Here is a 72,089-nt window from a genome sequence, read left to right as displayed (position 1 = left end):
ACAAACAGACCATGCACAAAGTGCTCTGAGAACACATAGTGGGGAATGACTGGTTCTGTTTAGAGCAATGGAGTGATTGAAGAAGGCTTTGCAAAAGATGAAAAAAAAGTCATGGAGGATATTTCAAGGAAGAAGTGAGAGGACATTCCAGGTAAACAGGATAGCAAGTGCAAAACCAGACACGCGTGAGGGGCCGCGTCACTTGTGAGAGAGGTGAAAGTATCCCAATAATAATAAAGCCCAGTGCTGAGTGCTACCAATGGCCTAGGCAATGGGTTAAGTATTTTGCACACAGGATTTTATTGAATCCTCCCTTCATTTCTGAGATTTACCTATTTTCATAGATGTCATATTTCACCTTCAAAGAAATGCTTGCCATCATGAGGAAGTGGGTGAACCTAAGGAGTGCATAGCTGGCGAGATGGACCAGTAATTGGGCAATGATCTGTCAATCTACAAAACCTTATTCTTAAACCCTATACTGTGCTGCTTCCCTATCTTACTGATGTGGAGAGACGGGACTAGGGAGATGAATTCTTGTTCAGGATTACACAGTTGTGACAAGTTGAATCTGAAAGGAGGCCTGGGTCCGTCCGTGTTCTTTCCGCTACCTAAACTGTCATTCTGTGCAGGGATTTATTAAAGAGATTTCAGTGTAGAGACAGGAACAATACCCACCCCCCCACCTCAAGTTAGTGACAAGAATCCAGCTACTCAAACCCACAAAAGGAGTGTTACCTTTATGATGCAAAACAGATACATCAATGCAAATTGGCCCTGTGTCCTTTGCATCATGAAAGGGAAAACTACCCAGCCAGAGGAGTTTCAGGGAAAAATGAAAAGGAAAGACAAACAATGGGCTGATGGAAGAGGGATTTGGAGTCCTTTGGGAACGAAAAAAGAAAAAGACAGTGGATTTCAGGTTGAGGCAGAGGAAGCACTTGGGAGTCCAGCAGGGGAGGGGGAAGTAGGAGCAAAGGATGTACAAGATGCAAGAAATAAAGAGGACAGTGAAGGCTGCTCTTGTCTAGAGAAGCCGACAGAACACACATCAGTAAAGACGGCTTTGTCTGAAATCCACAGAGGAGAAGTGGGGAGGGGTATGGTGAGAAATTAATGGAGGAAGAAGCAGAGTGTTGAGACTAAGGGTCCCACCGGTGACGAAGCGCACAGTCCCAGTAGGAGGAGAAAGGCATGGCTGAGGAAGTTACAGTCTGAGAAAAAAAAAAGAGTAACACAAAAAAGAAAAGCTAAGAGGCTTAGAAAGGAAGTCTTGGAGGATGAAAACAAAATCACACAAATACAGAGGAAGCACAACTCAGAGTAGGAGACGCGTACTACAAACAGAAAACAGAGCGTGCGGGCTCTGAGTGAACAACAAGCAGAGATCATTTTTGCCAGAAGACAATGAGAAAGAAGGCGATGCAGATGCAGAAAATATAAATGATTCATGAAAGGAACGAGGGTCGGTAGCTAACATTTACTGATCCTCTGTAACGTACCCAGTGTTTTACATATGGTCTATCATTTAGTTCTCCTACGTTGTCAGCACATTTAGCCATGTATTCCAGATCCCGTAGAGATCACGTGTCTTGACTAAGGTCATACCTTCAGTCATGCTAGAGCCAGGACAGAATCGAGAGTGTGCCTACGTCCAGACATGCTGCTTTACCCATAACCTGTGTCCATGAGGACTGGTTGGTTATACACTGGTCACTAGAGAAGGGCAACATAAGTCTAGAAATTCTATTTAACATACTCTTTGATGTCAAAATTCAACCAATGGTAATCATCTCAAGCGATATGCATAGTTCTTGGAACACAGAGAACACTCTGGAAATGTCCCTTTCCATGATTTTAGTTACCCAGAAATCATACCTGAAAATTGATATGATTTGTGCGTGAGCAAGAACAGATACTTTAAAGGCCGGAGGTGGAAAATGCTACCATTTGTGATAATTTGGTTACTGAGAACTAGTCATAAACATCTCTTCCTAATTGTGTGTTTAGTGACATCATGTTGGTATCTTGAAATTAGACACAATGGAAATATTTACACCACAGAAATCAGCCAACACTATCAAGGTTTTCTACTCCCCCTCTCCTGTCCCTGGAGAACTGGTTGTTAAACTTTCGCTAGCACACCAATAAATATTCACTATGTGGGTAGGAAGATGCATGATCTCAGTTATATAATAGGAAAGGACAAACATAATGTTTTTTTAATGAGTTTGCCTTTCCCTAAAACACACACACACACAAATACATTTGGAGAAGCAAAATGATTTTTTTTTTTTGAAACAGTAAAGCAGATTTATTTGGAAGAAGATTTTAACTATCTTAGGGAAGAACAAGGCTTTGGGAAGTGGCTAAGTATGACCTACGAAGCTTCATGTTTAAAATTGGAATCAAATTACAGATATTCAGACACATATGTTAAACTACTGAAGTGTAGTAGTGATATTTATGAGGGTAGCTTCTGGAATAAATGCCTCCAGGATTTAAAGTCTGGCTTTGCCACTTACTAGCCATGGGAACTTATAAACCAGTTAATTAACTTCTCTGTTGAAGGTTCATTTGTAAAGTGAGGGTAATAACAATGCACCTCAGAGGTCATCAATAGAACTCCACAAAGCAGTGCAGGTCAAGCTATCACACAGTGCCTGGGACACAGCGATCACTCACCAAACGCTGGCTCTAGGACTATACTGAACCACAAATTGAGCCTGGAAAGTGGGTAGAATGTATGTGTAAGCAAGAATAGACATGATAAAAGGGGTGCCTGGGTGGCTTAGCAAGTTAAGGGTCCAACTCCTAATTTCAGCTCAAGTCATAATTTGGGGTCATGAGATCAAGCTCCACATCCAGGTTCACGCTGAGTGCAGGACCTGGTTAAGATTCTCTCTCTCTCTGCCAGCATTACCTTGATCCTAAACCAGAGGAAAAAACCCACCATAAAGGAGAATTACAGACCAATATCCTTGATGAACACGAATGCAAAAGTTCTCACCAAGATACTAGTTAATAGGATCCAACAGTGGTACATTAAAAGGATTATTCACTGTGACCAAGTGGGATTTATTCTTAGGCTGCAAGGATAGCTCAATACCTGCAGATCAATTAATGTGATACCATATTAATAAAAAAAAGGGGCAAGAACCATATGATCCTCTCAATGGATGCAGAAAAACCACTTTACAAAATACAGCATCCTTTCTTGATAAAAACTCTGTAGTGTAAGGATAGAAGGAACCCACCTCAATATCATAAGAGCAATATATATATATATATATATATAGTATATATGTATATGTATATATATACATCATAAAAGCAATTTATATGCTTTTATATACATATACATATATGTATATGTGTGTGTGTGTATATATATATATATATATATATATATATATCGTAAAAGCAATTTATGAAAAACCCACAGTGAATATCATCCTTCTCGATGGGGAAAAACTGAGAGCTTTTCCCCTAAGGTCAGGAACACAACAGGGATGTCCACTCTCATCACTGTTATTCAATATCTTACTGGTAGTTCTAGCCTCAGCAATCAGACAATGAAAATAAATAAAAGGCATCCAAATTGGCAGAGAAGAAGTCAAACCTACTCTTTGCAGATGACATGATAAATGTAGAAAACCCAAAAGGCACTACAAAAAAATTACTAGAACTGATACAAGAATTCAGCGAAGTGCAGGATATCAAATCAATGCGCAGAAGTCAGTCACATTTCTGTACACTAACAATGAGGCAGAAGAAAGAGAAATCAAAGAACGGATCCCATTTATAATTGCACCAAAAACCATAAGATACCTAGGAATAAATCTAACCAAAGAGGTAAAGGATCTGAACTCTGAAAACTATAGAACACTTAGGAAAGACCTTGAAGAAGATACAAAGAAATGGAAAATCATTTCATGCTCATGGATTGGAAGAACAAATATTGTTAAAATGTCTATGGTTCCAAGAGCAATCCTGGTAGGGATTTCAATAAATTCCCTATCAAAATACCATGAACACTTTTCACGGAGCTGGAAAAAACAATCCTAAAATTTGTATGGAACCAGAAAAGACCCCAAATAGCCAGAAGAATGTTGAAAAAGAAAACCAGAGCTGGTGGCATCACAACTCTGGACTTCAAGCTATATTACAAAGCTGTGGTCATCAAGACAGTGTGGTACTGGCACAAAAACAGATACACAGATCAATGGGACAGAATAAAGAACCCAGGAATGGACCTTCAACTCCATGGTCAACTCATCTTCAACAAAGCAGGAAAGAATATCTAATGGAAAAAAGACAGTCTCTTCAAGAAATGGCACTGGGAAAATTGGACAGCCACATGCAGAAGAATAAAACTGGACCACTTTCTTATACAATGCATAAAAATAGATTGAAAATGGATGAAAGACCTAAATGGGAGATAGGAATTCTCAAAATTCTAGAGGACAACCCAGGCAGCAACCTCTTTAACCTCAGCTGCAGCAACTTCTTGCTAGACACATCTTCAAAGACCAGGAAAACAAAGCTATTGAACTATTAGAAGTTCCTCAAGATAAAAAGCTTTTGCACAGCAAACAGTCAATAAAACTGAAAGGCAGCCTACAGAATGGGAGAAGATATTTGCAAATGTCTTATCAGATAAAGGGCTAGTATCCAAAATCTGTAAAGAACTAATCAAACTCAACACCCCAAAACCAAAAATCCAGTCAAGAAATGGGAAGAAGACCAGAACAGACATTTCTCCAAAGAAGACATACAAATGGCCAACAGACATGAAAAAATGCTCAACATCACTCAGCATTAGGGAAATAGAAATCAAAACCGCAATGACAATCATTATATGGTGTCACTCATACGGGGAATATAAAAAATAGTTAAAGGGATTATAGGGGAAAGGAGAGAAAATGAGTGGGAAAAATCAGAAAGGATGACAAAACATGACAGACTCCTAACTCTGGGAAATGAACAAGGGGTAGTGGAAGAGGAGGTGGGTGGGGAACAGGGTGACTGGGTGACGGGCACTGAGGAGGGCACTTGATGGGATGAGCACTGGGTGTTAGACTATATGTTGGCAAACCGAACTCCAATAAAAGGCTATATATGTATATATTTTTAAAGATCTTTAAAAAACAAACAAACAAAAAAACGTAGCAAGATATCACCTCACACTGGTCAGAATGGCTGAAATGAACAACTCAGGAAACAACAGACATTGAGGAGGATGTGAGAAAAGGGACTCCTCTGACACTATTGGTGGGAATGCAAACAGGTGCAGCCACTGTGGAAAACAGTATGGAGGTTCATCAAAGGGTCAAAAATAGTGCTACCCTCCCCCCCCCAGCAATCTTAGGTATTTATACAAAAGATACAAACATAGTGATTTTAAGGGGAATCTGCACCCCAATGTCTATAGCAGCAATGTCCACAATAGCCAAACTATAGAAAGAGCCCAGATGCCCATCAACAGATAAATGGATAAAGAGGTGGGTTGTGTGTGTGTGTGTGTGTGTGTGTGTGTGTGTACATACATACACATCTCCTATATATATATCCAAAGATGTATATAATGGATTGCTACCCAGACATCAAAAAGAATGAGATCTTGCCATTTACAATGACGTGGATGGAAACAAAGGGTCTTATGCTAAGCAAAATAAATCAGAGAAAGACAAATATCTTATGATTTCACTCTAATGTGAAGTTTAGGAAACAAAATAGATGAACATAGGGGAAATGAAGGAAAAATAAGACAAAAACAGAGAGGAAGACAAACTATAAGAGACTCAACTATAGGAAACAGACTGAGGGGTACTGGAGGGGAGGGGAGTAGGGGGATGGAGTAACTGGATGATGGGCATTAAGGAGGGTGTTAAATGCACCTAATGAATCACTAAATTGTATCTCTGAAACTAATGATATACTATATGTTAATTAGATTGAATTTAAAATAAATAAATAAGATTCTCTTTCTCTCTCCCTCTCCTTCTGTTCCTCCCTCCTGCTCATGCATGCTCTCTCTCTCTTTCTCTCTCTCAAAAAAAAAAAAAAAAAAAAAAAAAGAATCGACATGGTAAGAGTTAGAGGAAACAGTGTTCCTTCTTCTTCTGATCATTCTAGGGCAGTAGTTGAAATTAATCTTTCAAGTGCTGAAATATTGGACCCCAACATATAGTTGATGCTTAAACTCCTCTTAGAGCTAGAAGGGAATACGACACATTGGGGAGTTCTTAGCTTCTTTCCTATGGGCTCAACTGGTTGGGTTCTATCAGTGTTTCTCAAGTCTGCTTATTATCAGAGTTGCCTAGGTAGCTTTTAAAAAATGTACTTCCTATTCTTAGAAAAGTCTTGTTAAGTCCTTAGGAGTTGGGGCCCATGAGTCCCTCACTTTTCCAAAGCAGCCTCTCCCCAGGAGACTTTAGTGAACAGCTGGGGTTGGTGACCACTGGGTACATGCCAGCTCTGTATCTATAAACCGAAGCTAGAGCTTCATATCCAGCTGCCAGCGCAGCTCCACCCTGGACGCTTCTCTTGCACCAGCCGCTGCACCAGCATTTGGGGCCACTGACAATCACAGTAGAGCACCATTGGGGAAGCCACTGCTTGCAGGGAAGCTCAATCCAACTCTGGTTAGGTCTGGTTCCTGAGACAGCTCTGGCTTGTGCTGAATCCACATCTGTCTGCCCCCCCATTCTCTCCCCACCCCGCTTCGATGTCCACTTGTCACCTTAAATTTCTTTCTCAGGGTGAGGTGGAGTCCGTGTAGAGTAGAAGTCAGCACACAGCCTGGCATCTTGGGAGAGCCCGGGAAATACCCATGGGAGCCTGTAGGCCAGAAATCCTACTGGAGTCCAGTGTAGCGACAAACAATGGGAGCTATTCAGCTCAGAGAAGGCTTGCCAAGAAAAAGGGAGTTTTATCTGGACCATGAAGGATAGAAAGGTTTTGAGGAGGTGGAAATTGGTTTTGGGAAATGGTGAGGCTCCATATTGTAGGAAGGGGCATGAAAAGAGATAAGCCTTAGACCTGTCACGCATGGAGTGGTGGGGTGGGTGGGTGAAAGGGGAGCATACTGGAGGCAAGTAGCCTCCCATGCATGGGCTCTGTATACACAGGGGAATCCATGGCCCAGTGGGGTGGGAGGATTTTAAGACCAGAAGAGCAAGGGGTCCGTGCAGTCATTGAGAGGGGCTCTAGTGCTCATATAGCCCTTATGACGTGCCCCCATTCCACCTCTACCGTCTAACTCCATTCCCACCCTAACCTGAGAATGTAATCATCCTTATTCCCACTTCATGTGGGACAAACTGAGGTTAAGGGAGGCTGTGTGGCTGTCTCAAGGCCCCCCAAGCAGAAAGTGCTAAAAGTCGGAACTCAGACCCAGGTTGGCCCGTTTCCAAATCTCAGGCACCTCAAGGCATGGGATTAAATCCCAGACAAATAAAAGAACAGGTGACAGCAGTCATAGGCAGGGGATGTAAAGAGAATATTTAGGAAGAAAAAAAAGGGGAGTTGGGGAAGCAGGCACACATAACACACCCATGCGTACACGTACACGCACACAATATGCACCAGCACTTACTCTAGTCTGAGCAGGCCTCCCCACTGTCCTCTGGCTAATATATTCTGGGCCAGGTCTAGAGGATCTGGGAGAGAATGACTTGTCGGCTCATAGGAAGTGAATGATAGGACGGGAATTACCAATAATCCTACTCTCCTCTTTCCAACCCTCCAAGGGACTAAGAGGCCTGTTTTGTTTTGTTTTCTCTCTTCAGAAAGGTTTCTTTCTTTGCAAAACCACTGGCCTAGATTGTGTCTCTCTTCCCCGCGGTGTTTAGCCAAATGCAACTGGAGACATAACAAGATTGAGCCTTTGCCACGGGATACAAAAATAATAAAAACAAAGCCATGCGCGTTCGGCATTCCCATTCAGAAGGGCCTCCTGTCTCTTCCACTTGGGGCTTTTGTTTAAATTAAATTACCTTCCGCCTGTTGTCACCCAGGTTCTCTATGTATCTAGTGCTTGAGCCATTGAGACGAATGAGCAGAGCCCACATTGTTGGGTCAGACCGCAGGAGACACGGCTGCCACTTTCTCCCAAAAAGAGCAGATTATTTTGCGGCCCTGAAGGTCTCACTCCATGCTTTACACGATGGAGATAAAAGGAGCCAAGGTGTCCAGGTCTCGTGATCTTTCAGTTCCTTCTGTCACAAGACCAGGTGTCCCGGACGCTCGGTGGAGCAGTGAAGGCAAGGCCTCAGCACGCCCTGCTCGCTGGCCTCTGGCTCGGGCCTCCCTCCCTCCGATCCATCCAGCACTTCATCCCCTAAGTGACAGAGAGAGAGCTCTGACCTCGTCTCTCCCTGGAGCAAAGGGCTTCGCCGTTTCCTAAAAAAGGTCCTTCTCAATCTGCTCCCCTTTCCAGCCCTTTCTCTTCTTTATGTCGCCCATCCTTTTATTATGGAAAATAAACACAGTAATAGGTATGGCTTATTGCGGGCTTGTTATGCGCCAATCACTCGCTACTCGTTGCATCTCTTTTCTGTATCCCATTGTGATGTCCTGAGGCAAGAATCTGCATTGCCCTCCTTTCACCAGGCCGGATGACCAAGCCCAGGAACAAAGCCATGGCAGACGTTTCAGAAAATCTTTTCCAAATCGTAATCTGTTCTATCTCCTAGCTGTAGGTGGGGGCACGGCAAGGGGTAGAGGCTAGCTGCAGCCTCGCTCCGCTCTCGCGCCCGAGACCCCTGGGTTTGCATGAGCCTGGACTCGCTTGCTTGCTGCTCTGCGCCTTCGGTGCTATCTGATAATCCGAGTCAGTGAGGTCATCGCTTCCAGCACCTTGAGGAATGCTGGGTGGAGGAGGTCCTCCACCCAGGTGGCCCTGCTTGCCGGTAGCTCTCTGGCCGCCCACGGCCCCTTGCGGTCAGGACCGTGCCCACCCCACCGCTCTTCCCTGTTGGGCCCCATACACGCTGCTTAGTTTGGGCTCTCCTGAGCCTGGATTGCTCCTGAGCCTGGATCGCTCCTGAGCCTGGATCGCTCCTGAGCCTGGATCACATGTTCTGTTTGGGTTGGGTTTTCATGCCGCTGCCCTTCGGGGCCTGGCAGGTAGCAGGGGCTCAGGGACCGGCCCCCAGGCCCCACTGCTAAGGAGTGGCCTGGGCACAGGTTTCTGGACTTCTTCCCACTTTGTCTTACCGGCTGGGGGGACGGGAAGCCTACCAGACGGGGACTGCCCGCTGCCACCTGCAGCATCCCTGCCTCCACCGCCCCCAACGGCCGCTCCGCATCTGCTCAGCAGCTGGTCACCGAGGGGACCAGGCGCCAGCTGCACCTCTCACCTCGTCGTCCCGGCTCAAGGCTCGTGTGGTGTTAAGCGCCCCAGGCCCCCGGACAGACAGGCGGCTGTCGGCAGTGGACAGACAGTGGAGCGGCGTAGACAAACCGTATTCCCCAAGGGGCCCCGGAGAAGGGAAGCCCTGGGTGCGTTCGTTGAGCATTCCCTGCATCCCAGGCCGCGCAGCTGGTGCCTCGGGGATGCTCCAACCACCCGACAGAGGCAGTGTCTGCAGGAGGCTCTCAGAGAAGGGTGTCCCCCCAACCCAGGACAAAGGCTTTCCCACGGGCCGGAGCGACTGAGGCCCCGAGGGCCGCGTCTGACTCTACCTCCCCCTGGACAGGCCTCATCTCCCCTCCTGGTGCCCGCAAAGCGACAAGTGTCAGCGCCGGTGGTGCCTGGCGGGTCAATCTCTGGTCCTCCACTGACGGGAGGAGGCTGGTTGGGATGGAGGGACGCACTAAGACACACGGGCTGCCGGCTGGTGGATGGCACGGGCCCAAACACTGCCTAGGTGGCATCGCTGCCATTCATAGGTATGTATACTCTTCATGGGTATGATTTTAGCTCTTACTATTTTGCGGTGGCAGAAGGACTTCCTGCCCCGGATACATGGCTGAACTAAAGCTTCCACAATGACACACACTCGCACACGAAGGCCTCGACAGCAGGTGGAGCCACGCAGGTAATCCATCCGTGGCCCCCGCCGCTTCCCTCCACCTCTGCCCGCGTCTCGGATTATCAGCAGTGGGACCGTTGCTCCTACCCCCCACACACACTCTAGGGGTGGCCACTTCATGCCCAGCCAGCATCCTCCAGGGCAACAGGCAGATCCGGTCCGGGTCGAGGCCATGCCTCTCGGTGTCCCTGTCACATTAGACAGAACAGGAGACGAGCAGAGAGAGACGGAGGAGCCCGGGCCCAAGTGCGTCGTACCCGCGGCCTATCGTACAGAGTTCTTGGGAAGCTTCCCTTCCCTGCTGTCCCCCATTCTCTCTCTGTTGCTCAGCTGGCATGTCCTCGAGGTCGGGAGGTTGTCGTCTCTTCTCTCTGTACCTTTTCACCATCTGGTAAGAAAACTGCACACTCGATGAACGCTCTCTGGTTGCTGGCTCTATAGCTAATATCTAAGTGATTGATTTTATTCAACTGGAGCGTCTCCTTCAGGGAAGTAAAACTGCCATGTCATGAATCTTTGACTCTCTGGCATAAAAATACGGGAAGAAGAAATTCTATAACCCTGTTATGCAACTGACAACAATTACGGCCAGTGACACATTCCCCTAACGACAGTGTTTCTCCTCATGTTGTAACATTCCAGAATGTCTTTTTGTTTCTTGACACAGAGGGTGGGGTCACCCTCAAGTTTCAGCTTTTTAAGTAAAACAAATCCCAAGTCACGTTACTGTCAAGCTGAGTCTTAACTTCCCCATCGTCCTACAGCACAGTCACAGCAACACCAGGATGGGAGCATGAGTCCTTTAAGGGACTGTCGTCCAGAGGACCAGATGCTAGGGAATTCTCTGGGCTTTCGTTCTGATGGGACCTTCTCCATCTCTTAACAAAAGCACACAAAAATAATTAGTATTTTTGAGTGATCGCTACATGGCCTGCCCTTTGGTTGTATTAACTTGTTTAATACGTTATCTTTCATTGAAAGATGAACAAACTGAGAAATAGTCCTGACCGATGACTTTGCCAAGGTCAACTGATGTCAGCTATTGACATTACACAATGAACTATTTCTACTGTATCCCCCCCCCCCGGGCTACAGCCATGCTCTTCTACTAATATTTCACAGATTCAATCCCTTGTGCGCTATTCCTTTTAAGAATTCCCTTTCCTTGGCCTCTACTATGGTCCACCCACAGCACTGATTTTTAAAAATTTCTAGATCAAATGGAACCTCCTTGATAAAGCCTTCCATGATTGCTTCTAAGAAGACCAACCCCCCACCCCATCCCAGTTGGCTTAGCAGTTTGTGCATGTACATACGTGTGTGTGTGTGTGTGTGTGTTAATTATTTGTTGACTCCTCTCCCTTACCAACCTGAATCTGAACCAACAACTTTGGAACATGTCTTTGTTGTTCGTCTCTGCCACCTCATGCACCTTGCAGTGTGCCAACAACAGAGTAGCTTGTCCATAAATGTGAGACGGAAAGATGAGTAAAATGAAGAAAACTTTGAGGGAGATAAAGGAAAGTGAGAGCCTTACTCTTGCTAACTCAACTGCCAATGAATCTGAGAGGGAGGGAGTAGCGTCCTCCTTTTACAGCTGAGGCAGATAAGACAGATAGGTAAGACAAGGCATCAGGATACAGATCTGTCTGACTCCTGAGTTTGTGTTCTTCTCAATACATTAGAAGAAGAAAAGGCACATTCTTTGGGGGGAATGCAGTGGACATTGTCAAATGCAGAAGCAGGTAATGGAGTTCACAGATAAGAAGGGAAGGAAAAGAGGGAAGGAAGAAAGAAATTCAGAAAAGGAGGAATGCGGGATGCTGACTGTTCAAGGTGGAATGGGAGACAGGCCTTCCTGGGTAAGAACCGACTTTGTGCCCAGTAAGAAGGTGCAAAGGAGGGAAGATGGAAGTGACATTTAGACAGATGAGAATGGCACTGGAATTGAACCCCGGATAATTGGACGAGTTTCTTTGAAAACCGTTTTGGGAACCAGAAAAGGGCAAAGACAAGGGCCCATGGCAGGCAAAGGACGAAGAATGATTTAGAGGAAGATGCCATAGCTCAGGAAGGGAGCGGCTTGACCTCGCGGCTTGAGGAGAGAAGTGCCTGGGAGGTCTAGCAGCACGACCACTGAGTACATCTTTGGTGGCTGTTTGCAGTGGCATATGGCTGAGGGATGAAACAGCCCCACGGTGAGAGAAGGGATAATCGTGGATGGCATTTTAAGAACGAGAACAGGAAGGAATGAGTAACCAGAGGTCTCTGCTGTGACCAATGGCCAATTGTGAAATTTACGCAGAGTGTTTACTCTTAACTGGCAAGAATTCACAGATGGTGGAAGACACCCGGGGTCACACTGCGCCTTCATCGCTCACTGTTTGGGAGCCTGTGAGATATCACTTTAAATGTCAAGTGTGGGAAAAGGGAAGGATAATTGCAAGCATTATAGTGTAAGAAAGTGCTTGGATTTAGACAAACTGTAGTTTTCTCCTTAAGATAATTCAAAGTAGCCAAGTAACACGTTGCTAAAATATAGAAGAATAGCATAAAAGTGATATATGGGTTAATTTTACCGCTTTTTAAAATGAATGGGCAAGACGGGAGGTATTCTTGGGATTATACAATTGGATCATACAGTTCAGAAGAGGAAACCCTTCCTTCAAGGGGTTTTCAAGCCCATGTGACACTGGCTTTTCCGATCTATGTAGTACTTCCCTGAATTTTCTTGAATCCTCTCTTCCATTTCATTCTTGTAGCTGTCATAGAAGTGACTCCATAAACCATTCACCCCATGGACAAAGAGACAGACACCAAGGGACAAAGAGATCAAGGGTCTATTTGTTAAACAGACGGTGATAGGGTCAATGCCCCATCCAATTGTCCTAATTCTCTCTGCCATAATCTTTCACCTGCCACTGAACTCAGTGGATGATAGCTAAGCCTTTTCCAGAAATGAGGGAGAATGGGGAAAAATTATAAACGTGTGAATAAACTACTACTTTATTATTGAGTCTCCCATTTCTATACCGTATGGTAAGTTTTAAAATGCTGGAACCACATGTTAAGGATGCTCGAACATCTGCATATTGGAGTTAAGCCTCTGCTCATAGAATAGAATTGCAGGAAAGGACATTTAACTCCAGCCCCTGCATTTTATAAGATAAGCAAATAGTCCTGGAGAGGTGAACATACTAGAATGTCAGAGACCCGGCCTGACCCTCAAGGGCCATTTGGTCCATTGCTTTCCAACAGGCAAACTTCCTTATGGCAATATCAATTTTTTCCCCATATCTCTTGTATTATTAATTTTGTTCTCTGCTTTTGTTTTTGTCTAAAAAGGTCCACATTGTAATCTTCTATAGAGATTTTTAAGGGGTCATATTCCTTACTCTTCACAAAACCTATCATAAATAGAAAATCACCGTGAAAATATATACATAATCATTAAAGATAATAGATTCTTCTGTTAACCACATAAGATCATCAACCACTTTGGAAAATGCTGATCCAGCCCCAGTGTCCCATTTTGTAGACAAGAGATTTGGGTCCAGGGCTAGGCTCTGAACCACACTACTACTTCCTCTACTCACTTACCTGATCTCAGCAGCCAATGTTCTAGTACCTGACAAAGGTGTTCCTTCCTCTTTGTGGTTCTCAGTTCTCAGACCTGGATAGGACATGGAGACTATGACAGTCCAACCAAAGATGATGTGTGGAGGGGATTCACATCTCTAGCCAGAGATTCATGCTCTGCCATAAATTTCAAAAGTGCTCTTTGCTGTAGAAAGTTTCTACAGCAGCTATCTCCCCACTGGGGAGCAGGACGTTCCTCCAGAGGATTCAGGATCTCAAACTTAAGATCAAAGCTACTGAATATCAACCTTCACCTGCCCCCCCCCACCCAACAATATTGGAAAAGAGGTTCCTAGGAAGACTGATAATGGCTCTGCAAGTCTTTGCACAGGAGATCCTGGTGTTTCCCAGAGAAAACCATTTTTGCAATCTTGATAGTCAATGGCAAGCCGAGTAGTCAGTTTGCAAAAGTAGAGCCGAAAGTTTTATTTTTATTTATTTTGGAATGAAAAATCAGAAAACTAAAATTGGCAGCAGATGCCTCAGACAGTTCAGAGCAGACCATGACATTTTTCTGGTATAAGTGTATGCGAGATGAAGAAAAGAAAATTAGCAACACACTAGGAGAAGCAAATAAGAGCCTAGGTCATAGTGTCTAAATGGATACCATAAGCTCAGAATCAAATTGGCCAGCACTTGCTTCACACTGGGTCTGACCTGGGAGGGTAAAGTGGGAATAACCCTACAGTGTGAAAGAGAGAAAGGACCTGACCAATAGGGGGTGTCTTATTTCCCTTTGCAAGAAGGATCACGTAATCCGTCCTGTTGACCTTGCTTTGGCTGTTAAGAATCGTAGCAATAACTCTCAAGGTCAAAACCAGTGACCGTATCGCATGTGGGCTGTTATCCTCCATTTTCTGTGGTAACTGTCATTCTCAGATTTGTGCGTTACAATCACTTGGGCAACATTTCAACATACAGACTGAATCAGAATTTCTAGCAATAAGGATCATAAAGGTATCTAGAAAAGTGGATAGAAATAGATAATTAAAGTCCTCAAGTGATTCTTAAGCCAAGCACTCTTTAAAAAGCCGGAGGTAGTAAATTTTACCATCTTGATACACCGTTTCCATTTTTAATAGTTCTATTAAAACTATCTCCATTTGTAAGCTGCCCAAAGTCCTTAGTACAAATAAAGGGTGAGAGAAGATGCTAGAAGAACACAGAACAAATGAGAGAGAGACAGTGACTTAGAGACGCAAGGAAACATAGTAGATTTACCAGCTTAATCTAACTGCAGCATCCTGGAACAGAGAAGACTTTCTAACCTTCAGAGAGAGACTTCTGTTACCTTTCTAAGAAATGAAGTCAGAGGCAGCTTCTTTGGGGATTTTGTGAGAAGTTCAGAGCCTCTAAAACCTTTTTTCACATCCTTTTTTAAAAACTCCTTATTTCCATATAGGGCCTCCCAAAAAAAATCCCTCCAGTAGTAAGTGTTCATTCTTCATTGTGGAGGTGAGACTATCTCCAAGAATCTTAAGGGAAAGGTAGGCCAGAGTCCCCAAGATGGACCTTGCAGCCACACCTCAGAGTGGGGCCGTGGAAAGATGGTGGGACAAGACTCTGGGGTGGGGTGCAGGGGATAAGAACCCGGCTGGGTCATTTTAGGTCAGTCCTGTCGCTTGGCTCATGGGAAACAGGGCGTCGTTAGTGTGAGACAAGAGCTCAAATTGGCAACTGACTGGTTTTGATTTAATTACATAGTGAGATGGTTTCTTAAGAGCATACAACACAATCCTTTCTCCTAAACGTGGGTTTAATTTTCAACAGAACACTTCTCGCATAAACAACATGTCGTTTCTAAACCCTTATTGCCATTCCCAGAACTGCTTGCAGCCTTTCACAAACCCATTATTTTATAATTATAATCAAGACTATTAGGACAGGACAATTTGTGCCAAAAAGCACATTTACACTCAGAATTGTCACTTAGCACTGTCACAGAGAGGTACCAACTCTATTTCTGCAGAGATCAAGTCAAATAGCAGATACTGCCTTTTAAACTTTCAATTTCTAGATGACATGGGAGTTACTGACCTTGTCGACTTTATTCTCCGGTCACTCCTCTGACCAGCCCTGGTAAAGTAGCCAGGACGCCATGGCAGTTGTTACATGCGGGAGGAACGTAGTCCCGGGAATCAGGCCAACTTGGGTTCACTCCCTATTCCTCCCTCTTCCAACTGAACAATTCACATCTGCCCCTCAGTTCCTTTATCTGAGAAATGGCAAAGCTTGGTAGCTTCAGTACCAAGTACTTGCCCAAAGGATCATTTTAACAATGAAACGAATTGATATACATATTAGAATAGTCCTCAGCATGTACCGAAAAGAAAACCAAAAAAAAGCAAATGATAGTTATTATTAATACATATAAAAAGTGTGACTCATCCTCTCTGGGCATCCATTTCCTCATTGCTAAACTGAGGAAAGTAGTACCTAAGTCACAGGGGAACAGCAGCAATCGGATGAGCACACATGGTGCTCAGTGTATTTAGTTCCCTTTGATCAACTCTTTATTCCACCGGTTTCACTTTGAATTGAAAAGCTTGGTGCTCTCAGTAACAGAACCCAGAGTGTGTGATTTTATTCCAACCATCTGGAAAGTCCTTAGATTTTGGAACTTCCCCCATAACCTCTGTAAAGTCACCAGTCAGTGATTCTTATCAGGAAGTCTGACTAAAAAATGATACAGCTACTTAAGCATGTTGTTTACGGGAAGACCATCATCTAGTGGTCCTCATTGGTGCATCGTTAAACATCTTTAATCATGTGTATCCCTGATGAACTTTTTCCCAGGCTCATATGGTTGTGACACTAATATCAATAAGTGACAACAACAGTAATCCTTCCCTTTGGTTAATATCAATCAAAAGTACAATGGTGAGATGGGAGGTTTCATGCATTTTTTTGAGAGGATAGTTTTCTGGGTAAAGAACAGTGCTATATAGTCCTGCTGTGAAGTGGAAGTGAGCTTACATCCTAAACTCAAAGGTCGCATTTATTAGCAGGTGGCCCTGGACACATTATGGAATGTCTCCAAGTGTTAGTCTCCTCATCTGTAAATTGGAAATAATTAGTATCTTCCTAATTCATTGATGTGACACAGCAAATGAATTAGTACATACAAAAAAAAAAAAAAGAAGAAGAAAGTGTTTACACAAACGATTGGTCAATTAAAGGCAGTCGTTGTTAGTATTGTCAGTATTATCATTATAGCTAAATGAGGTCTGCCAAGAAAGTACAATTCACCCCTATTTTATGTATTGAAGTCTGAGCCTCAAGGCACTTGAGTGACTTTCCCACAATTATACAAGTACGTGGAGAGCCTAGACCAGATCTCACTTTGCACCCTCCCAGGTGGTTCACTGTCCGCCGCACTAGGATTCTGCTCCATTAAAAGAGTATGGGGGCACCTGAGTGGCTCAGTCGGTTAAGCTTCTGACTCTTGATTTCAACTCAGGTCATGATCTCAGGGTTATGAGATTGAGCCCCACATGGGGCGACACAGTGAGTGTGGAGCCGGCTTGAGAGTTCAGACTCCGTCTCTCTCTGTGGCACCCCCACTCCCTATCTCTCTAAAAAGAAAGGAGGAAGGAAGGAAAACAAAAACACAAACAATGACTTTTGTGCCTTCAATTCTAGCAGCAGTGTCTGGTAATGTGGTGTGTTTCAGAGCTGGGGTCCAGCCTGAAACACACCATTCTCCCACCCCAAGAGTCACAGGCTTGAGTTTTACTATGCGTATAAGGCCTCCTGCCTTAGAGACCTCAGGATTCCAGGCTTCTATGTCAACTTCGTATCAAGCTTGGGATTTTTCCTGTTCTTAAGGTAGGTCCTACAAGACCTAAATTTAGAGTTGTGCTGTGTCTCCCTTTCACTCTCTATTGTACCTTCTTGGTAGCCCTGTAGAGTAGGAGAGACGTACACTCACTACTCAAGAAAACAAACTAGAGCTAGCCTAAGAAACTTGTTCAAAATTATATTGTGAAGGTGTGGCAACCAGGATCCAAACCCAAGTCCATTGTACACATCTGCTAGACTAGCACCCCTATAATAAATAAGACCACATAGGATTTTCTTAATCCGCACTTTATTTATTTATTTGTTCGTTTGTTCGTTTATAGAGAGCTGAGGGGAGAGGCAAAAGGAGAAGGGGAGAGAGAGAATCTCAAGCAGGCTCCATGCCCAGCCTAATGCAGAGCAAGAGCTCATAGCCTTGAGATCATTACCTGAGCCAAAATCAAGAGTCAGATGCTTAACCAACTGAGCCACCCAGGTGCCCTTTATACCCCCTATATTTAATAACAATGGCTAGACTATTATATGGGAAGAAAATAAAAGTCAGGTTTTACAGCCATTTCTAATTTCAGCGCATCAGGATGCTTCTTCCATTAGCTAAACAGATTATTACCGTTCCAGATGGTAGGTTGAAATTCACACTCTTCGACTCTGAGCTATTGGGGTCCTCTCATTTATCCAAGCTAAAAGAAGAGAGAGTAATGGTACCAGCACAAAACCCAGTGCAAGATTCGTGCTGTATAGCTCCTCCCCCAGATCATCCATTTTAAATGCTGTGTTAAGTTACATTGCTAAGGTTGATGAACTCAGACTCTATCAGCTCCATATCAAGTTGCCTTCCAATGCCATTTAATGAAGAGATGGAAAGGAATAACGTATTTAAAGCCATGTGACAGAAAGGATCCACTGAGTGCAGGGTGGTAGGTAATTACCATGAACACAGAATCAACTGGGCCCAACTGGAAGGCCATTTGGATGGGCCTAACTGCATTAAAGTCCTGGGAACATCATGGGAAAGAATGTACTCTGTTGGAAAAGAAAGTTGAAGAGGGAAGGGCTTAGTCCTTCATCCTCAGAGGGAATAGTTGATTTCATGGGGTGCTTGATGTCTCTTATACAGCTCAGCCTTCAGCCCAACACCCCTCCTTTGGTTTCACCTTCGTATTTGGGTTCTGGTGCTGAGCTCTAGCCATAGCAAGGAGGAAATAAAAATAAAGAACAGTGGTAGTAAAATCTCTATAGGATATAAAAGGAAGGCATTAGAGAAACCATCTAGCCTAGTTGACTTGAGATATAAGAAAGACTGGGTTTAAATCATAGCTGAGCATTTACTAGCTGTGTGGCTTTGGATATGTTACTTAGAGTCTCAGAGTCTTTGTTTCCCAATGAGTAATAATGATGATATTACCAGTATCCAACTCAGGGTCATGGTATGGGAATTTAAACTTGATATCAGACATAAAGCCGTAGAGTAGGACCTAAATATAGTGACTGAGGATAACTGTTATAAGTCCTCTTCCCTTCCTCTGCAAAGTAACTTTTGAAATACTTGGAGTGAAGGAACCAAGTGGTGGAAGTAGTTGAGAACATCCATGCAGACAACAACAGAGACAAGAAACAGCTGTGGAAAGCTAGAGCCCCAGACATGCAAGGGCAGCAAAGAGCTGTGCTCTGGAACCGGCGTCCTTGAGGCACAGAGGACAACATCCCTGTAGAGATGGTTCTTCGTTCACTCACTAATTCTTTAAATAGGTGTTGTTTGATCTGCTATGTGCAGGCCATCGAGCTCAGGGCTAGGACAGCAAAGGATAAGTGAACATGCTCCCTGCCCTCACAGAGCTTAGTTATTCTTGTGGAAGACTGTGTTCATAAAAGACCCTCCAGGAACCTGCTGGTGATTTCTACCAAGGAAACAAAGTCCAGAAAGAGGCTAGGGTTCTGACAATCCCATGGGTGGGAGCCGAGTCAGAAAGAAACTGCATAATTACAATTACAGTCCTCCTGTGGTCCACGGGTTGGAAAATAGCAATTGCTATAATGCTGTTTTTGAGAAGACCACTCAATATTTCTTTCTGTTCACCCTTTATAAAGTCCCAGAGGAAAAAAAAAAAGTCCCAGAGGATTACTCCTCCATAAAAATAGTGTTGCATATACGTGCAGTCATGCTTACTCCTGACAGCAGTTCACAGAGTAATGTGCTACCCTCATTTTATATTTGAGTTAGGGAGGCTCACATAAAAATGAAGCCCAAAGCAGGCATGGCCAACGGTAAGCCTGGGCTGTGGCTTTCTCCAGAAGCCACAACATCCAAAACACTGGGGCAGGGGGGCCAAGGGGCTGGAGATGCTCTCTGGAGTCTGAATGGGGAAGCACTATGCCAAAGCTTACTTGTAGTGTCTTCTTTTCCTCTTTTCCAATTTTTATCCAGCTTTTCTGGTTCTTATGGATGACCCTTATTATCCATGCATACTTTGTTTGCCTCCCTCACACCCTTTATGGAAAGAAAAGTGGTATAATTAATTATATATATATACATATACACACATATATAATTCAGTATATTATATACAATATATAATATATATAGTTCAGTATATTTTCTCTCTCTCTCTCTCTCTCTCTATATATATATATATATATATATGCATATGTATTTGCCTAACAATTCACGGTTTCAGTGAAAAACCCTTGACCATTGTCAAGTACAAAGAGAACTACAGTGGTTTCACTTCTTGTTTTAGTAACTTGAAGCGTGAAGCAGTGGGGTGCCGTGGAAAGTGGGCTGCCCCGAGGAGGCAGGGGACCCACGTCCTGGCCCTGCTGCTCATTTACACTCTGTTTTATTGACAATAAACTCATTTCCTTGAACTTCAGTTGTGTCAGGAAAATGGGGAAACTAATTCTTAACCTGCTACCTCGCTCAGATAATAAGAAATTCAGATGTGGTCATAATTGTGTGACTATGTTCCAAGTTGTAGGATAGTACACAAATTTAAAGCGTTCTCTCATTAATATTAATTCCTCTCTGTTCCACTCCTCATCTCTCTTTAATCTGGAGAACTAAAATGGCTTCAAAGAACTGCGCTTGGGGATCCCTGGGTGGGATCATGATCCCAGAGCGTGATCCTGGAGACCCGGGATCGAGTCCCACATCGAGCTCCCTGCATGGAGCCTGCTTCTCCCTTTGTCTGTGTCTCTGTGTGTGTATGTGTGTCTCTCATAAAATAAATAAATAAATAAATAAATAAATAAATAAATAAATAAATAAATAAATAAATAAAATTAAAAAAAAAAAAAAAAAAGAACTGCCCTTGGTCTGATTTTCCTCTTTCCTTCCCTTCCTTATGTTGCCATCATATCATTTCTTTCCCTCCTCGTCTGCCTAACCTGCAATTTTCAGAATCCCGTCTAGGAGAAGGAGGCCAGCATCAGCCTGGTATACAAGAAACATTCCAGCTGCACTTTGGTTTTCCTCCTTGGAGTCTTGAACATTTGCTTGAACTAACACACAGATGCAGAACACACACTCCAGTATGAACACAGACACATTCACCATAGCCTGGACACACACACAAACACACACCTTCAGGAAGACTCGGAGTCTAACACCACAGATGTTCGTATATAAGCAATCACATACAAACTTGAGAGTAGAAAACCTATCTCAAACAGCTGCAGGCACCACATCAAAGGCACGATCAGTAGAATCCCAGTGTTCCATGAGGACACGATCACACAGACACACGCACTTTGGCATTCACATACAGACAGCAACACTTAGAGGCATCTGCACAAATACACAGATTCACATTCATGACCGTGTAAGACTTATAAGCACACCCAGGCATGTTCAGAAACTCCTGTTATGCTCTGACCAAAATATGCTCTGGGGGCAGCCCCAGTGGCGCAGCGGTTTAGCGCCGCCTGCAGCCTGGGGTGTGATCCTGGAGACCCGGGATCGAGTCCCACGTCGGGCTCCCTGCATGGAGCCTGTTTCTCCCTCTGCCTGTGTCTCTGCCTCTCTCTCTCTCTTTCTCTGAATAAATAAATAAATCTTAAAAAAAATTATGCTCTGAAACACTCAGTCACAAACACGCTCTAGGGTGTGGCCACATTTTAAGTTTCGACAACCATGTTTTCCAAAAGTCCTTGCTGTTCTTCCTGGGGAAAAAAATTATGTGCTCTTCTAAGAATTCCCCTTAACATGACCCACATTAACCTCAGTGACATTATTTTCTCAGTAATAATGTCTGCTCTTTCCTAAATGTGGTCACAGGGAGTGGTACTCAACAGGAAGCAGCAACGTGCACTCCCCACCTAGAACCATTTCATATCCCCCTGAAAAAGTCAATGTTCCATGAGAAAATACTCATTTCCTGCAGAAGAAACTGCTGTAGCTCTTGTCATGTGGTCACCTCAGCCATATCAGCCCTATGTTTCTGGGACCATCAAGAACTGACCTCCAGGTCATCCTATTTCTTGGCCTGCCCTTAGCCCTGAATTGCACATTATTAGACCAGAAATTTGGACTTGTCTCTCTCTATTACAATGAGTGCCACTTTCAACCAAATTATTTTAATGTTTCCTTCATGACAGTCATAACTTAGTAGGTAATAACTTTAGAGTGACATCAAGTGACAAAATGATGGAGTGTATTTTACATATTCGCTTGAATGATAGTGCTTAAATATGGAAATTTCCAGCATGTCTCTAACAGCCTTATTTACGGTAAGAGTTTATAGAGGAGACATGAAAAATGAGAACTGGATTTTATAAAAACAAAAATGTATCAGGCAAAATTAGTTAATAAATAGAACATCCTAAAGAATGGCCAGGATATTTGTGGATATGCGTTAATCAGAATTCCTTTGGAACTAGTTGCTAGACTTTATTTAGCCTTTGTAAGGAAACTGGCTTAGAGTAGTGGGGAAGGGATCTGAATCAGGATCCTTTTGAGTCATCAAGCGGAATTTCAATTGCATTCAATAGAAAAGGGAAAAGTGGGCAAAGACCTGGTTCAGTTAAAACTGCCCAAACAGCTTTCAGAGAGCTAGCATGTCATGAGGTAGTTTCCACTCCAGAGACTCAGTTGAAGAACTATATCTCTTCCCTGATCTCTCTGGGACCCAGTCTCTTAGTTCCAACTCAGTTTGATGGGGTAAGAATTGAGTTGACTTTCCATGGACTCAGCCATGGACTCCTCAGCTGATTTGGTGGAAGCATCCACCTGGAGGTTCTGTGGTTTAGCACAGCTTTATTCCCTCTGCACTGTAAACTCCATGAGGTTGGCATCCTGCAGCCCTCGTGCACCACTGAATCATCCGCCCTTAGCACAGTGGCAGGTACATCGCTAACTGAACAAGTACTGGGTCCAGCTGGGCAAGAAGCACCACAGGAGCTTTTCATCCTCAAGCAGAGTTTCCTGCTTCATGCTAGCTTTTTTCTGCATCCTCTGTTCCTTCTGGACTCCACGGTTTACCATCCAGCAAGGCTTTTCGGAGCCGTCTCCAGAAGATGTGCCGCCCCAGGACACTGTCTTCCCATTCCAGGTAAGTGTTCCTGCTGAGGAGGCGATACAGTTCCACCTGCTGCCGCAGCAGGGACTTCTCCACCTTCTGCAGGACAATGAAGATGATGCCAGCACGACTGCTAAGAAACTGCCAAGTCTGGGCAATCTCATACTCAAAGATGCACCATCGACTCTGGATGAAGTGTTGGGACACCACAACAATAACCTTCCGGCTTTTGTAGAAGCCTTCCTGGATGATGTTGGCGGCGATGGCCACACCAGGAATGAAGTCTCTGTAGTGAAGGCAGAGCTGAAAGGGGGGCACTCCCTCCTCCAAGTTCTTTACCAATTCATTCCTCACCCAGTCTTCATCCTGGCTTGAGTAGATAACAAATGCATCATAGGTACTTTCACCTCTGTTATACCTTTTGCAGCCAGCGAGAAGCATCAGGTGAAAATAGAACTTATACGCTAAAACTGCTACCAGAGAAACCATGAGCACAGTGAAAACTGACACACTAATGATAGTCTTGCTCCTCTGACAGGTGGCATTCCTAAAACTTAGCAAGGGCATGTCCTTCATGTCTAAAGGTTTTGCACACACCATTTGTTCAACTTCCACCAAGAGCTGCCTGTGGTCTTTGACCCACTGCAGGAAACTCTGATGTTCACAGTCACAAGCAAAGTTATTCCGAGTAAGATTTAAGGAAACTAGATTACTTGGAAAATGCTGTTGTCCTTGTTCCTTGAAGGCTACTATTCGATTGAAACTGCAATCTAGGATCTGGAGGGAGAGGAGAGGTTCATAAGCTAGTGTATCCAATGACAAGAGGCTATTGTGACTCATATTTATCTCCTGAAGTTTAGGAAGTGAGACAAATGATTCCTGGGACACCCGTTCCAGATGACACCTAGAAAGGTCCAGAATGGTTAAGTTAGTCAACCCTTTGAAAATATTTGGAAGGGAGTTGTCCGGAAAGGAATTATCAGCCATTTTCAAGACTTCGAGGCTGACCAAGCCATCAAAAATGCCCTGGAAAGCAACTTCAGTGCGAGTATAAGAAATATCAAGGTAACGGAGGTTTCTGAGGGACAAGAATACTGAAAAATCACTGGCCTGCTTCAAACTGGAATGCTGTAAATCTAGATATTCCAGTTGTTCTAAGCCCAAGAAGTTTGAACTCATGGTAATGATTTCATTGAAGCTCAGATCTAAATGCTTCAGTCTGGTTGTCCCAAAATCAGAGTGAGAGCAGCAAGTCTTGAAACTCAGGCGATTTCTACTGAGATCTAGAAACTCAAGGCTTTCCATCTTCATATCAGCAAAAGTGTTCATACCTTTGTTGGAAGTGAGAACAAACTCCTTGAGAGAGTCCAGCTCCCATGCGGGAAATTGTTCTAAGTTACAATTAACTATTTCCAACCGTTGCCATCTGAGATTTTTAGGAAGGTATTTTGGTGTGTCTAAATACAGATGCGCCAAAGAAATTGCAGAAATGTTTACCAACTGGTTAAATAAGTTAGTAGTATCCTTTGAGAAGCTATCAAAGTATGCTATCCGGAATTTTTCAATGGTCAAATTGCACAGTCCTTCCAGGAGAGAATTGTCAAAGCTTTCCAACTTCCTTTCATTTTTAAATTCTCCCAGAACCAACTGATTGATCTTTAAGCCAGCCAGACCTTGAATAAAAGTTTTCATTACATCTGTACTATTAAAATTACTTCTCAAAGTCAGTTTATGGAGTTTAATTTCTTTAAAGGAACCTGGTTGGATAAAGTATAAAGGGTTCAGGGACAAGTCTAAAGAAAGGTTGAGTAGTGGCATGTGATGTAGAACCTGCAAGTCTTCACGATAAATATTTTGGATCTTGTTATTGGAAAGATCCACGTTCTCCAGGTTGGGCATGTTAGAGAAATACGCAGGTAGCTTGAAGGAATGGATAAGATTGTGAGCCACATTAAGCTCCTTCAAGGTTTTGAGATGTCCAATGGGGAAATCCTCTAGAGATGTTAGTTTTGTCTCCTTGGCCACCAGCGTCTTTAAACTTGATAGTCCAGAAAAGGCTCTTGGAAATAATCTCTGGATAGGGTTTCCTGTCAATATCAAGATGGAGAGGTGGTTTAGGCCCTGATATGCATCATCTTCAATTACCTGAATTTCACACCTACAGGGAAAAGAGATACAGATTATATAATATTTCTGGGGAATTAAAACTCAAAAAAGAATAGCCATCCTAGTCATCTAGCTCTTTGTGCAGATGTGACATGATATGTGATTGTGTCTTGACAAAGACATGAAGCAGGATAGATGATGGCATGATCAAATAAGAAGCCCCACAGATTCAGTATTATCCTACTGGACACAATGACAAACTATTTTTGTCACACTAGGCACATGTGCTAAGCAGAGGCAGCACATCCCTCAGAAGGAAATCAGCTAAAGATCAATAATTGGGACACATGAAGACTGTACAGCTGATAGAGTATGTAACTACCTTGGATTAACTTTAGCCACTTCCTGTCACATATAATTGTGATTATCCGTCAGATTGGTACAGATGATACAGATAGCCGTTAGCTATAAGGCATGATAAATGACTGGTAAAGTGTCCAGTTCAAAGATATAAAAAAAATTACACAAGAGTCACAGTTACCTCAAGATTTATGCAGAGCTTTCTATATATGATAGCTAGATATTTGAAAGTTGGAGTTATCACAGGTGAATGTTAGTAACAGGTGATAGGAGTGAGTCCTATGAAAGAAAAGGAAAGTGTACAATGAAACCTTACATCAAAGGAATGGACCTACATCAGGGGGATAAAAGCAGGCTTTTCTGAGAGCATGTGAGTTGAAATCTGAAGGATGGCTAGGAATTACCAAGAAAAAAGAAGAGCAGATACGAAAGCCCTGAAGTAGGCCATGATACATAGAGGAACCCTGAGAAACCGTGAGAAACTTCTGTGTCTGTGGAGTACAGAGAGGGAAGTGGAGGGACGTGAGATGAGGTTGCGGAGAAAGGAGGTTACAAAGTAGAGGCTTACAGACTGGATAAAGCATTTTGAATTTTTCCCCCAGAGAAATGGCAGCTATACTATATACAATATTCATGGAAGTGTCCTAGAGACAAGGTGCTTATCCAGATGAGAAATGGCAAGCTAATGATAAACACTTGCTAGCACTGCAGGTGCAAGCCAGTTAGCATTTGCAAATGAGTTATTTCCTGGTCCAACCTGAATGACATTTACAATTTCTCCACTTGTCCCATCCCCTCCATGAGGGTCATGGGTAATAAAAGTATTTTAGCCCAAGCTTTTGTTGATTAGTAACTCATAGAGGGTGGTGGGTGCCACAAAAAGAATAATTGAAAAGGAGGCAAGACATCTTGATTCTGCTATCTCCCTGGTCCTCTTATACCTCTGTGGATCTCAGTTATCACTTTTCTCAATGAGGCAACTAAACTTACTTATTTCTTACATTGCTGAGTTCTAGGATTTTATAACCTGTAACCTTATGTATTAGACTGGAGAGGTCTTGCTGTGTCTCTCTCTCATCAGAGGGAGCTCATCACTTTTGAGGAGCAGAGCATTAAGATGAGGAGAACATTTAACCTGGAAGCAGGAGATACAAATATGAATCTCTGCTGCCAACAAGCTCCACAAAATGTAGGGTGTGAACGTAGATCAATTACAAAAACTCTCTGAGCCTCAGTTTCTTCATCTAAAAAAGAGAAGACAAGTATATCAATAGGTTTCCATAGGAATAAAAGGCTGGCTGGAGGACTAGCTGAGTTACTATATGTGAACCCTGTAAAAGAGTATGAAAGGGCAAGGGACATCTATGGTACTATGTTTGTCCCTGTTGTAAGCCAAGATCTCCTTTGGTTAACCAAAGGGAGAGCTGTCCTGTCTCGAAGAATTTCTCTGAGAGAAATTCCTTGTGTATGTGGTGGTTTGAAGATGAATTATAAGAGACACTGTTTGATAAGAAACTACTTCTTGTTTTAAAAAGGGGGAGGGGTGAGATGCCTGGATGACTCAACGGTTGAGCTTCTGCCTTCGGCTCAGGGTACAATCCCAGGTCAGGGGCTCGAGCCCCACATCGGGCTCCCTGCACGGAGCCTGCTTCTCCCTCTGCCTGTATCTCTGCCTCTCTCTCTCTCTCTGTGTCTCTTATGAATAAATAAATAATTAAAAAATTAAAATAAAAAGGAAGAGGGATAATCTATCTTAATTAGAGTTCTTAACAAAATCCTTATTCAGAAAACTGAAATTTTGAAACTAATGAAGTGCTATAATAATATTTTTATCCTTATAAAGTCTACTTGTAAGGTTTTTAATATATACATGCTAACATTCATGATCACATTTATCCCTGTGGAGTAAGTCTCACCATTTCCATTACACAAACATGAAAACTGACAGTCAAAGAGGTGAAGTGACATGCCGCAGTCCACATGGCTATCAATGTTACAGGAGGACTTGGCTCGGCCTTCTGACCCCCACAGAGCTCTGTGCTCTACCCCACTAGCTTTAAAATGCTCCATTCCGCCTCTGTTATATACTCTGTCAATTTCTAAGTTAGAGTATAAAACATCAGATGCCCACTCTTCTTTCTACAGAAATATCTGCTATAAAGAGGGTTTTTGTGCTATGATCTTAGAATCTATTAAAAGTTTCTATAATAAAAAAACATATGTAAAATTCTTCTGTATTTTCCATAAACTATTATAGAGAATACGATCCATTATCCAGTACCTTTTAAAATAAGGCCCTAATGGTGATGATATTTTTAGGATTCAAGTCCCCTCAAAAATAATGATAATAATTTCACCTGTCCTAATAAATGATAAATTTCCCAGCATCAGGAAAGAAAGTCTTAGTCATTGTTCTTTCTCACAATGGATATTTTCCTTTGATCTTGTCACCTTTCTTCTTGGGTTACTTGCATCTTCCTATTTCCCTATCCTCTATCCCACTTTCAATATTCTAGACATTCTTTGAATCCCACTCTGTTCATGAAATCTGTCTTCACTACCCACTGCAGACAGAGTAGGCCCCTCTTCAGAACAACACAATATGTTGCCTCTAGTTTGCACTAGCTTATAACTTACTGGTGTATATTACCATCTTTATCTCAGGTTCAAAATCCAAAATCAGAATCGAGTAACATGTATTGCTTGCCTAATATGTGCCTGGCACCATGCTCAGGATTGTGACATGTTCCTTCTTTCAAGTACATATGTATGCCCTCTTGAATCGCTGGGATTGTATATACCAATATACTCTTGTTTCCTAGCAGACTGTGTAATATATACCAAGTAGTCAGTAAATATCTGCTGTGAAAGAGTTTGAGTCAATTTTCTTCCCTGACTTAAAAGAATATCGAAAGATAGAGCTGTCCTTAGAAACCTTCTCATCCAGCTGCTCATTTCACAGATGAGGCAATGGGATCTGGAGAAAGGAAGTGGCTTATCCAAAGTTATACAGCAAGTGAGACATCTGTTGAATGAATAAGTGAATAAAGATGAGACTCCTGACATAAGAATGAAGTGATAGAACTGTGAACATTCTACCTTGGGCAATGTGTAAAAGCTCATTCATTACCTGGATAAATCCAGCATCTGCAGTTTTGGGAAGTTGGAGAAGCAATGGCTGCCTAAATGCCTCAGGGGGTTAAAGCTCAGGTCCAGTTTCTCGGTTGATGTGGGGATGTTGTTGGGGATTTTGCTGAGATTCAGCTCCATGCATTGGTAAGTAGTGTTAGCAACCACCTGCAATGATCACATAGTAGATACAGCGTCTTAATGCATGCACCTCAACTGCCCTCTCTCCTTTCCTCTCCTAAGGCAGAGCAGTGGAGACCTCCATACAAGTATAGGGTCTGTCCATCCATCCATCTATCCATCCATCCACCCACCCACCCATTCATTCATTTATCCTCTCACTTTGTACTGCAGCTTTGGAAGGGCAGAGAACTTACCCTGTCCCCAGTTTCCTAACCTCTACTATCACAATGGCAGCTTTAGGGAGAGGTAACAGAATCAAGTGGTGAAAACATGAAGCTCTGGAGCCCAAAAGCCCTGGATTTCACCCAATTCTTCCATGGGCTATGGGGCAAAGTTTTTTTTTTTTTTTTTTTTTTTCCCAGAGTACCCCTGCAATTGTATACAGCCTTGGGGAGACTACCAGTTAAGATGTCCAGACTTCACAGTCATAGCTCAACTTTTGCAGTGGCATTCTTTCCCCTGACTCATTGATGTTTGAGCATATGATACAGAAATGGAGAAAAATATTTAGGGATGTATAGACACCAGTGGTGGAACCTAGTAAATAAGGTCAAATAGTTTACGTTCCTTTGGTTTGTGTGTTTGTTTCCCTCATACTTTCCCCAATTCTTTGTAAACTCTTGTTCTCTAACCTCCCAATTTCTAAATTCTCTGATTTCTTCAACACAACTTCTTACTTAAGCCAGCTAATTTTGGTTTCCTGTTTAAAACCAATAAAATCAGTTAAAAGGATTAAATGAAATAAAGTATTTAAAGAGATTATCTCAAAGCCTGTTACAGTGAAATGATCAATAAATGTTAACATTAATTATTAGTAGTTTTTATTAATCCCCTACCATATGTGGGCATCTTTCTTATACGTTATATGCTTTAATTTAATCTTCAGATAAACCTTTTAAAGAAGAAGAATTCAGAGAGAAGTAATATGCACAAAGTATCACAGGTCACATGTGCAGCTCTTCACTTCACTGATATGTCTCCTGAAATGCTGCCCCTTATAGGAACCCCCCGCCCCGACCGTACTGTCTAATAGCACATGGTCACAGGCTTCCTTCCTTTACCCTCTTTCATCACACGCTGTATCTTCATCTAACATGACATTGTCTATGTGATTATTCCACATGTGTTGCTCATTTCCCACACTAGATTGTAAACTTTGGTATTCGTGCTCTCTGCTATGTCTCCAGCACTCAGAATTGTGTCTGGCAAATGGCTAATGCTTACTATTTATTGAGTAAATGAATGAATAACTGACTGAATGAAGATTTGCTTAGATCTGAATTGTTGGCATTTTCTCTAAGTGCTGTGGGCAAAGACCCATGTGATAGGGCTCCAGACTTCCGTGAGCTCACAATCTAGAGGAAGAGTTGAGATAGGAACACGACTCACACCACCGAAAAGGACCATAAGCCAGGCCTGGAAAATAACTTCCTCTAGCTCATAAATGGTAGTGATCAATTCTGGATCCAGGGATTATAGATGGCTTCTGAGCAAAAGAAGGTTTCAAGGGGAGTCTTGAAGGATGAGTAAGATTTAGATACACAGAAAGAGGAAGGGGGAGAGAAGAGTGTAGGCAAGAAGGGATGGAAACTAATTCAGAGCAGCTGGTACGCAGTAGAAGTGGTGAAGCCTAAGCCGGTGGGGAAGTAGAGCCCTATATCAATACTTTTAATCATCTAACAAGTGTAAGTTGAGGACCTACTATGTGCTAGGCACTGGGGGTAGTGTAAGCCTTGACAGTTGGCTTTTCTTATAATGCAGGTGCCTGATTTTAAAGCTTTGGTTGGGGAGGCATCCACTTCAAAGAAGGCTACCTCCAATAAACACAATGCCAGCCATGTCACTAGGTAAAGTGCCAGGCCACCTCCCCTCACTGAGCCTTCTTCTTATTACTCCCTCTTCCCACATTCACCTCCTCCTAAATCCCTGCTCTTATGGTTTAAATTCACCAAGAAGGAGGGAGCCAGGGAAATCCTAGCCCCTCATCCTCAGCCCCAGTAAGAACAGAACCCCGCATGCTTGAAAGCTTTTTCTCTCTTTACCCTCAACATTGTTGTGTGGCCCTACTTGTGCTGTATAATTTCCAGGATTTATAAGGAAGAACCTGTCAGTGCTTCAAAGTTCCCTGATGATGATTGCTGAAGAGTATCTTACAATCATAAAGAACCACAGGGGCTGGTTCAACCACAACACTGTTTATTGATAAGATAGGCTGAAACCAGCACAGAACACAAGGGTATAGTGATAAATAAAATTAGCAATGATGTTGTTCACTTATTGATTCCATTTCAAAGGGAAGGACAAATAATAGGTATACAAAAATGTATAATCCTGTGCTATTAAAAAAAAGCATCATAGAGATTAGAGGCAATGTGGAGGGTAGATGATCAAGGAACATTTCCAAGGGGAGGTGACATTTAAGCAGAAATATGAATAAAGTGAAGGATTAAATCATGAAGATTCTAAGACTGTATGGTCCAACATGGTAGCCAATGACTCCACACAGCTATTGCACACAAGAAACTTATTCTAAACTGACAGGTACATTAACTGTAAAATAATACTAAATTTTCAAACACTTAATACCAAAGAAAGAATGTAAAGCATTTTATTAATAGTTTAGTCTATATTAGATTTTCAAATAATATTTTGAATATACTAGGTTAAATAAAAATATTATTAAAACGAAATTTACCAATTTTAATTTTTTCAATGTGGCTACTAGAAAATTTAAAGCTATGATTTTTGTTAGCTAAAATGTAGTTAAATAGAAATTTGGCTAAATTTAGTTACATTTATTGTTTAAATTTAGATAAGATCATGTGACCCACATGGTGTTGCATTTGGGCAGCACTGATCTAAGAACAAAGAATTCTAGCTGGAGGAAATAGCCAGCGCAAAGGCCCTGGGATCGCAAACTGCCCTAATAGCACTCAAAAGTTATTACAAGTTGTTAAGAGGGCAGTTTGTTAGAACTGAGACTCAGGCAAAACAACACAAATAAACAACAAACAAAAATGTGCAGAGTGAGTTAGAAGAGAAAGGGAACTAGGAAGCAGGACACCAGTCGCTATCCAAGAATCAAGGCCAGGGGGAATATGGACCACTTATAGGGTGGCACTGAGGGGATGGGCAGGGTTGGACAGGCTTTGGAGACTGAGAATATAGGGCGTGATTTTATTCAGGGTGACTTTGATTAGAGGATCCATCCCTATTAACTTGATGGTAGTAGGGACACACAGAGGACAAGCAGCAGGGTTCTGGGTAGGGATTTGGAGGAAGGGAGGACTTCGACATGACAAATTCATCTTTGCTACATATTAAAGCACATTACTTCCCCAGGGCCCTCAGTCTCAGGACTCCAACTGGTTATGCTCTTCTTGAGGTTCTGAACCTGCCACACACTAAATCCCAGAATATTCCTTCGCTTGTTGGGTTCTACCCTGGGCCCCCCAAGCACTTGTGAAGTCTACACAGGGGAAAAAACAAGAGATCCATCATGAATGAGGTGACATAAAAGTTGGAAGGTGTTTCACAAAGAAACCATCGCATCAGCTGTCATTTTACGTGGTTCTCTCTCTCTCTCTCTCTTTTTCCCCATCTCTCTTTGTCTCTCTGTCTTTTTATCTATTTCTCTCTCTCTCTCCTTTTCTTTTCCAATCGTGTTTCTTTTCATCCTTTGGAACTACTGTTAGATCTGAAGGTCTGAAATCCACTTAGAAAGTTCTCCCTATTAAGAGACAAAATCCAAAGCAAAACAAAACAAAACAACCTTCCTAAAATTGAAAAGGGCAAAGTGAAAGCCTGAAGCGGAGAGTACAGTCCAAAGGAATGACAGGAAGCAGACTTCTTGTAACTCTCTATTGAAGTAGGTATTATTGTTAAGGCTTCTATAAATGTTAAAACCAGCTCCAGAGAGTTCAACAACTTATTCAAGGTCACACAGCCCAGAAGTCAAAGAACAGTGACTTTAAGCAGATCTATCTGACCTAAAGCCCCTATTAGCACTTCAAGTCCTAAATGGGCCATGATGCCACAGGCTGCCTGGTTGGTGCCATGTAACCATGAACTGTTTGGTCCCTGTGGCCTCTCAGGTTCTTAAGGTAATTCGACTCCTTGTTGCAAATGAAACTAGTCAACTAGGAAGGACCCACAGTGAGAAGTTCTGCACAGAGAGCAGTTTTTCAGAAGCAAGGCAGATCTCACAGGAGGTGAACCGACATGAAACCACATACCTGCATGCAAGGGTCCCAGCTCTCAGGTCTCAGGCAGGAGAGGAAGGCCATGGCTGGGATCAATATCCCAACCAGGCGGGTAGGAGACATCATTCTGGCATTTTCTGTGCCCAGAAGTGTCTCTGTGAAACATGACACGCTGTATCCGCCTCCTGGAGTGGCCGCTAGGGCTCTGCGACCTTCTCTCCCCCGCTGGTTGCCCCGGGACAATTACTGTATTGAAAGCAATGCTGCTGAGTTAAGGGGCAAGAGGAAGTGAGAGTGGCAACCTTAGCGTTCTGGGCTTTTGTTTCTCAAACATTTATGTCCCCAGTCACAGGAGGGGAAGTTAGAAGAAGAAGAACAAAATGTCTGCAGATCAGTGGTCCAAGTAACAGCAAGAGGAAGCTGGCTTTCATCCCAGGAAGTCATCTGACCTCCGGGTTAGTGAATTTAGGAAAACAGTCAGACCGGTCAAACAGCTTATGCAACAATCCAGGGAGGTGGCTTTCCTATTCCATTTGAGTAGTGGAAACTCACTGTATGTCTTATTTTCCTAGGGCTACCTTAACAAATTGCCACAGGCTGGGTGGCTTCAAGGGCAGACAAGCTATTCCTTATGAAGTTCTGGGGGCTGGAAGTCTGGGATCAGGGTGTTGGCAGGTTTGATGGGTTCTCAGTCTCTCTCCTTGACTTGCAGGTGGCTGTCTTCATTTGGTCTTCCCTTGGTGTGTGTCTGTGTCCTAAGTTCCCCTTATTATAAGGACACCAGTCATTTTGGATTAGGGCCTACCTGTCTGACCTCATTTTACCTTAATTACCTTATTAAAGGTCCAGTCCCAGAACAGTCATGTTCTGAGGTACTGAGGGACTTCAGTAGGGATTTTCAGGGGAATATAATTCAGCCCATGGCAGTGTCCACTCTTGTGAAATCTTGTGAAGAAACTCATGTTTGTAAAACTGATTGAACGTACAACTTTAGTGAAACCCAGTTTGAAAAGCACAGGAACACTGAGAAGAGATTGGAATGACGCATCACATATACTGAAATTTAGATTGGACGTGGTTAACCTCTAGCCCCAAGGCCGCTACCGATCCTAGATTTCTAGTCTGCAAAGTGGAACAATGGTTTAAATCACAACAGAAACTCACATTTTTGAAATTCATAAAAATCCAGTCATATGATAGTAGTCAAGTGATGCAAGTTGTTTAGCCTTAGTTTTCTAGTCTTTGAAATGGAGATAATCACATTTGTCTTATGTGATCAACTTTAGTTCATTTACATAAAATGCGTAGCCTGGTGCATGCTTCGTCAGTGTATCCCATGAACTGGTAGCTATTGTGATCATTAAACATATGAATAAAATGGAGATAAATACCTCAAAGTATTGGTGTGGGATTAAATAAACTGGCATCTGTTAAGCTTTTAGAGCAGGATCTGGGATGTAGCAAGGGCAAGGTAAGTTTCTGTTAAATAAGAACATAGGTACAAATGGGGATGTCACTGGCACTGTGTCCTAGATAGTTCTATCAAGATGTCCTGCAGGCACCTCAAATTCAACACACCTAAAAATCAAGCTGTGAGGGAGCATGTCATAGGGGGCTGAGCACAAACTCTTGTAGTCTTCTTCAACACAGCTGCAAAATTCAGCTAAAAATAGCCCCACCGTCAAAACTTTGCTTTGAGGGTTAATTGAGGTGATATAAAGGTCATAGTAGGTGCTCAATAGTGTTGAGTTCTCTGGAAAGTTAATAGCATTTCACTTTCACGGAGTCATCCCAGACGGAAATCACATTGATTTCCTCATTTTTTATCATCAAATACATGTTAACTATATTTACTTATTCTGTTTTTTTTAATTTAATATTTATTTACTTTTATTTTTCTATCGTTCTGGCATCTGCCTTGCTGACTAATATAACCACCCCTCCCACTCTAAGCCAGTCCTTAGAGTCAGCAAGTGACTTGCCCTGGTGTTCACTGTTCATGTGCAAATGAACCAATTCAAAGCTCCTGCTCTAAACAGCCTTCTTCGTCTGGCTTTTATACTAGGAGGCAATATTCTTTTAATAATAGAGAATCATCACAGAGCCAGGTACCAGATCCACAGAGAAAACCCCACAGCCTTCTGAAATTACTCAAATTTCAGAATTTTACTTGCCCTGTCTCTCCTTCCCTTTCCCACAGAAGCTACCTGGAAGGCTCTGGGCCTTCTGCTGGCTCCATCTGCCTCCTGACCCCCCCCCCCCATGGGCGCCTCTCCCCATGTGGCCCTGCATGGTGTGGTCTGCAGCCCTCCTCTTGGGAACCGTGAATAATGAACCTTATTTTCAATGGCAGTCATCTCTTGATCTGTTGGTCTCACCACACCTGAAGAATAAAACCTGTATTTAAAAATAAAACATTCTACCATTTCTTAGAAAGTTGATCCACAAAATAATTCCAAAACGTCAGTCTTCGTTACTATTATCATTACCACTTTTACATCCCTCGGCCTACACTAGTGGAATACACTATTAGCAGGTCTCTCAGGGACCAGGCTCATTTCTTCCAATGTCTCAACTCTTCTTATCCATCCCTTAGCCTGAAATCAAAGCAATCTTTCTAAAATGCAAATAGAATTACTTCATGTGAAAAATATTCCAATGCTCTGTATTGCTTAGATCTCATGCTTCATGCCTCTACCACCAACCATACATGCACACACTCCGCCTTCTAAGAAACAAGCCATGTGTGTTATATCTCGCCGGACTTAAGAAGACCCCATTACTAGAACACAACACTTAAGCAGATAGAGTAATATGTACGTAATGGTGCAAATATGCTTTCTTCCCATCACTAAAGAGAAAACCCAATGATGGTCAAGATGAGGAGTAAGAGAAAAGGTTCAGGACAATCTCCTGGATTGTGTTTCATGGATGTTTTATAGAAGTCTCCCTGAAAAATGTTCCTAACTATGACTGGAGGAGTAATGATAGTGCCTTGCAAAGATGCCCCCCCGCCCCATCTCATGGGATTAGCACACTGTGATCTACTGACCTGAGTCAAAGAGATCTCAGTTCTGTGTCTACACTGTGTCTACTGCCAGTAGACAGGCAGTGTATCAAACACAAGAGATAAATGCCTGGACCCATGATTTCTACTACATTTTAGTAATAACAACACCCCCGGGCATAATGGTAGAGACTTGGCCAGGGGCAACTTGTGTTTCTACTCCATGGGGAGCAAAGTCAACACAGGACCCATGATCATTCGATCAGTTGAGGAATCTCCATCTTCATTGGAGTTTTGGAAGAAATATTTGATATTATTTGGCAGGCTCTGCGTATTTCATGGGAAATAAAGTAAGAGCAAAACTGACCTATGTGGTAGGTTAGGCTAATTTCTGTATCAACCTTCGGTGATTCAAAACAATACAAGTTGATTTGTTGCTCATGCAGTGCTCAGTGAGAATATTCCTGATTGGAGGTACTCCAAGAATGGTTTATGGGTCCAGGATCCTTTTATTTCATTAAGGTGCCATATTCAATACGCAGCCTCTAAGTTTGCTGTGGAACGTGAAAAGAGCTCAGCTATAGATGCTCAGACACTTCTGCTCAGAAGTGACCTGCACGATCCCTGCTTTCACTCCATTGGCCAGGCCTAGTCCCAAGACCACACCCAGGGGAGACTGTCTCCAAAGCTTCAAGCCTCCTATCCTGAACCCAAAACGCATAGGAATGCACACACAGAGTCCCTGGTAGATACCACGCCGCAGCACTAATTCTGTGTTAACGGAAAGGGGACACTAATCATCCTTGATCAGAGAGTTATCTGGGCCACAACCTTAGTATCCTATAATTTTCGTTTATGGTAATTAAAATAAAATAATAGGAGTGAACAATCACAACATAGCCTGACTCAGAGAAGAAAGGCCCAATTAGTTTGACATATCTAAAGAACCCAATTTGATTCTGTCCAACGGTTCCAAGTTTCACATTTTTTCACATGTTAACACCTCTCAAATCACAATGTGTCTCACAATTGACAATATATTACAATTATAATTTGTTTTATTCTTTCTTAGCGGCCAATAAAGTAATGGTACATCTCACAAAGGGGTATCTTACATTCGATGAAGAACAGTTTGTCACTAAGGGGACCAGCAGCAACAACAAACACGTTAATAAAGGAAACGAATTGTTAAAAGGAGAATAAAGAGATTTATCTTCTCAGGACTCACAACATATCCTAGGCTGATGTGTATACTGCATCTACAAGGGACAGAGAATACTCAATGCTTTCTTTTTTTGTCCCACCGACTCTCTTACCTTTGGATACCATTACCAGTCGTGCATCCTTTAACGTGCCCTGGACCGACAACCCTGTGATCTAAAGCACAAAAGAAAAAAAAAAAAGAAAATGCTGCTTTTAAGCAGAAGCATGAGGCATAGACTTGCTGGATCCAGGTGACTCAATTCCTGCCTCTGGGGCTGCGTCCTGACGTTAAGTACTGCCCTGGAGGTCTCAATATTTTCTGCCAAATACCTCCAGTACCGAGGGTGAGTGAAAGTACCCCCAGGAGCTATCAAGGCAAACAGTGAAAGTAGCACCTACTCCTCTCCAGCCTGAGATGGTTATGACCTTTCCTGTGTTATTTTAGAAATTACTTTGAGTTCCCATCTCGGTATCGTCTGTCCCCACCAGGAGAACGCACACTCCAGGACGGTAGAGGCTTCATCGGATGTTCACATTTGCTGTGCCTGAGTAGAAACTCAGTACGTAGCTGATGAATGAACCAACGAACAGTGAATCTGCATCTGGTTTTAATAGGGAGCTGGGATTTTAGGGCACCCCTCACCTTCTCATACCAAGTACTGCGACTCCTATAAGATACTCGGTGATTGTCCTGGGCCTTTTCTTTTCCGTTTCTACCTCCTAATATCGCCTGGGGACACACGGGGCCCAAGTTTGAGCAACACAGAGGTTCAGAGAGTCATAGCAAGTGGGTTAGGAGGAAAGTGTTGCAGTAAACCCCGTGCATTCTCCTAGGCTAGAAAAATCCTTCGTCTCTTTTACTCGTGAACCTGAGGCAGAGGTTGGTTCATTATCACCAAGAGACTCTCGCCTCGTCGTTCTATCTCACTACTCACCAAATTTCCCAGTTCACTCAGACTCTGGAAAAGCATCGTGTGATGGGGGGTGGGGGCTATATTTTAAATTAGTTCATTACTTGATTTACTTTCTGGCATCATCATTCCTTGGCACGAGACTTATCTTTAACATCATGAGTTTCCTTCACTGTATGATAGAAAGAACGCTGCGGCCTAAGTGATAGCATTACTTGAGACGTAGGTGAGGATGTACCTACATACATTACAGTTTCACACAAATGTTGACTATCATTCATTCATTCACTAAATATACACTGAATGCTTAGAGTCCACCAGCCACTGTTCTAGGCAAAAAGGACACAGCCGTGAACAAAATAGACACCTACTTGCATATGCTCATGTTCTAACAAGGAGGGAGCCAATAACAATCACAAATTACATGGCATGGTAGACTATTACATGTATGGGATGAACATTTTTGAAACAGAGCAGTGGGGCAAATGGTAAGTGATACTGAAGGTTTTGTTGGTTTGTTTGGGTGGTGGTGTTTTTTTGAAGTAGGCTCCATGTCCAACATATGGCTTGAACTCATGAGGAGGACCCTGTACTGAAGTGTTAAATAGGACAGTCTGAGTATGAAAAAAGTAGCATTTTGAGTAAATTCTTGAGGGGTTTGCTAACTCTGCAGATATCTGGAAGGACATTCCAGTTAGAATAGTGGTGGTCAACCGGGGGTGGTTTTACTCCTAGAGGACTTTCGTCAGTCAATGCCCCTGGAGACATTTTTGGTTGTTATGACTTGGGAGCAGGGAGTGTTGCTAGTGGCAGCCAGTAAGTAAAGTTCAGGGGTGCTGCTAGAGATCCTATAATGCACAGGATAGCCCCTAATCTAAAATATCAATAGCACCAAGGTTAAGAAACCCTGGGTTGGAGGGATGATTGAATGCAAAGTCTACAAACAGGAAATTTACCAGAACTGGTAAGGAAGCCAGAAGAGAAAGATAGCCATCCAGTTCACTTAGGGCAGTGTAGACCACTGTAAAGATTTTGGGTCTTCTTGATTCCTACCCAGGCCTCCCCAGTGAAGGCATTGTCACTCTCTCCTCAAGATCCCTTAGCAACCGTCTGTCACGCTCAGGAGGGATGCATTATTTGTCTCTTTCACTATGCTTTCAGCTCCTTGATGACTGGTCAAACCTGAGCCACGTCCACACCCCGTGCCTAGCACAGTGCCTGATACCCAGTTCAGTGGATGTTAGTTGCATCAATGGTTATACTAATAATTTTGGGTGACAAGAGTAACTGATTTTTTATTTCATATACAGGCTAATACAGTCCACGAGAGGATGGATTGTGTCTGTAACATTCATAGCTGTAGCTCCACAGTACATAATAAGGGTGCTCAATAAAAATTGGTTGAATAAAAGAATGAATAGATTAAATATAGTAAGCCCACCCCTTAGTGCTGGCCAGTCAGATTTTCCTCTTCTTAGCAACCTTGCAAAAGAGGAAAGAGAGGTTGAAAAGGTTCAGCTGCATGGGGCACCTGGGCGCCTTAGTTGGTTAAGCATCTGACTCTTGATTTTTGGCTCAGGTCATGATCTCATGGTCATGAAATCAAGCCCTGCATTGGGCTCCATGCTCAGCAGGGAGTCTGCTTGAGATTCTCTCTCTCCGTCTCTCCTTCTACTACACTTTTGACTTTGTATGGATTAGATTAGGTTTCTTGAACCTCAAGCGGGGCATTCACTAGGTACTTTTCAGGGCCATATGTGTAATTGCCCAGTCTGCATATTTTCCCCATCATTTCCCTACCTGATCATCGCTAGCCACCTGCATTCCTCTAGTGTGGGAGACTGAAGGAGAAGAAAGCAACTTGTAGAATCAACCAAGTAGTTGGACAATAATATCTACTTACTCATGTTCTTACCTTTTTTCTTCCAAAGATGCATGCCCTGGGTTATACAAGCAAATGCCGTCCACAGTCGTGTGTTACGATGTGACCTACAAGTCTAGTATAGGATTGCAGCAGACAGCAGATCAAAATATGTTGTCATAGGCTGTCTTCTAGAGAAAGGGCAGATAACCCTTTTCTTTTCTTTTTTTTTTCTTTTAAAAAACAAAATGATTTATTTATTTATTTATTTATTTATTTATTTATTTATTTGAGAAAGGGGCAGGTAAAATTGAGGGCAACATTCTTAGTGGGATTAACTTATCTCAGGGACACTCCACAGATCCCCAGTTTTAGTCCTGGGCTTCGTGAGGGGTGATCTTCTCCACCCCCGGAGACCCTTGATCCTTCACTTCTTCCCAAACACAGACATTCTGGTAGCTACACACTTCAGTGTGAGTTGTTTTCCCCTGCTTCGCTTAGAGGTGTTGATTGGCAGGGGAAAGGGACATCGGCAGATCTTAAGGAGAAGAGCACGGGACAAAGAGACCCTTGTGAGATGATCACCGAAGGAGGGAATATTATAATGAAAATAAACCAAAAGGATGGATATTTACATGGTGAAGATGAAACTCGTTCTTCCCAATTATTTTTTATTTTATATGTTATGCTTCTATAAGTACTTGTCTCCTTTCTTGCTTTGAGTCCAAATAGGAAAAGGGAGAAAAAGAGAAAAAGAAAAACCATCCTTAGTGCCTTGGTCTTAGAAGGTTGAGGCTCCGGGGACCAGGAAGATGCAGAGAGAAGAGGAAATAAAAGGTTTGATGTGACATTGTGGAAAGGGATTGTGTTTGGAGTAACTAAAAAATATGTTTAGAATACTAAACATAACTGTGTTTCTATTTTGATTCTGCCCTTTTGATCTATGCCAAAGGGACCATGCTTTTTTCATCTTCAGCTCCTTTAGAGCTCAGCACAGGGAAATGCTCAGAGTAAATAGCCATCGACTGTCTCCTGAATGACTCAATAAAGGAATAATCTCAATGACTTGGCATGAAATAATAACTGAAATGCATGGGCTGTGCATTCTATTGGGAATCTTCGCTTCTAATACTTCATCACTTCCCAGCTGTGTGACTTCAACCAAGTCACTTAAATTCAATAAGTCTTAGTTTCTTTCTCTGTACAATGGTTCTCATAAGGGAAAAATGCGATAATGTGGGCTCAGACCATGGCGACTTTAAGAAGTATTATTTTGATTTATGTTATTACTTCGTGGAAATTTCTCATCGCTTGTGGAAGAGTAACACTCAATCCACCCTTCTGATAACAGACAGCTTATTCTGGGTTGATTTTGTAATATCTTACATCTTTGAGTTAGTTTCCCATGACTTGAGGAGATACAAAGTAAATGGCAGATGGCGCTCCCACTAACTTTGTATGTTGGGGTTTGATTCCCACAACCTATTTCCTTCAAGAAAGGAGCGTATATCACCTTAACTGGGCCTGCTAGAATTGAATATGGAAAGAAGGTGGTGGCTCAGGCTGTGTGGGGAGAAAAGTTGTCTTCTAATATTCCAGATCAGCTCAAAACTGACCTCCACCTGCTTCTCTGGTTCCCTCTTCAGCATCCCCTGTCCCCAGCTCCACATACTTCCATATACCAGGTCAAAGTGACTTCATTTTGCTCTGAATTTCTTTAGAAATATTGCCCTGACCCTTATGTATACTTATCTGTGTAGAAAGGCATTTTATCATCGTTCATAAGCCCCCTCAAAACCAGGAACTCCTCCAGGGCAGGAAGCTTACTTTGCACATGTATGTATTTTACATAGCATTTCCCCTACATCGTGTAGGGGGGGAAACGAAATAATGGTAGAAGGAGGAAAAGAAAGAAGGAAGGAAGAAATAGTAAGGAGGAAAGGAAGGAAGGAAGAGAGGGAGGGAGGGATGGGGTGATGGGGGAAAGGAGGAGAGTTGGGGGAAGGGAGGAGAGGGGAGGGAGGGAAGAAAAAGAGAGAGAGAGGAAAATAAATGCATACACTTGATAGCAGAATACATTTTTAAAAACTAAACATTGGAAAATTATTGATAACACAATTACCCCAAACCAAATCACTACAACAAAGCACAATATGATGCTCAAGGTCATGCTCAAGGTCAATCTCTAAGAACTGAAGTGAATGCTCTCTGCGTTTCCTTCTAGTATGGTGGTCTGGGAGTCCTTGGTCAGGGTTGCATGATAAGGCCCCAGGTGCCTTGGAGCCTCTCAACAGCTTTTGCTTTATTTCCACCAATCACAAGCCTTTGCTTCTGCCTCTGTCCCAGTCCAGCTGGAGAACACATGCTAGAGGATTGGCCACTCTAAAATCTCTCTTCTGCTTGTGGTAGGTGGTTTCCACAGAGGCCCCCCTTTTCCATCTAACTCCTTCACCCTTAAATGTGCTGAAAAGTGAGTTTGAAATTAGACTCAGAGCCATATGGCAAAGCTTGGGGGCAGCATATGGTTGTAGGTTGCTCAGTGCTGATCTATAACATCTTTAAGCTCACCTATCTCTCTTTACACGGGAGGCAGTGATAGGGTCACCATTCTGTGTTTTGAGTTGTTCTGTCCTTCATGTGGGAAAATGGGACTCAACACAGCATCCGTGTTAAAGTTTGTTTTAGTCTTCTTGGTCAAGGTGGGGGTAGAGTGCAGAGAAATATCTATACTCCCACCTGTGATCAATAGGAAGTAACATGGCAGGGATAGAGATTCAGTCTGTGAACTTAACTACGGTCTGTCTGGTGAGTTTAAGTCCATCTAACTAGTCTCACCAGCAGATTTAGGTGATGCCAACACAAACTGCAGATAGGGGCAAATCAGTCCCATGGAAACAGGACGCCTGCTTCTGAACAGTTAATATAGTCAACTGGCAGGTAAAGAGAGGAGTTCTGGGGTCATAGCATGGGAGCTAATTTATTGAAGAAGATGAAAGACCTGGCAATAAGGGGGTACAGAGGAAAAGTGGACATTCAACAGCAAGGAATCAAAGAGAAAGAAAAAGCACACACAGAGAAGTCAATAATTCAGGATCTAGCTCTAAAAATGCTGGCCCACAGCATGTCTTCATCATCTCATGTCACTACCAATCCTATCATTACCGCGAGGACAAAAAAATACTTTGATAATTGGGTCAAGTTCTAGAAAGCTTAACTGGACCAACTTCCCATGGTTTGGCCATGCCTCACCATTTGTCTCTTTTATGGAGTCAAGTTTCCAAGAAAGGAAGCTCTGGTTTCCATATTTTCTTTGTGAAAACTAAGAGCTCACCAATATGGTTTTTAATACAATTAAACCTGAAAGAGATGGAACTTAAATCCAGGTTTCTTTTTTAATCCAAGCTGTATATTTATACACTGTATTTATACACCAAACCAACAAATAAGTAGATAGACAATGGGGAAACCCTTTAACATAGAAGAGGGGAGAACCATCACAGAATGCCTAGGGGAAGAAAGATGAACAAGGAGAGAGACAACAAGACTAACAAGGAAGGTTTTAAACCTTTGAAATAAAATAAGGGCACCTGGGTGGTGCAGTCAGGTAAGCATCCAACTCTTGGTTTTGGCTCAGGTCGTGATCTTGGCATTGTGATCTTGGTGTTGTGAGATCTAGCCTCATGACGAGCCCTATGGTCAGCATGGGTCTGCTTAAGGTTCTCTCTCACTCTCCCTCAGCCCTTCGCCTCTGCACTCTCTCTTGCTCTCTATCCAATAAATACACAAATCTTTTTAAGATTTTGAATAAGACAAAATCAGTATGATTCTTATTATCATCACCACCAGTATCATTAGTTGAAATCCAGTCCATGTGTCAAGGAGTAGCTTTTCTTTTTTAAGATTTTATTTATTTGAGAGAACAAGCGAGCACAAGCAGGAGGAGGGGCAGCGGTGGAGGGAGATGCTGACTCCCCACTGAGCCGGGAGCCCGATGTAGGGTTAAGTCCATGAGCCGATGGCAGATGCTTAACTGACTAAACCACACAGGCACCCTGGGAGTAGCTTCAATAATATATTACTAAACTGTCACTGGGGCCCTAAACAGCTTGGGGTTTTTTTATAGATTTTTTTTTTTAAGTAATCTCTACACTCAATGTGGAGCTTGAACTCACAGACCTGAAACCAAGAGTTGCATGCTTCACCAACTGAGCCAGCCACACGCCCCAACAGCTTTGTTTTGATTTGCATTTTCCTGATGATTAATGATGTCAGGGATCTTCTCAAGTGCTTATTGGTCATGTATATCTTCCTTGGAGAAATATCTATTTACGTTATTTGTCCATGTTGAATTGGGTTGTGTCTTTCTTATTGAGATGTAAATGTTCTATATATTTTCTGTTTCTAGTCTCATCAAATACATGACTGGTAGATATTTTCTCTCATTTTATGGGTTGTATTCACTTTCTTGATAGTGTCCTTTGAAACACAAATATTTCATGTTTTGGACTCCAAAGTATTATGTTCATGCTTTTGATGTCATATCTAAAATCCATGGTCATGAGGATTTATCACTATATTTTCTTATAAGAATTTTATAGTTTTGGACACCTGGGTGGCTCAGCGGTTGAGCATCTGCCTTTGGCTCAGGTCGTGACCCTGGGGTGCTGGGATTGAGTCCCACATCGGGCTCCTTGCAGGGAGCCTGCTTCTCCCTCTGCCTATGTCTCTGCCTTTCTCTGTCTCTTATGAATAAATAAATAAAATCTTAAAAAAAACAATTTTATAGGTTTAGCTCCTACATTTACATCTCTGATACATTTTGAGTTAATTTTTGTAAATGATGTGAGGTAAGGGTTCATTCTTTTGCATGTGGCTTTCCAGATTTTTTTACCCTCATTTGTTGAAAAGACTCATCTTTTCCCATCAAATTGTCCTGGTGTCTTTATTGAAAATCAGTTGTCACACAGACACACAGCTTTATCTCTGAACTTTTCATTCGATTACCATACTAATCTACATATCTACCTTTACACCAACACTGCACTGTCTTGATTCCTGTTGCTTCATAGTGTGTTTTGAAATCAAAAAATTTCAATCCTCCAACTTTGTTGTTCTTTTTCAGATTGTTTTGTTACCCATGAGTCTCTTGAAATTCCATGCACATTTTAGGATCAGCTCTTCATTTTCTACAAAGAAGCCAGCTGGGATATTGATTAGGATTGCCTTGAGTCTATAGGTCAATTTAGAAAATATTGTCATTTAATCATTTTCAAGTCTTCCAATCCATCTAACAATCTAGCAGTTGTTTCATTTCAGTTATTATACTTTTCAACTCTAGAATTTCTATTTGGTTCATTTTTGTAATTTTCAGGCCTACACTTTAACCTGTATTTCCATTGCACCTACCAGTATCTTCCCAATTACAATTCATCAAATGTGCACTATTTTTGAGAGTGCTCTTGAACTTAAATTCTAGTTTAAATTAAAAAAAATTTTTTTTAATTTAAATTCAATTTGCCAACATATAGAACATAATTAGGTTCAGATGTAGTTTTCAGTAATTCATCAGTTGTGTCTAACACCCAGTGCTCACCACATCTCGTGCTCTCCTTAAGTCCCATCACCCAGTTACCCCCCCACTTCCCCTTCAGCAACCCTCAGTTGGTTTCCCAGCATTAAGAGTCTATCATGATTTATTTTCCTCTCTTATTTTTTTCTCGTTCAGTTTTCCTTCCCCTCCCTTATGGTCCCTTGCACTATTTCTTATATTCTGCATATTAATGAAACCATATGATAATTGTCTTTCTTCGACTGACTTATTTCACTCAGCATAATACCCCCATCCATGTCAATGAATGTTCCATCCATGTCAATGTAAATGATAAGGTCCATCCACATCAATGTAAATGATAAGTATTCATCCTTTCTGATAGCTGAGTAATATTCCATTTTATGTAGATGAATACATAAAGAATATCTCACATCTTCTTTGTCCATTCATCTGTTGAAGGACATCTCAGCTCCTTCCACAGTTTAGCTATTGTGGACGTTGCTGCTATGAACATTGGGGAGCAGGTGCTCCTTTGTTTCACTACATCTGTATCTTTGGGGTAAATACTCAGTAGTGCAATTTCTGGGTCATAGGGTAGCTCTATTTTTAACTTCTTGAGGACCCTCCACACTGCTTTCCACAGTGTCAGCACTAGCTTGCATTCCCACCAACAGTGGAAGAGGGTTTCCATTTCTCCACATCCTCGACGCCATTTGTTGTTTCCTGTATTGCTAATTTCAGCCATTCTCACTGGTGTAAAGTGGCATCTCATTGTGGTTTTGATTTGAATTTCTCTGATGATGAGTGATGTGGAGCATCTTTTCATGTGTCTGTTGGCCATTTGTATTGTTCTCTTTGTATATGTGCTACTAAAGCAATCATATTGTATGTTTTCTTTGGAGAAATGTCTGTTCATGACTTCTGCCCATTTCTTACTGGATTTTTGTTTTGTTTTGTTTTGTTTTGGATGTTTAGTTTGATCAGTTCTTTATAGATCTTGGATACTAGCCCATCACCTGATATGTCATTTGCATATATCTTCTCCCATTCTATAGGTTGCCTTTTAGTTCTGTTGACTGTTTCCTTTGCTGTGCAGAAACTTTTTATCTTTTTATCTTGATGAAGCTCTGATAGTTTATTTTTGCTTTTCTGTTCCTTGCCTTTAGAGATGTGTATTGCAAAAAGTCGCTGTGGCTGAGGTAAAAAAAGGTTGCTGCCTGTGTTCTTCTCTAGGATTTTGGATTCCCGTCTCACATTTAGGTTTTTCATCCATTTTGAGTTTATCTTTGTGTATGGAATAGAATAGTCTAGTTTCATTCTTCTGCATGTGGCTGTCCAATTATCCCCACACCATTTTATTGAAGATAAATGATGCCATGTCTTTTCTCTACTGTATTTGTCAAAGATTAGTTGATCATAGAGTTGAGGGTCCATTTCTGGGTTTCCTATTCTCTTCCATTGATCTATGTGTCTGTTTTTGTGCCACTACTCTGCTGTCTTGATGATCACAGTTTTGTAATACAGCTTAAAGTAGAGCACTGTGTTGCCACTAGCTTTATCTTTTTTTCTCCCCAACATTCTTCTGGTTTTTTGGGTCTCTTCCGGTTCCATACAAATCTTAGAATTATTTGTTCCAACTCTGTGAAGAATTTTGATGGTATTTTGATAGGGATTTCATTGAATATTCAATTTCATTGAATATACCCAGATTGCCCTGGGTAGCATAGACATTTTCACAACATTAATTCTTCCAATCCATGAGCATGGAATGGTTTTCCATCTCTTTGTGTCTACTTCAGTTTCTTTCATAACTGTTCTGTAGTTTTTAAAGTAGAGATCCTTTACCTCTTTGGTTAGGTTTCTTCCTAGGTATTTTATGAGTTTTGGTGCAATTGTAAATAGGATCGATTCCTTCATTTTTCTTTCTTTAATCTTATTTTTAATATATAGAAATGCAACTGTTTTTTGTGCATTGATTTTGTATCTTGCCACATGGCTGAATTCCTGTTTGAGTTCTAGCAATTTTGGAGTGGGGTCATTTGGGTTTTCCAAATACAATATCATGTCATCTGTGAAGAGTAAGGGTTTGACTTCTTCTTTACCAATTTGAATGCCTTTTATTTCTTTTTGTTGCCTGATTGCTGAGGCCAGGACTTCTAGTACTATGTTGAATAGCAGTGGTGAGAGTGGACATCTCTGTCGTGTTCCTGATCTTAGGGTAAAAGCTCCCAGGTTTTCTCCACTGAGAATGATATTCCCTGTGAGCTTTTTGTTGATGGGTTTTATGAAATTGAGGTTTAGTTCCTTCTGTCCCTACACTTTGAAGAGTTTTAATCAAGAAAAGATTCTATATTTTGTCAAATGCTTTTTCTGCATCAGTTGAGAGGATCATATAGTTTTTGTCTTTTCTTTTATTAATGTGATCTATCACATTGATTGATTTGCGAATGTTGAACCACCCTTGCATCCCAGGAATAAATCCCACTTGGTTATGGTGAATAATCCTTTTAATGTGCTGTTGGATCCTATTGGATATTATTGTGGTGAGTATTTTAACATCCATGTTCATCAAGGATATTGGTCTGTAATCTTCCCTTTTGATGGGGTCTTTGGTTTGGGGATCAAAGTAATGTTGGCCTCATAGAAAGAGTTTGGAAATTTTCCTTCCATTTCTGTTTTTTGAAACAGCTTAAGTAGAATAGGTATTATTTCTTCTTTAAATGTTTGGTAAAATTCCCCTAGAAAGTCATCTGGGAAATTTTCAACATTCTTTTGTAAATGAAGTTCATTCCTTTGAGAAGAGATTAGAACTGTCCATGTTAAGGCCTGCTTCTTCCTCTAGGCAAAACCTCTGAGCCAGGGCTCTATAACTGGGGTTTGGAATGATGCCATGCTTTTAGCTGAGTGACACTACTCCCTTCATTTAGGGGCTGAGTGCTCAGTGGATGGGAGTGGCAGGTCTTCTCGGTCTGCTTCTTACAGCAGGGAACCACTGCCTTACAAACTGGGACAAGGGAGATTGGTGTCTCGGTATTTTCAGTGGTATGTGCCCAAAGTAGAGCCTTTATCCAATATGGGGTGTGGGGGGTGCTGAGGAGAAGAAGGGAGCAATCACCACTTGGCTGCACACATAAAACCTCAACAACAGGTAGCTGAGAGCAGAATGAGAAATGCTGACAGAGTGTTCCCCTGGGAAGAAAACCCCTTGACCAGGGGCCCGAGAGAGATGGATTCCTGTGTTCCTGATAGCATAAGTCTAAAGTCCAGTTTCTATCTTACTGGGATTGGGGAGCGAGTGAATGTTTCTATGGGAAGTCTGTCTATGCAACTTCTCACATTGTCATACCAGAATTAGAACTCAAAAGTAGGTGATTTTTAAAACAAGGTTTATTTATTTTAGAAAGAGAGAGAGTGAAAATGCACAATCAAGGGGAGGGGGAGAGAATCCCAAGCAGACTCCTTGCTGAGTGTGGAGTGGGCTCCATCACACAACCCTGAGATCTTGATTTGAGCTGAAAATCAAGAATCTGATGTCCAACTGACTGAGCTACCCAGAGACCCCAAAAGTAGGTGATTTTTATACCAAATTTAATATCCTAAAAATAAGGCTAATGATCATAGCACAGATACTTGGCAAGAAGAACAACGAAAAGGAGGTAAGTAGGGCAAAGGAACAGAAAGAGGAAGAGCAGTAAGAAAAGTACGTAATAGAGGGGGAAACGACAGCAAAAAGATGGAAAAGACATTTCAAAACAACCAAGTTTGACTCAAGTTGGGGCAAAATGGACTTGGGTATGAACAGCTGACATGATATTGGTACCCTTCACTTTGGCCCTTCATCATATACGGACCTACCAGCATCACCCAACTATTTCATGTGCGCATGTGTTGAGTTCCATAAAAATGACCTTGAGCTCTTACCAAAAATTATGTTTTCCCCTTATCTATCTCAATATATATAAATCCTCCCTCTCCTTGAAGGATCTGATCAAATTCCACCTCCTCCAGAAAGCATTTCCTTATTCACACAGAGCTGCCGTGATGTCTGTTTGCTCCACTCTCTGATTTTTTCAAATCATTTATCTGTTTTGTGAGGTGATAATTTTTACCTCCCTTCTAGAGCTACCTGGTTCTTGCTTAATTCTGTATCTAATTCTCTAGGATACCCTGAGAGATCCTCCCAACATGTTTCTCTATTCTTATGTAACCAGAGTAAACTTATAATCAATAACCCTAATCAGTACAGATACACCATGTTTTTTTTTTTTAATTACAGAGGTAGATTGGTGATCTTCATAATGATATCTTCATAGTCTTCAAATCATCAAATGTATAACAGATGAATGGAATAAATGAATGCCAGAAATAATGAAATGTGCTTATTATCAAATTAGAAAACTAATAAAAGCAATTCAGTAACCTTGTGGAGAATGTAGTAAAGACAGAACCGGGGAACCTGGATTCTACTCTTCATGGCTCTATCACTAAACTTCCTATGTGATCTTGAGCAAAGCACCTGCAACTCTGCTTCAATTAGTTGATCTATAAAGGAAGGAGGCATATTAAGTTTCTCTCCTGCACAGAGTTTTTGGTATGCTATGCAGAAGCCTATGATAAAACAAAATGAAAAGGGTACCAAATTCCCAGGTAATTTAAATTTAAGAGCAAGATAGTTTTTTTAATTAAGTGAAAAAAAACATAATTAAAAAGTGACTGTAGCAATAAGATGTTACATACTCCACTTCAGCTTCAAAAGGACATGTCCCTTCTCCTCCCCCAATTACATAACCAACTTGAACAAAGATCTCATAACCTAGAAATGTTTATTTTTAACCAAGAGAGTACACTGGACATAACATCACAGTTTGGAAAATCTTATCTCCCCAGAGTTTTCAGCCTAGATAATTGGATCAGCCTCATCTCACAAATGCTGCTAGGTCCCAAGTCTATAGAGAAATCTGGTTTAAAATTGCCACTCAGAGCTGTGCAGGACCTTAACATCTCAATTAAATCGTTGACATAAGAACAATCAGAGAAGAAAATGGAAAAGTGAACTGGGTAATTCTGGGGGGAAGGGAATTTGGTTCCTTCAATGCGTAAAATATGATCTTCATTTAAGCACATATTGTCAGATATTATCAGGTCTAAATATGAAGATATAAAACTACAGTAACAAATAATTCAACAAAAGGTATCCAATTTCTCCATAGGGGATTTTAATTCAGCATCTATACAAGAAAAATGAAGCACATTGGACTTTGCCCAGATTACAGAAGGAATCACTCCTGGGTCTGCCATAGGGAATCCTCCAAAGTAGGCCAGACTTTGTAACAACAATTTGCCAGCAGCTATATCTGCCAAATGCCAATAAGATATCAGAATCCCACTGATATCAAGGGGAGAAGATACCTTCTAAGGATGTACCAAGCATATGGATTCATCATGTCAAAGATCTGACCTTCAGAAAAATTTTTTTCTAGAGTTTCTGTTCTGCTCAGAAGTCATGTAGTGTTACCTATTGAAGGAAGAACCTACTTCTAAGGAAAAAGCTAAAAAGTTGTAATCTTATCCCCCAAAATAATACTTCCTCACAGTTAAAAAACCTTTCTTATACTTTGAGTAAGTGGTTACGGTCACATTTGGAAATGATACCTGGTAAGGACTGGAAAACAATTCATATGACAAATTTATTCCACTTGAGTGAAAACCCAGTGTTAGAATGGAGACAGAGCAGACTTGGGGCAGGCAGATTTGAGTTTGAATCTGCTTCACAATTTACCAATTGTGTAACTTTGGGCCTCTTCTGTATCTCCATCTATTAACCTGAGCATAAATGTACTTTGCTTATGAGGCTGTCAGAGGAGGACATGACAAACTTCTAGCACAGTGCCTGACACATAGTAGGCATTCTAGATATATAAGATACCACATTGTTTTCAGTTTTTTCCTTCAAATTACAACTTAGAGTGGTCTGTGCCCTTGATTTTCATCTGAGGAATAATGATGGCACTAGAGCAAATAAATATGTTGACCCATAACTAAGGTGTCTAATCCCCCCCACTGCGTTCTCTTTAGTGTTCCCTTTAGCTTGGATGTATTCTTGGTCAGTAGTATTGAGTTGGAGGAAAGAGCACTAGATCCAGCATTTCCCTAATTCATTGGCAGTATGACCTTGAATACATCCCCTGGCCTTGCAGAGACTTAATTGTCGCATCTGTAAGCAGGAACTCATCATACAAACTCTATACTCCACTATCTGATTTTTTCAAGTCTTCACTATCCCAAATATGCTCCCCAAGTTACCAGCTACCCTACAAGGAATCCCAAGCACCTCCTTTAAGTCCAAATAGCATTTTACAATTTAGAACATGCTTTTATTTTTATTTTTTTTAATTTTTTTTTACTTTTTATTTATTTATGATAGTCACAGAGAGAGAGAGAGAGAGAGAGAGAGAAGCAGAGACATAGGCAGAAGGAGAAGCAGGCTCCACGCACCGGGAGCCTGATGTGGGATTCGATCCCGGGTCTCCAGGATCGCGCCCTGGGCCAAAGGCAGGCGCCAAACCGCTGCGCCACCCAGGGATCCCTAGAAAATGCTTTTAGATTCATTGACTCAGATTAAGTTCCACCAACCAATTCATCTGCCCGGTACTATGACATGAGAGACAATCAAACTTCAAATCTACTTGAACCTTCTCAGTTGAACCAATTAAATAAGGTAACAAATCTAGAAATGTGTTGAGAATAATTCCAGACTCATATTAAGATCAATATATGTAAACTACAGTTGCCATGTACCCCAGGGCCATGCCTTATATCTCCCAAAGTGCATCTCTACAAATCCCAGTGTAGATGTGACAGTGTGGGGCATGGAGGGGATGCACCTAATAAATACTCACTAAATGGATACGTTGGTTTGGGGAGATGTCTTGGAAACTAAACACTTTCAGATATTTAATAGGAGAGGTCTTCAGTAGTGAGGAAAAGAGAAATACCTTCCTAGAACAAGTGGATTAAATAATTGTGTGTGTGTGTGTGTGTGTGTGTGTTTAACAGCACTTCCTCCAGTCAATGTCCAGCTAACAAAAAGACAGCACATCTTCACAGCAGCCTACCTGTCTGTGTTCCAAAGCCTCGGTGCTAAGATACATCGTAGACTTCATGAAGTTCCATGGAAAGCTGAAAACTTTCCAGGCTTTTAAGCCTCCAGGAAGGAGTGAGCATACAAGGGCACACGCTGGAATTGCTTAGACCTTACGTTCTACGTGTTCTTCAGTTCAAATATCATCTTCATAAGGCTCTCTGGACAACCCATCTAGAAGTATCTGAACCCCTCTTCTGAGTTTGAGAGTTATCTGTATTTCTTCTAATTTTTATACTTGTTTATTATCTAATGTTATTCACGCACATGGTTTTGTCTTGAGGCAACCCTGGTATAGCAGCAAGAATTTGGATTTTTGGAATCTGGAGGATCATCATTTAAATTCTGGTTCTGTTACTTCCCATCTGAGTGTACTTGGGCAATTTTTCTGAGTTAATGGGATCTACACATATTCTACATATCCTACACATCATTGGTAGGATAAAATAAAATAGCACATGTGGATAGTCAACAAATGTTAGTTTCTTTCTTTTCTTTCCTTCTGTCTCCAACCATATGGCTTTTTATGTTCCTGGATGGCAGGCACTCTTCTCTAGTGAAATGCCCTCCTCAGAGAACTGAACATTTATTTAATTTGTTCTTCTGTCCTAAACACACCTTGGGCGCTCTTTGCAGTGTATTTCTAAACACACTTTGGGCACTGTTAAGACACGCAAACTATCTTTCCTCTCCCACCCATTCAAAAGTGAGGGTGTAGAGCCTTCCTTGGGGTAGTTACTCTAAGAGGAGTGGACAAGTACAGATTATGAATTTTGGTCTCATTCTTTTCTGATCCCCACAAGCACCAAGTGGATTAAACACACACACATACACACAAATAAAACCCCCAGGTACATACAGTGCTTATTCCTGGAGAAGTAAAATCAATCAGTTTATACAGGACTTCAAAGAATTGTTGTGGAAGATATACGATTAAGTCCAGGGGGATCAAAGATCATACCTGACTTTCTGCCTTCACATTGAACAAGAAGTATGTGGTTTCATGGGTGGCCAAGGATTAGGAATACTTACTTGAAATATAATTTTACTTCATGTGAAGGTAATTGGGATCTAAAAGGAACACACACACACACACACACACAGAATCAAGTACAAGGTAAACACATTAACACACACACACACAGCAGAGTCAGGGACCTGAATCAGTCTGTACTCCTGGGGGAAAACAAGTAATTAAACTGACAGGTAACAAACATTCAAAGATAATTACCGGTAATGCTCAGACACACATTTGATGATTAATAGCAGTAGATTCCATGGAGGTGATTAATAAGGAGGCAGGCGGTGTAGAGACAATATATAAGTGATTAATAATGAAACTCCCTTCAGTCCTTGAAGCAAACAGGATGGAGGACTAAGGAGTTAGTTTGTCTTTCCTCACAGCTGCCGTGAGAAGGGTTTTGTGGCATGGGGAAAACCAGGAATGAGTTGAAGATCGTAACTTGCAAGTAGAAATTATTCATGGAAGTCATTCAGTCACTCAATTTCACTGTCCTCATATGAAGATGGGAGAGGAGGGTAGCTCGGAACTTTTCTAGCTTTACTGAAAGAATGATTATCACCGATTTCTTTAAATGTCTGTTTTTAGACAATGAACAGAGTGGGTGAGAGACTGGAGGCAGATTAGGTCAAGAAAGTTTAATAGTAAAGATTAAGAGAGACAAATGTGGAATATTTTCTAACAATTAAAATTAAGAATCTCTGAGATTCAAGCTTCGAACTACTGATTCATGCACCAGAAAGCATGCACTGAATAATTGTCTATTAACTACATTTATGTAAATTCAGAAGGTTGAACATAGCTCCATCATCCTAAATAGGATGCCTTTTAAAGCTTAATTCTCTGAGAAATTTCAGCAAAAACTTTTCATCCAGAAAAATAATCATCTGCTAAATTATTGAAGTGCAATTGACATATAGGGTTGTGTTAGTTTCAGGTGGGCCACATATTAAATAGGCAATTCTATGCATTACTCAGTGCTCACCATGATACGTATCTGTCGGGGTACAGTGGTACTACAATGCTGTTGGCTATACTCCCTATGGTGTACTTTTCACCTCTGACTTATTTGTAGCTGGAGATTTTATATCTTAATCCCCTCTCTCTAGTTTGCCCATTCTCCTACCAACCTCCTCTCTGGCAACTATCAGTTTGCGCTCTGTATTTAAGTGTTTTGATTTGTCCTTTAGATTTTTTTAGATTCCACATGTAACTAAAATCACACCATATTTGTCTTTCTAGGTCTGACTTATTTCACTTAGTATCACATCCTCTAGGTCCATCAAAGTCGTCACAAATAGCAAAATTTCATTCTTTCTATGGCTGAATAATATTCCATCATATATGTGCACAGTATCGTTATCCATTCATCTATCAATGGACACTTGGATTGCTTCCATATCTTAGGTATTGTAAATAATGCTTCAATAAACATAAGGATACACATCTTTCTGAATTCATTTTCTGGGGGGCTAATATCCAGTAGTAAATTACTGGATCACATGGTACTTGTATTTTTTTAATTTTTTTGAGGAACCTGGGCAGCCCCGGTGGCTCAGCAGTTTGGCGCCGCCTTCAGCCCAGGGCCTGATCCTGGAGACTCAGGATTGAGTCCCACGTCGGGCTCTCTGCATGGAGCTTGCTTCTCCCTCTGCCTGTGTTTCTCTCAATCTCTCTCTCTCTCTCTCATGAATAAATATATAAATAAAATTTTTTTAAAAATTAAAAAAATTTTTTTTTTGAGGAACCTCCATTCTGTTTCCTACAGTGGTTGCACTAACTTATATTCCCACCAACAGTGTGTGAGGGTTCCTTTTTCTCCACAACTTTGCCAACACTTGTTAATTCTTGTCTCCTTAACACTATCCATTCTGCCTGGTATGAGGTGCTATCTCATTTGGGTTTTGATTTGCATTTCCCTGATGATGAGCAATGCTGAGCATCTTTTCATGGATCTGTGAGCCATCTGTATGTCTTCTTTGGTACAGTGTCTATTCAGGTCCTCTGCCCACTTTTAAAATCAGATTTTTTTTTTTTTTTTTAGTGTTGGGTTGTATAAGTTCTTTGTATATTTGGATATTAACCCTTTATTGAATATGTAATTTGCAAATTCTCCTTCTACTTACTAGGCTACCTTTTTTGTTGTTGTTAATAGTTTATTTGCCGTGCAAAAACTATTCGTTTTGGTGTAGTACTAGTAGTTTATTTTTGCTTCCATTTCTAGAAAAATAATAAATCTTGAATGGAATGGAGACCAATAAGAAATCTCTGACTGATGTTCAATATGTTAAATGTGGAATCCCCAAAAGTTCTCCTCCTTCAAATTTTCCTTGATACCTTTGACTGGTAAGTCTTTGAACATGATACAAAAAATAATAATAACAAAGGAAATATTTCTCCATGAGGCATGTCCAAAAGAAGTGGAAGGTATATCCTTGATAAAGCCACTGATCTAGTCTTACCATTTTATTGACAAGGAAAATGAAAACAGAGTAATTTTCCCAAAAATAAGCAGTTGGGGGAAAACTATATTAAATCTAACTCAATACTGGACTCTGGACTTAGAATAAAAACATCTAGGTAAGGGGCACCTGGGTGGCTCAGTCAGTTAAGCACCTGCCTTCAGCTTAGGCCATGATCTCAGGGTCCTGGGATCCAGCCCCACATCAGGCTCCTTGCTCAGCAGGGAGCCTGCTTCTCCCTCTCCATCTGTCTGCTGCTCCCCCTGCTTGTGCTTGCTTTCTCTCTGTCAAATAAATAGATAAAAATCTTAAAAAAAATGCACACACATATGAGTGATTTGTCCCTGCTCTGTCACTAACTGTAAACTTCAACAAGTGACATAAAAACTCCCTCTCCGTGTCTCAGAGTAGTCTTCCAGGGCTGTCAGGGCAGACATTTCAGGATTCTGTGACTCTTTTCTGATTAGACACATTCATTAAGAAAAAAACAAAAAACAAAAAACATATTGGCTTTGATGCCAAACCTATGAGGATAGGGAGTTGGAAGATTTTCTCTTTCCAAACAAATTCTTATTTAGTATTTCAAACAGAAAGGAAACATGATGATGAATAGACCCCTACAATCTCAAGGTTGTTTTTTTCCTGATACTATTAGGTCCTTGACCTTCAATTCTTACTTATATATTTTTTGAAAGTAAGTTTTCTATTTTCTTGCTATGTGGGAGACCTCTCAGGGGAAAAATGGCTAAATATTTTGGGACACTGTCTACTTAATTTGATTATTTACAAGATTGGTGTACTTTTTAAAGATTTTACCCAACTTCAATAAATTAAAGATTACCTGTTTTGTAGCTACACATAGAATGCTCTTCCCAGACTGGGCCATGCTTGGCCATATCTTTTGCCAACATTGTTAGAGCCAATTTCTCTCCCTACTTTATTCCCTTTAAGTAGAAGCTATCTTATATTTGACAATTAAAATGATGTGGATGGGGGATCTCTATGTGGCTCAGTGGTTTAGCACCTGCCTTTGGCCCAGGACACCATCCTGGAGTCCCAGGATCGAGTCTCGCGTCAGGCTTCCATCATGGAGCCTGCTTCTTCCTCTGCCTGTGTCTCTGCCTCTCTCTCTCTCTCTCTATCATGAATAAATAAATAAAATCTTAAAAAAATAAAATTATGTGGATGGAAGAGAAATATTTCTTGCCCACTTTTCATTAAATCCCCCAAATCTCTTTTTAACTCATCCTTAATGCTTTGGACAAAATTATATTATTAAAAATGTCTAAAATGAGCACTACTTTCTATTCTTGGTCATGAGATCTAGAAAAGGTCTTCATTAGGATGAAGCATTTGGGGATATCTTACCAAAACTGTTGTTGAGTTTAAGTAGGAGAAAGGAAATAAACAAAGAACAGATAAGCCTGGGGCACCTGGGTGGCTCAGTGGTTGGGCATCTGTCTTGGCTCAGGGCGTGATCCCGGGGTCCTGGGATTGAGCCCCATATCGGGCTCCCTGCAGGGAGCCTGCTTCTCCCTTTGCCTGCATCTCTGCCTCTCTCTGTGTCTCTTATGAATAAATAGATAGATAGATAGATTAGATAGATAGATAGATAGATAGATAGATAGATAGATAGATGATAGATAGATAGATAGATAGATGATAGATAGATAATCAATCTTAAAAAAAAAGAACAAATATGCCCCACAATTTTGACATTATCATCACCTTTATCATCATCACCATCATCATCATAGCAAACTCTCATAGCAGTATTCTCTTCCAGGCACTGTTTTGAGTATTTTACACATGTTAATATCGTGAAATAGAAATGAAAATGTATTCACAGCTTGAGTTAAGTTATAAAAATCCTACTTGTAATGGCCTATTGAAAATTGGTCCATTCAAGTACATCTCTCCTGCAAAAAGCCATCCTGGAATAAGAGTACCACCCAGTGGTGATGTTTTTGTCTGTTAAGTTTAATATTCATTCCCATTAGGATGTGTCTTCCTCCTCTAGGAAGGATAGTCATACTGCCTTTCACTAGGTAGGATTTATTTCAACCTCAGTTTATCTCTCTATGGCAGACTGTAATAATTTTCCTTCCCTTCCAACCTCTGTCATCATTCACTGAGGACAAATTTTACTTTTCTACTCTGTGAGGACTTGGGTCTTGGGCATGTGACTTGCTTGACCAATGAAATGTGTGTGAATATAAAGCAAGCAGAGGTTTTGCATTGGTTTGTGTTGTCTGACTTGGTCTCTTCCACTCCTGCCTTATACCGTAGGAAGATAATAGTCTTGTAAACACTATGGCTTAAGACCTGAGTTCTACAATGACAGATAGATAGAACCAACCTGAACCAACTCAAGCTTGAACCAGTCTCCCAGTTGACTTGCAGAACTCTGAGGGATAAATAAGTGTCTGCTGTAAACCACTGAAATCTGGGGAGTAATTTGTTATGCAGCATTATTATAGCAATGGCCACCTAATATATTCTCCTATGTCCATAAGCATGCTAATTAACTCCGTTGCTCCCCAGCCCCTTTCTCTCACAATTCTTGTTCAATTACCTTCAACAAATCTACATACTCTGTTCAATTCCTTCCCCAGGTTCTATTTATGAGTCTCCAGAGTCTCTAACAATGGCCAGTAAACATAAATAAATTCTACTGATAAACCTTTATCAAAGAAAGAGAATTAAAGTATACTTAATTAGAAATTTGAAAGATAGGGGCAGTGGGTCCCCAGTCAGTTAAGCATCTGCCTTTGGCTCAGGTCATGATCTCAGGGTCCTGGGACCCAGGTCCGCATCAACATCAGGCTCCCTGCTCAGCCGAGAGTCTGCTTCTCCCTCTCCCTTTGCCCTCCCCTCACCTCATGCTTGCTCTCTCTTTCTCTCAAATAAACAATTTTTTTAAAAGGAATTTGAAAGATAGTTTTAAAGTGATTTTATGCAATATAACTATATTCTTTTTATTTATTTATTTTTATTTAAATTCAATTAAATTAGCATATAGTGTTTTACTAGTTTCAGAAGTAGAATTCAGTGATTCATCAGTTGCATAGAACACCCAGTGCTCATTCCATCAAGTTACTATTTTCATATTTTCTTTCAATGCTCTTCTTGCAATATTAGATCCAGATTACCTGGGTTTGGATCCTGTCTTCAACCTCTACTAGCTCTCGGGTCTTAGACCCCTTACTGTCTCAGCTCTTTTACATATAAATCAGAATAACAGCGAGTATCTACTGTGCAAGATTCTTGGCAAGGTAAATTCAATTCATAGACACAAAATGGTAAAAATAGCCCTAGAAAATGGTAAGAACTCAAAAAAATTTGGCTATTAATTCTATCATCATCACCTACCACATTTCAGAGCCAGAGGATGATGTTATGGTTTACTTAGTTATTCGTGAACGTGCTTGAAATGAATGGATACCTCTAATTCCTTCTAACAGGAAGACATAACTACTACTTACAATTCTAGACAGCATATTACTATTTGCAAAGTGCTTTAATAGGCTTGAAATAAACAGTCTTCAGAATGCCAAGGAGGAGAGTGAAACAAAGACTTTTAGAAAATCTGGTCTAACAACAGCATGGAGCAGGGATTCGAGATCGGCAAAGCAGAAGGCAGGGACCCAGTTAGTTGAATATAGAAACCATCCAAGTAAGAGGATCAGAGGATCTATAGGATGCAACAACCACACAGATGAGGATGGGGATGGAAAAAAATGAGTACCTGACAGAAGTTTCAAAAAGTTGTTTTTTGCTGAGTCATTCTGGGAGATTGTTCCCTGAAGATACGTTTGCAAAATGCACACTCTTATAAGTTTGGCAAATCCTAATCATCTCACCAGGATGTCCTGTTCCTTCTTTTCTTATCAAAAGATCAGAATTTTCTGGCCTAACCTCAGATGTAAGAAACCCTCTATCCTCTCCTTACTCACTGAGTGTGGCTGACAGACTTTTAGACCTAATGCCCACCTCCTCCAAGAAGCCTACCCTGGTTGGTCCAGAATCATAATCTTTCCTAGACCCAGGGGTTGAAGGGTGAGCAGAATGATGACAGCTTCAGGATACTACTTTAGCAGCCCTCAAGAGCACAGAATATCTCTATTTGGACTCTCAGACCTCAAGAGCTGAGAAAGGCCTTCTTCACTGCTTAAGCTCTTGGAGGTCACATGAAATCTTTGAAAATCTCATGAGAGCTATGGATTTTCTCCCCAGAAAAATGCATATTTATACATCCATACAATTATGACACATAATTTTTGGGACCTCCCCATGTATGCTTCATTGGGGTATCTGTGAAGAACCCACAGTGTCTAGCCCAGTGCTTGCTGATCTAATACTCTGAAAACTGACTTAATAAAGGGATTTGACAATGTGGCTCACTGAGAATTTCTTCACCCACATCCAATGAACTTCACCCACATCTGGGGGTTGTTAATCCATATATGTTAATGAGGGAAAATAAACCAAAGATCCTTTTAGGGACTAAATTGTGTCTCCCCAAAACTGATATGTTGAAGCCCTAACTGACAGTGTGACTGCATTTGGATATAGGGCCCCTAAAGAGGGATTAGGGTAATGCAGTCATAAGGGTGAGGCCCTAAACCAGTAGGACTGGTGTCCATATAAGAAGAGGATGGGCAACTAGGAGTGCACTGTCACAGAGAAGAGGCTGTGTGAGGACCCAGCGAGAAAGTGGCTGTCGGCAAGCCAAGGAAAGAGGACTCAGCCCAAACCTGCTGACACCTTGATGCTGGACTTCCAGCCTCCAGAACAGGATGAAAATTAATTTCTATTGTTTAAGCTCCTTAGTCTGTGGTGGTTTGCAATGGCAGCTCTGAAAATCTAATATAGGTCCTGTCTCCAAAGAACCATATTCAGAAAGCAAAGGAGAAGCAGCCCGAGGAGAGACAGTGGGTTCTGGGGATCCACGAGAAAAGAGACCACTTTGAGCTTGACTGATCTGGGTTCAAACCCCTACTCAAAACCTCAGAAGTGACATTTTTCTGAAGACCATGTGTCCCCTTGGAGATTTCTTCATCATTTCTAAAACAAATACTTTCCTGGGGGAAAAAAAAAAAAAAAAAGTGTTCTGAGAGTTAAGGGAGAGAATGTAAGGAGCCCAGTGGACAGTTCTGCATACCGTCATCATTGATGGCACAGGGCTCTCACAGGGAGTGGGAGCAAGAGATGAAAGTGATTTTTACCATGTTCAGTCACTGCCAAAATCATCAAAAATGTACAAATCTCTTTGCCCCTTATTGCAGAATATAGCTCTGTCCACCCTGAGAGAGGGTGACAACTCCCACGGTCTTCCTTAGGAAGACTAGCAGAGGGCATATCTCAGGTGCTTGTGGGATAATCTGGTGACACCATGATTTGTTTTAAAAAAGAAAAAAAGTTCAAAATTCTACCTATATATTGGAATTACCTAGGGAGCTTTGGAAAAACAAACAAACAGACACGATATCCAGGCTCTCAGACCTCTGAATTGGAATCTCAGAGGCAAGGTTGGGCTATTTATAGTTGTAAAAATTTCCAGATGATTCTAATGTGCTGAGATTAAGGTCCACTGCTATAGCGCCCCCCCCCCTTTTTTATGGGAAAACTGTGACAGAGGGGGTGGATTGAGGGATGAAGGGCAGAGAGCCAAGTCTCACATCCAGGTCTCTTGATTCCCAGTCTTGGGCTTGCTAAGACATACCAGTATTTTCAAAGGACCACACTGTGGCCATCTACATGAGAATCACCCAGGTCACTGCTAAAAATGTGTATTTATAGGTTCCATCCCATGTTTACTAAATCTGAATCAAAATGAACAAGCTCTCCAGATGATACTCAAGCCTAAATTTGAAAACCACTTCATGACATGATGCCACTGCCACTCTAGTTGAAAGATCCATCTCTCTCTATAGATAGAATCTAATGTTCTTTGCAGGTATAAAAGGCAACATGCAGGAGGGAGATCCCTGGGCTGGGGGTTTCTGGTCTATTTCTGGCCATGGATCTTACTCGTTCCATAAACCAGCCACATGATCCAAGAAGCCATAGGAATGGAGGAAGCTGGATAGCAGTCATTAAGAACTTTTAGGGAGGTTTGCCATTGTTTTTTGCAGCATAAGCCATACTGTTGTGGTTCCCTTAAAGGTAAAATGACTATCAACCATGGATCTCTCAGAAATGTTGAGTATCAGATGTGATATTATTGTACATTACGTGCCTGACACAGCATCTGTCAAGTAACAGGTGCTCAATAAGATCCCCACCTCTGCTTCTCGTTTTGAAAGAGAAAATCCAAGTGGTTACCACCATGATGTTCCTCCCACTGTAGGGAGTCGTTAGTCTGGTTGGGGTTGGGGTAGGGAAGCCTTCACTTCCTGCAGGCTAGTATGATGAAGCAGTAGCAACTCCAGAATTTCTGCACAGGGGCTACAGGTCAATTAGTGATGGGGTAAGGAGGCATTTGAGTATCTGTGTTCCTGCACCAAACACATGATAATTACCTAGGCCTCCCCACGCAGCGGGAGGTCCCCAGGCCAGCAGCATCAGCATTACCAGGGAGCTTGCTAGGAAGGCAGCATCTCAGGTCTCCCTCTGGATCTGTTGAATCAGAATCTGTATTTTAATGACATAACCAGTGCAGTGGTGTGCACGTTAAAACTTAAACTGGAGCGGCTTGGAAGGACCTTGATGGAAATAGAGGATCGAGGGATACCCCTCTCAAGTCACCCCGGACACCAGCTCTCAGTTAGGAGCAGTACCCCAAGCAGCTGCGGAGAGGTGCCTGAGATCGCCACACGTAGGAGGGGAAGAGAAGGATTAAGAGGGGAGGAGACACAGAACAACTACCCTCCAGTGTTGTTTCCAACAATAAATAAGTAAATGGGCCCAGGAATACTTTTTAAAAACAAAACTTCACAGAAAAGCGAAATCTGAAACAAATATCATCAGAACTGTTCTTGCCTAAAATAGTGGGGAGTCAGAACTGCCCTCCCCCACCTCTGCCCACACCAGCCTGAAGTCCCCTCTAATGAAATCCAGCTCTGAAAACCACTGGCCTACATGTCCTTGCTGCTATGAGTCAATTGGGAGGTGGCGTGTGGGGCTGGAGGAAGTGGTCTGACCTTATGGCCTCGTCCTTCGCTAAACCAAGTGAGAGACTCAGTCAGGTCAGGTACTCTGTGTGATTGCATTTCGGGCAGAAGTTAACCCACCAGCGTTCGGGCCATGTGACTTCCAGGCCAGCTCCACGCAGAGATCCCGCAGATCTGTGGGTGGCTCCGGCGCTCAGCTAATGAATTAAGGCATTCACGAACAACCGAGACAGACTCCTTCTTGCCCAAGCAGTACATCACCTCAGTGCCTAATGAGGTCCTTCTCGGGACCTGTTACACAGACCTAATAATACACCGGGAAGCAGATGGATCCAGGAAGCAAATGAAACTCACAGTTGCTGGTGCGATCGTTTAAATTGAGAGAGTTGGGCTCAGAATCAAATTATCACTGCCGATTCCTCGAACACATTTTGAGAAGTCTGCGAGAGGAGCAAGTTCATTGCAAGGCATCATCATTTTTGTAAACACAGGTGGAAATAAAGGGATTTCCAAGGGTGAAGGTCTCATTTTCCACTCAGCTTCTTATTAAATGGAAATTCAGAGACTGGAGTTGAGGTCAAACGCAAGGTCCAGTGGAAGATGAAACACATGCAAATGTCTGGAAATTCAAATATTTGGTCCCAGGGGTCTCTAACCTGCAAAGGGCTGTTTGGACTGTCAGTATATTGAAATCACACATGCACAAGGAGATAAATATATCTAATGGGGGGAATGGTGATTTTTAATAAATAATATTAATGCAAATTATAATTATAACCAAGTTTGATTGAATGGTAATAACTGATCTGCTATAATTATTTGTAACATGTGGTTACTTACAGTTATTAAGTTCCTGCTATCTGCCAAGCAATTTATATGCGTTATGTCACCTTTATTCACTGCTGATTCTCCAGCAGCTTGAACATTGCCTAGTGCATAATAGGGGCTTGACATAGCCGTATGAAATAAATGCACAAATACATGAAAATCCCCTCACTAGCTCCAAAGGATAGCTATTATTGTTTTCACTATATGGGAAAAAGTAATCAAGACTTGGAGAAATTAAGTGTCTTTCTCAGGACCAACCAGGTACCATGTGTCAGAATCAGCATGGCGACAGGCTTCTTCCCAAGATGCTGCAGGGACGTGTATACATGTATGGATCGTCATGACAACTAGAATTTGAACACTTCCTTTGTGCCAGATACTACACTAGCAATTTGACATATTTTATTTCCTTTCGTCCTCCTCCCAGCTCCTGATTAGGTAGGTACCAGGACCCCTTCTGACAGAGAAAGGAAATGGAAATTTGCAGGATTGAATAATTGCCCAGGTCCTTGTACACACGTGTGCTAGGGGCAGATGAGGCTGTTTCCAAGGCCAAGATATTCATCACTGTGCTACTCACTGCGTCCCCTGCCAATATATACACGAAACTCACACGCGAAACAAGCCATGAATTACAGTGCCAGGATGTGACTGTCCATCCTGCTCTAAAATTCTGACAAATGAATGTAAGCCTTCAAAGAATAGATTCAAATGTTTGCAAGGAGTTGGTGAGGTGAAAGGCTCTCTACAAATTTTTTTATGAATTAGAACATTCCAGGTAGGTTTTCTTTGACCTGGTCACTAACTAATGATTATGTGGTCCTTAGTGAACAATTGATGGGATTTATTAAATTACCCCAGACTTTGAGACTCTGAAGAGCAGGAACTGTGTTATTTCATTTTTTCTCCCTCACGTAGAGGTTCTTAATAAAGTTCGGAATTAATAAGCAAAGAAAATGATCAATCTGTACATTCTTCCTTCTAGTTCTAGCATTATTACTGTATATGATTCTAATAAACTTGAGGATTAAATTACTTCGGTGGTAAACCATCCCATTTTTGTTCGTTCTATAATAGCCCTAAAGAAACTCTAAGAAGCACCTCACAGTTCCTTACCCAGATGGAGAAGTTAATAAACTGAGAGGCTGAGCCCAGTCTTCCTAAGCCTAGATACCAAAAGTGGTAGATGTACTGCCATTAAAACTAGATTATACCATAAATCCAATGCAAGTTTGATCAACGAGTGGCAGCTTTACCTCAAATTTGACTGGCACCAGCCATGGCCAAGAATACAAGGAGCTAGCTCTCCTACGCCACCCCACTGGATAAAGGGAAATAATGTCACTTTCTGGAAGTAGTAGCTGAGTAAAATTCTTACCTGTACCCTCTTAAACATCAAACAAAATATGGTAAGGTCTGTTATGATAATACCAATTTCTCACTTTCATGAAACACCTAACAGCCTGCCAACCACTTTTGCTTTTATTATTTCATTTGAACCTCAGCAAGCTGGAGAGATACGCAAGCAGGGGTGGGGGATGGGTTTCAAGAAATTATCTGATTTTCCCAAGTGTACAAAGTAACAGAAAAAATACCATAATATGTGTCTTATAATTTCTTCAATGGAATCCTCTGGCCCTTTCCAAACATGAAGCCAGTTCCAGCTGCCTCTTAATGTTCTGGGAGGCAGCCTGGTCTAGTGATGCTGGCATTACTTAGCATCAGAGAGAAAAGTTTAGGTCCATCTTGGCCCATTACCATCAGTATGAATTTAAGTAAGAAATTTAGAGGCAATGATTCCCTCAGCCATAATATAGGTTGGTACTCTCTTTGTCCCAAGGTCAGTTTGATGGCTCATTACGGTGAAGCATGACATGTACCAGCACATATTAAGTATATTATATGTTATTTCTTCTTCACCTTCCTCCTAAAGAATGTGATCACTGCAGAGGGATCTTTCCAAAGAGAGAGAGAGAGAGAGAGAGAGAGAGAGAGAGAGAAAGAAAGATCCTGAGATATTGTGGAAATAGTGAATTTAGGCCAATGGTGGACAGGACTAAACCAAAAAGTACCTGCTGGTTTGCCTAGGAGACTGCCTGAACTGGGTCTTTTTATGGAGGGGAAGCAGATACAATGCATTTTCAGTTGTGGCTGATGAATCAGTATTGTGGTAGACATTGTACTTCAACAGAGACAGGAAAGGACGGTTGGAGGTATCACTTCAAAGTAGCCCCATTAAAGGTTTGCTAAATTCCACGTGGTGAACCTCAGTTACATTGTGATTCCTATTCCCTTCAAGGACTCACACATCCAGATGCTGATGTGAAAAGAGATTAAACCTAGGGAAAAAATTCCAAATGATATTAAGAAAAGCCATAGAGCGGTGCAGCCTGGGTAGCTCCTGGCTCAGTCATTAAGCATTTGCCTTGGGCTCAGGTCATGACCCCGGGGGGACCCACATCATGCTCCCTGCTCAGTGGGAAGTCTGCTTCTCCCTCCCCCTCTGCTGTTCTCGTGCTCTTGGTTCTCTGTGTCAAATAAATACATAAAATTGAAAGAAAGAAAAATAAAGAAAGGAAGAAAGAAAGAAGAGAAAGAAAGAGAGAAAGAAAGAAGAAAGAAAGAAAGAAAGAAAGAAAGAAAGAAAGAAAGAAAGAAAAAAAAGAAAAGAAAAAAAAAGAAAGAAAAGAAAGAAAAAAGAAAAGAAAAGAAAAAAGAAAAGAAAGAAAAGAAAAGAAAGAAAAGAAAAAAAAGAAAAGAAAAGAAAAGAAAAGAAAAGAAAAGAAAAGAAAAGAAAAGAAAAGAAAAGAAAAGAAAAGAGGCATAGATAATGCATGGAAGTTTCCAAGTCTTTCTCAGACACATATCATTGCTTGTGGCTCTCCCAGCAACCCTCTGAGGTAGGCATTACTACCCCCTTAAACTTAGAGATAAAATTGAAAGGCACTTGCTGGAAACCATTAAGTTAGTAAATGATAGAGCCAGGGCCTAGACCTGACCCTTAGACCCACTCCCCAGTCTCCTGTTATTTCTATTCCATGATGGGTTGGCTGTCCCCTAGAGTTATGAGATGAGCTACAACTCCAGAAATGGAGCTATCTTTTTAAATATCTCATTATTTTTGTCTGGATTACAGTTTATTGAGGGAAGATTGTCCAAATGAAAAGTGATGACCCAGGTTCTAACCCTAGGTCATAGTCTATGCCCTTACCCCTAAACATAGCATAGAGCACTAGACTGTGAAGATTCCCATATCATCCCCAAACTCAAGGCCTTCACAAAAATATCTATCACAGTCCTTTCTCTTGGTTCCACTATGGTGTCTGCCAACCTAGAAAGAAAGAACCGTAGGACTGTGAAAAACATCAAAATAAAAACTCAGTATCCTAACCTATTGGCCATATCCACATAGTATGGGTCATTCTAGCACATTCTAACAGATATTAAGAACTCTTAACACTTTGTTTCTTCATTTATACATTTTATTTTCAATGCAATAAGTCTTATTCTCTAGTGTAATTCCTAATGAATCCAGTGAGCAACTCCCATCAAGACATAACTAAGTACAGTTTTCATAAGGTTTAGACAAATTCTATTAAACCTCTGTGACTAAGATTTACCCAGAGGTAGAAACAATTCTTAAAAAAACCTTTTTTAGCCACTGCAATAAGTTCAAACAAATGATATGTGCACAGTTACATGTGGTTGAAAGTCTAAGATTCATTTTCAAAAGATAAATGCTCAGACATATTAAATTCAAATAAGCAGTAATTACCTTCTCATCATCTGTCAGTATCAACATATATAAAATAAGAGGATTTTTTGAAAAGATTGGGTTGTATTTATTTATTCATGAGAGGCAGAGACACAGGCAGAGGGAGAGTAGGCTCCCTGCGGGGAGCCTGATGTGGGACTCGATCCAGGGACCCCAGGATCATGACCTGAGCCAAAGGCAGAGACGCTCAACCGCTGAGCCACCCAGATGTGCCAAGAGGATTTTTTTTTTCCCATTACTGGAAGTTTATGCATTCAAGGGACATTGAATGAAAGCCAACCCAGTTCAACTCTGTAAATAGGAAGAGCTAGCTGGTTGGCTGAGGAACTCTGGGTTTGCTCAACCTGGCCCCCGTAGGTAGCACACTGGGGCCTCCCAAGTAACTGTAGAATCTGAAGAAATGCATCCAATTTAATCCAACTAAACCATGAGACTCTCCTTTAGACCCTAACTTCCTTGATACATAGTCCTATGAAGTACACACGGGAGATAAAAAAGAGAAAATCACAAGCTGAGAACAAGGTGATTTCCAGATTATAAGCAAGAAGACAGGAAAAAAAATCATAAAATGCAGGCAGCAAGAATTTAAGAAACAACATAAATGAAGCTATTTGGTAAAAGGGCAAAAAAAAAAAAAGAAAAAGAAGGATGTCTCTTGCGAGAGTCAGGAGATATTGGATGGATCATTGATCATAATGCCAGGTACAGCGTAAGCACTCAACATACAGAAGGCTCTAAGAGATACTAAAAGGGAAGGTATCATGGCATCACTGTGGGTAGGGTACGGTGTCAGAGCAGATGCTCATGATGTCAATCACAGAAAGATAATATGCAATTTGTCAATATCTTCTGAAACTTTCAGGAAGTTTGTAAGCTTCTATTTAGAAAGATTTCCATAAAACGATTAAAAACGAAAATGTATTTTCTTAAAAAAAAAAAAGAACCAGCTTCAGTGGATTGCCTCATTTTCTGGGAACTCCAGGTCAACAAGAAGGGTCCACTTCCGCCTTTTTTGTTTTTACTTTTACATTTGATTAGAAGTGATATGTGCCTTTTCCCAAATCACCTATTTTCCCTTCCAGTGGGTCAGTCAAGCTTTTGCTCATTTGCACCTGGTTCTTTGCTCTCCATTTCCACTTCATGTATGTCGAATGCACAGACTCATTAATATCTTTATTTACCATCTATCTCATTCTACAAAAGATTCAAGGTGGCTTGTAGGGAAATCATACACGCTGATGTTAAGAAACACACACATAAAAATGAGAATCAGGGAATCTATTTCAGTGAAAATACCTGCTTACAGGTAGGCTGCATCCCAAAATAGAGATCAGCTGCGGTGAGCATATCTGGTAAGCGCATGGCCCAAGCGTACGTAAATGCTAGGGAGCACCGTAGGTCTGGGGGGTGGGAGGAGGGGAGGCATTGAGCAGTGTATATGGGCTCCTAAGGGAAGATAAGAGAGGTTGAGTCAGCTGACCCGAGAACAAATTCTAATCGTCAGAGGGAATAATGACTTTAGTTACAGTACTATGGGTGTTTTTCAAATCTGTTGCTGAGCCAATCAACTGGAAGGGTATGGGGGCTCTAAGTAAACAATATAGGGTCTAATTTAGTGAATTCTGCTAAGTATAGCAGAACTGCCAATAACGCTGTAGGACCTCTCTAACAGAATGTAACGCCAAGTCAGGAGGGGAATCAAATGTCCCCTTGTAGGGGCGCCTGGGGGCTCAGTGGTTGAGCATCTGCCTTTGGCTCAGGGCGTGAACTTGGGGTCCTGGGGTCCTGGTATCGAATCCCGCATCGGGCTCCCCACAGGGAGCCTCCTTCTCCCTCTGCCCGTGTCTCTGCTTCTCTCTCTGTGTCTCTCGTGAATAAATAAATAAAATCTTTAAGAAACAAAACAAATATCCTCTTGAACTGACCTCAGTCTCCTGAGAATCTTTTGCTCGGCAGTGGCCCAAATGTCCAGGGATGGTGACACTTGGCAGGCTGGCGGCAGCCACCCAGAGGGAGCTTGAGAACGGCAGGAGAAACTATGATGCACGGTGGGCAGAGGAAACGAAATCCCCTCCCATGAAAGCCATTCTGCATGGGAGAGGGAGGGCACATCGGGGCTTCATGAAGCACTTGCAGCCACCAGTACAATGTCGCTGATTCAGGGACAGGGCCAGCACTCCTGCGGACTGCTCCACCTTCTAAACATCCTACAATACAAAATTCTTAGCCTTGCCCTTCCTGCTGCCCACTCTGGGGACTCAGGCTTTCCCCACTTTCTTTATCTCTTGCCCTCCAAGGATTATGCTCTAGTCATCTCATTGGTTCTCTAGATTTTTATGATATAGATAATAGAGAAAAAAAAAACACAGGGAAGCAGAAAAGAAGGATAAGAGGTGCCTCGAGGTAGCCAAGAGAGAGGCCTTCTCTTGAAGCTCAGAGCAAGGCTGCACACAGATGACGTTGAGAAGGTTTCTGGTTTGGCTTGTTTTGTTTTTAGAGAATGGTGCCAGGGCAGTGATGGGAGGTGAGGGTGGGGCTAGAAGGAGGAGAGGGGTTTAATGAGCCTGGATGTGGTCTCCACATGGCATTGCGGCCATGAGGCTTGAGGACTGCAAGTGTCACTGAAAATGTGTTTGGGGGACGGGGACAGGACCATGTGGCTCGTGGACCGTGTGGCTCGTGGACCGTGTGGCTCGCTAAGGTGCTCTAAGCCTGGACCTCGAGGGGCCTGGTTCTGTACATGTTATCCCAGCGACGACTTCTTGGCCTTCTGTGTGGATTTCTGGCGTCCAGCACAGCAGCAGTTCCTAACAGAGCAGCAGAAGCTGCAGGAAATGTGTCCATGAGCATATGTGAGAAATTTCCAGGGACTCAAAACACACACACACACACACACACACACACACACACACACACATACACACCACTTAATGGGGAGAGGGAGAAGAGGAGGTTCTGCAGAAGGGAAAATATTTGTAAATTCTGTATCAGCGGCTGGTGGCAGGAGCTCGTGCAACTTGAATTATCGCTGTTGATGAATTCACAGGCAGGTAAAGGGGGGCATGTGCATTCTGTGTGACTTACAATAAAAGGATGTCCCCATATGCTTATTAAAGATGGTTCACAATCACCTAAGAGAAAAAACAGAGATTACTTTGGTACGGCAGACAAAGCCTACGGTGATCTGGCTGTCACGTCAGCCTCGGTTTTCACCTGAATTCTCGAGACGTGGTTCTCAGTTGTGGGAGACCTTTGCTCAGGATGGTGAGGGCGGGGGGATGCTGCCGGGTCTGGTAAGTACAGGTCAGGAATTGGGCTAAACTTCCTACAATACAGAGGACAGTCCCCAGAGGACCATTCCTACCACTGACCCGAATGCCAGGAGCACTGAGGGCGAGAGACATGGTCTAGATACACTGAATCTCTTATGATTACTCCAGCTTGGCTTGGCTCCCCAGTCCAACCCCCTGTAGGACTGTTCCCTCTTCCTCGAAAGCAGAGCCCAATCCTAAGCAACCACCAAGCTCTTACTCTTCCACTCAACTCTGGTCATGTCTCTGAGAACTGCCTTGGCTCTCAGAGAATGACTTGGTGCCGTTTCCTGGATTCTGTCAATTGTGTACACTTTTATTATGGCAATATTATAATTATTGGTAACGTCCTACCATTTTTCTCTCCCCCCCTCCACCATATTGGAAATTCACCAAGGCAAAGAGGGGGTCATCTTTGTATTTTTAATCTTTAAATTTCCATCTCTTGGCATAATGTGATCCAAAAGTATTTGTTGAACGGATAAGCAAATACATCATTTAATCTCTGGGGTTTCTTTTCATTTTAAAAATTGGACATAATGATGTCTGCTGTGCCTATTTCATATATTTATTAACATGATTAAATGAGGTAATAGATGGCAAATTATTTTATGTTTGATAAAGATAATAGCTTCCATTTACCAATCACCTTCTATGTGCTTAGAACTTGGCTAGATGCTTTACAACACTTCTAATTCTCCCAAATTGGTAAGAGGAGTGTTGTTATTCCCCTCTGTACAATGAGGACAACTGGGCATAAGGAATTCAAGTGACTTGTCCAAGATCACAGTTAGGGAACAGCAGATTTGAAGCTCAAATCCAAATTTCAGGAGTGGGAAGGTAGTATAGACCTTGACATCAGTGCAAAAGCCTGAGCGTTCAAAGATAGGGAGATTCCAAAAGATAGGGAATTTATCCAAATAGTCAAGG

General features: G+C 41.8%; 1 protein-coding gene across 1 annotated transcript; it reads right to left on the bottom strand.

Moving 5' to 3' along the window:
- Positions 1-22,036: 22,036 nt before the first annotated feature.
- On the bottom strand, positions 22,037-33,377 carry TLR4 (toll like receptor 4). The gene is made up of 3 exons (XM_077913101.1): positions 33,007-33,377; positions 28,590-28,756; positions 22,037-25,151 (listed from the first exon to the last, which is right to left on the bottom strand). Exons 1-3 carry the CDS (start codon positions 33,097-33,099, stop codon positions 22,910-22,912), a joined length of 2,502 nt encoding a protein of 833 aa, XP_077769227.1. The 5' UTR covers positions 33,100-33,377; the 3' UTR covers positions 22,037-22,909.
- Between the last annotated feature and the right edge of the window lie 38,712 nt (positions 33,378-72,089).

The sequence above is a fragment of the Canis aureus genome, chromosome 10 (genome assembly GCF_053574225.1).
Source record: "Canis aureus isolate CA01 chromosome 10, VMU_Caureus_v.1.0, whole genome shotgun sequence".
Taxonomy (NCBI): Eukaryota; Metazoa; Chordata; class Mammalia; order Carnivora; family Canidae; genus Canis; species Canis aureus.
Note: the sequence above shows the minus strand (reverse complement) of the source record. Positions and strands in the feature narration are given on the sequence as shown.

What these genes read in the sequence shown, in the direction of transcription:
- TLR4 (XM_077913101.1), bottom strand. Translation starts at nt 33,099, where the DNA reads ATGATGTCTCCTACCCGCCTGGTTGGGATATTGATCCCAGCCATGGCC. An exon ending in GCTGGGACCCTTGCATGCAG is followed by an intron (nt 28,757 to 33,006) that starts GTATGTGGTTTC and finishes TGATCATTGCAG; the next exon opens with GTGGTTGCTAACACTACTTA. An exon ending in CAGATGCTGGATTTATCCAG is followed by an intron (nt 25,152 to 28,589) that starts GTAATGAATGAG and finishes TTTTCCCTGTAG; the next exon opens with GTGTGAAATTCAGGTAATTG.